Below are 71,389 nucleotides of genomic sequence, written 5' to 3'. Positions count from 1 at the left end.
AGTTTTAGCTTGACTGATGCAAACCAGTTTAACCTATTTCGATTCTATTTATTCTGATTTATGTCTTTGTGAATAATTTATCATATTTTTGGGAATGGACCGATGGCTATTAGGTAGATATTGCATTATTAAATGGAAACTCGCATATTATTTAGTCATATTATTTCGGTATCCAGCGATTTATAATTTTGATGCTAAATTATTGAAGCAATATACTGAATATTTAAATAATTTAATGAGCAAATGTTTTTGTTGTAAAATGGTAACTAAATTAGAATGTTTGACTGAGTTTCAGGGACGATTTCTATTATAGCTACCTAGCTGTTCCGTTTCAAGCTTGTAGGAAATTATTAGAAAAAGAGATCAACAATTAAATTTCTGATAAGTATTTTAAACGGTGAAAGTAAGAAGACATATATTATAGTTTCATAATGCTCGCCAGTTGTAATTTTTTAATATCATTTTAGAATTATACTTAGTTATTATAATAATATGTTAATACCCTGTTTGTCCGAAACTGATTTCACCTGTTCCCTGTAAATCAAGTAACCTTGTCAAGGGTTCCGTATAGCATGAATATTCTCCCAAATACCTAGTGTTTGTGTTCCTATAACACTTGTATGCTTAGTCATCAGTAAATAATAACACAGCTATAGACATATTATACCAGCTTTTCTTGTCGTTTCAACTTTATTTAATTTCTGTAGGCTTAAAAATGAAATATGAACTAGGGCGACAAAAGAAATGGATAAGTAATAATCGAATAACAGCGGACACTGAGAACTGAAGCGATTAGGCGTGATGGATCGAAGAACTTGTCTCCCTCTCCCTCTAAATGACCTGATGCTTAATAACGACTTGTTTGACTCGACTGATCTTTGGCGATTTGTCATTGAAAATTTTGAAGTTAGTCCAGGGATCTAGCGAAATTCCGCAAGCTGAAAAAATATTAGCAAATTAATGATTGCCCGTGGTGTTACTCTACTGCTTGGTTCTACTGATAGTAAGTACACGCATAATTTACTAAAATGCGTTCGGGTAGTACCACCACACGTAGATATTATTTACTCGTGTGTGCTCGTCTAGTGCAAATATTTACTAATAGTAAGACCATAGAAAAATCATATTTCCTGTTGGTAGGACCAGTGAAAATTATTATTTTTTCAATGATACTTCCAGTAGAACCAAGCAGTAGGACCACGGCCAATCAATAACTCGAATATGTTCTATGGGAATACCTACTAGAAAAGCTCTATACCTATTTACCAAACAGCGAGGATATCCTACATACCTAGATAAAGCAAAGGGGTTTTAGATTTCGGAATTAAAAATACAATCTAAGTTACAGTTTCTTATAATTCGTGTGATTCTAATTATAATATCCTATACCTACTTAGTACTTACCTAATAAAATTCCCCCACAAGGATCAAACAAAATAGTTAAGAGCCTAATGTGCAAAAAGTTAATCCCAAATTATTCGTAATCTTACTTTTGAGCAACCTATTTAAAATTTAAATATTTTTAGAAGTTTATTTTTTTTCTTTAATTGAACTTTGATCACCGCCGGGCTTAGCATTCGACCTTTTTAACCCCCGACCCAAAAAGAGGGGTGTTATAAGTTTGACGTGTGTATCTGTGTATCTGTGTATCTGTGTATCTGTGTATCTGTCTGTGGCCTCGTAGCGCCTAAACGAATGGACCGATTTTAATTTAGTTTTTTTTGTTTGAAAGGTGGCTTGATCGAGAGTGTTCTTAGCTATAATCCAAAAAAATTGGTTCAGCCGTTTGGAAGTTATCAGCTCTTTTCTGGTTTTCTTATTACTTTTATCCCAGGACCACCAGAGGTTACGTATTTTCTGACACAGGAAATATGTACGATTGAGTAGTGTTAGTAAGTACTAAGAAAGCATGCCTAGCCTACGTGCTAGCTTGCTTAGACGGCCAATTTTCAGGTATCTGATAATCAAGGTACATAAAACCATTACTTACCTCACGTAAATTCTCCAAACTGATTTTTACGTATATTTTAGGCAATATCCTTAAAAATATGTCGCCAATACTCCCAGACACTTCCCGCGTCGGCCGTATTGCTTTGCAGACGCTTTAAAGCTCCCAAAATAAGTAATTACTTAACTGCACGTAAATTCTGATGCTCCATTTTTATATATGTCCACCAGACAACTATTTCAAAACCTTTTACAAGAAGACAGACCGATCCAGAGGGCCAATCATCCCCTAAATTCAATTTTAATGCCTCTGTGGGTTTGAGCGCGAGGGCATCATTATCTACGCGCATGAGACTGAGTAAGACATGTATTAGGATATATTGACTTCTCTCTCACTCTCTTATAGTTTACTTATGTCAATTAATTATTAATATTTAAAAAAAACAGCTAAAAATTAAAAAAATTGGAGAATTCACGTGAGGTAAGTAATGTTTTTATGTACCTTGATTACCTGATACCTGAAAATTGGCCGTCTAAGCAAGCTAGGAGGTCTGTAGGCTTGCGTTCTTAGTACATACTAACACTACTCAATCGTCCACATTTTGTTCGTCAGAAAATACGTGACGGCTGGTGGCCCTGGGATCTTTCACTATTGTAGCAGAGGTTCATAATATTATGTCAATTGGCAAATGTCAAGCTGTCAAGATGGACGTTGCTTAGATACATAATTATTTATTTGAAAATAATGTTTTGGAAAACTCCGATACTTTGGATCGTAGGCGCGGAGTTTCTAATTTATAAAATATTATAATCACAGTTAAACGGAAAACATCAATTCAATTATAATATCCAACAGTCAACCAAAGGCCACGAACCATCGATGCCACGAACAATCAATCCAAACCCAAACCATAGTCAAACTATTTTTAGGGTTCAGTAGGTATCTGTAGAAAAAAAAGATGTAGCCTCGACTGTTTTAGTCGCGTAAGTGTGCATGGCACCATTAAATATCGTAGGAGGTGATGACCCTCCGCGCGGCTGAGGTTCCCGCATCGTAGTTGCTTTGTCGCGCAGGTTTGGATGATGCATTAGGCGCACCTTCTTTATATTTTATCTGCTTGAACTCAGCTTATTTATTTTGACAAAATACGTTAAAATTCATCATCATCAGGATCAACCCATCGCCGGCTTACTACTGAGCACAAGTCTCCTCTCAGAATGAGAAGCTACCACACTGGCCAAGCACGTATTGGCACACCTCACGCACCTTTGAGGGAGCATTATGGCCAACTCTTAAGCATGCAGGTTTCCTGACGGTGTTTTCCTTCACCACTTTTTTGTCTGTCTGTGTGTCATCTTTCAAGAGAATCAAAACTTATAAATTGGGTACTTCCCGTTTACGTAGAATCATGAAAGGCAGGTAGCAATATCTTATAGCCCAAGCACTCTACTCCTGTGGCCCAAGTAAACAGAAAAATCCGACAACTGAATTGTCATTACATAAAAAAAAAACTTGTACGGAACTCTTCATGTGTGAGGCAGACTCGCACTTGACCGGTTTTTGAAAGTTATGTCAAATAAAAATTTTACATGCAATAACAAACAAAATGAAATACAAGCCACTTTATTCCTTATTTCATCGGGTGAAAGTCGATTTCAATTTAATCGTAGGTATATCTTGAAAAGCGAACTATTATACGACTACGTAAAATGGGTACATTTTTAAAGCAACGACATGTTAGAAACAGATATTTCGTTTTGGTCATGTTAAACTATGTGAGTCATTCAGATAATTCTTGATTTAGTGATGTTCGGTCAAAAATATTTCATGGAACGTATAATTAACATAACATTGATGTTACTTTTGAAGAGATATTAGCTGCCTTATTGGATTTATATTATTATAGAAATTGGGTTTTAGAATGGCACAAATAAACGGTAATTTATGAATAAAAGTTTAAAAAGCGTGAAATAAAAATTAAATTAAAAATTTAAAAAACCCCCGACACATAAACCTCTAAAAAGTAAAAAAATAATAGGTAAGTATGTATGGGCCCTTTAAGAATAGTATAAATAGTAAAGTTTTTATCCAAGCGTTCGTTGCGTCGGGGGACCGCCAAAGACTATTCTTTCTACAACAGATGACTTTCATAGTTTATGATAGGTAGCGGTCCCCTGGCGCAACGAGCGCTTAGATAAAAACTTTACTATTTATACTATTCTTAAAGGGCCCATACATACTTACCTATTATTTTTTTACTTTTTAGAGGTTTATGTGTCGGGGGTTTTTTAAATTTTTAATTTAATTTTTATAATTTAATCTGTCTTCCTATCGCCTAATAAATTGCGAAAGAAGCTGTGGTGGTCATTTATCACAATGTCACTTAATTATGCGACGGTCGTTGGAAATTTTTGTAGCTAAAACTCTTTATTTTCTTTCAGAAGCAACTTAGTGATGCCCTCTCTGATGCAGTGGTAGTAAATTACGCCTTACGAGAAAAAAACAAGGTTCAAGTTGGAAATTTATCTTATAATTCATTTTAAAATTGACCTAAATCAGGTCATGTCATTAATTGCTCTGTAGCCACTTACATATTGCATTTTCAACAAAATAAGCACTTCATTACGATGTTTTCAGATACCTCAATAGATTCCAAATCAAATTCACTAGATTTGAATCACTCGCTTTACCTTGCTTCGATGCTATAAGAAGTTCCCGACTGGTACTGGCCTGTAGTCTCCTCTAGATCGATAGCATGAACACCACAGCCATAATCTAAATTCTAAATAACTAACTATGCTAAGTTGATATTTTGCAGACCATGATGATTGATTTGACAAGCAGCGCAAACATGTGAAACAAAAATCACTATAAATTGCAAAAACAACATAAACATGTGTAAATTAAAAATTTATAACACCCCCGACAAGTGAAGGTTACAATAACTAGAAAAGAGCTAATAACTTTCGAACGGATGAACCGATTTTCTTGGATTATAGCTAAGAACACTCTCGATCAAGCCACCTTTCAAACAAAAAAAACTAAATCAAAATCGGTTCATTCGTTTAGGAGCTACGATGCCACAGACAGATACATAGGTCAAACTTATAACACCCCTCTTTTTCGGTCGGGGGTTAATAAAACAAAATCTTATAAAAAACAATAATAGATTATTCCATATTGTATTGTAAACGTTGAAGATAAGATAATTTTCTTATATCAAATAACTACACACTTGTGTTCGACAGAAGTTTTTAGTTGTCTCTTGGGTGTTATGATGCTTACCCGGATAAAGCCACCCTTTATGGTAATCTCGGATGTAAATATGTATAAGTAAGATAACACCCGTGTTTAGGATACGCCTTGTAGGGCTTTCGTAAGTGTGTTTTACCCTGCAATTGGGAATACAAAGTTTTATTTACGAGATATTTTAATATTATTTACATTCCACTTGAATAGAGGCTTTCATGGGCTATAAAACTTTTTTTTCACTGAATGAGTAATCAACAAGAATTTCCTTAGAAATTTAGACCAAAGCAAAATAGGTGCGCAATGGAGTAAAAGCCAGCGCCTGCCAGACCTTCGTTATTTTATAAAAGCTGAAAGTTTCTGTGCGTGTTGTCCCCACCCCAACACAGGGAGGAACGATCAGCGACTATGAAGTTTGAATCATGGTGGTTTTTGAGAGATAAGGCCGACTCGCACTTGGCCAGTTTTTTTTTTAATATCAAAATGTCCTAACTTATACAGTCAGATAGAGTCCACGTAGAGCACTGGATAATCATAACATTATCATTTATTCGCAACTAGCTTTTACATATCAGGGTGTAATTGCTTTCATACATTCAATATGAACTAGGTATCATAGATTAGTCATGATGCAGCTCGCTGCGTCTGTTGCTATCCTTCTCTAGCTCATGGAAAATTCAGAATAGGTACCTACAGTATCCAAAGCATTTTAGCGTAACTATGCGACCTGTTAACATATCGTGTTTGAATGCACTGCAATAGACATATTTAAGTACGCTGGACACTGTGTCAATTTCAAGTCTTCGTGTTGACACTATTGTTCTCCTCCTCACAAGTTAATTACGAGTAGGTACGCTCACATGACGATCACAGCCAAAACCAGCGCCAAAATTGGCGAAAATCGAGATGCTGTAATAACAGGTTGGCAACCGCATTATTCGCAAGTCCAGCGTGTATTAATAGAGGTCAGTGTAGGTAGTAATGTTCCTGTTGAAAAGATTTATTTGTTGGCTATGTGCTTGTTGTTTACGTGTTGTTTGGCAACGTACTGAACCAGTGAAAGGGTATCATTAGCAGACTTTTGCCTGAGCAAAGTTTAGGTACTCTGTTGAGCTAGTTATTATTAAAATAAGCCCCCAATGGTAATGGTTTTCAGGGATCCGTAACCAAAGGGTAAAACAGAGCCCTATTAATGTAACTTTGCTGTCTGTCTGTCTGACTGAAGAAATGAGTTACAGGCCTAAAATCTTGGCTCATCTTGGCGGGGGCATTGCCTTGCCCCCTGATAAGTACTTGCTTACCTATATGCCTACTTAAGTAAAACGGATCTAGTTAGGTACCTACTTACATAACCGAAAAATGATGCATAATATCCACATCTGGCGATAATAATGCAAGCAAGGAAATTTCATGAATATACTTAGCGAGGAATTTTCTGCATCCTCTGCCGGTCATCGCGTCGCATAACAGAGTGACGTCATGATAAATGACCGCCCAACCCAACCCTGCCGTTGAACAGACTAGACTGTATGAATACTGGCTAAATTAAAAGCAAAGAATAATAAGCGAGCAATCCATCAAAAGTCGGTAAAAGTATATTATATTAACGATTTTTATTTCTATGGCCACTGATATCAAATACCAATAGACGCTGGACACGCTCGATTTGTTTTAGAAACAACTTGATTTTCGCCATTTTGGCGCTGATAGCAGCTGTGAGCATCATGTGAACTCGGAACCTGCTAATATTGATTGCCGGTAAGTCCGGTGGGGTATTTTGAATCGGCCCAAAAATAACTGTCATTTTCCATGGCACACCTCTTCCAGCGTACCAACTTTTATATGCCCATTTCAGTGCCTATGAAAATGGACGAGGAAATTGATGACGTTTTTGTTCATTGTTCATTTCAAAGGTAGGTACTCCCTAATCGCCACGTTTGGGTTGACGGGTTGGTGATCGCTGAGTTGGAATGAATTGCACCCACGGTGTCGCTTCTGTCCAAAACCGTAGGTATACTTTGCCATTAATCATTTATATTAGACGTTGTCATAATTGATAATATTATCGATATACCTAAGTCGAGTGGTCGAGCATTGTTCGGTATAATATACATTAGACCGTTTTCTGCGGAAATCCTTCCAAAAGACTGTCCTTGTATCTTTTAAATGACGACGACAACTAATCACTAGGTATACGAGTATTCGTGGGTTAAGAATTTCAGAAGGACATTCAGAAGGATGTACAATAAAGAATATTTTTCTTTACTTTTCTAAATCTATAGAACTCTGTATAAAATATAAAACAAAGTTAATTTCGTAGATATGTAAGCACCCCATATCTATTAATACAACTGAAAACGCATTGGTAGTTCTGTCAATGTCATAAATGCGCCCGCCCATGAACATCGCAAATGTTCAAGAGCGGCAGGTGACCTACTCGCTCGTTCGGGCACTGTTTATATTTTTTTTTTAACTTATTCAGGACAAGAAAGTATAGTACAGACAATAGGTACCTACTGATAAAGCAAAGGAGCTTATACCACTTATACCTACACGTATACCACCTGCCTAATGTGATTGGAACATTTATTAAGCTATTTCTATCAAACTATCAGCAGAGATCTAAGAAAAATAATAATTTATTCTCGAAAAGGTTTTGCGCATTCAGAAACGTATAAAAGAAAAGATACGTTTCTATCCTTTCAGAAAATCCTTAATTTCGAATGAGATAAATCGTGGATCCATCGGCTGCGAAGCGGAAGCGCGCGTCGAGAGCGTTTGTCCGGATATTACTACTTTCACCTTCAATACACGTTAGTTCACTCACGTACACTCGTTGAATAGGGCCCAATACGAAATAGTGCTATAAATGTGCCATTTGTTTCCATTCCAAATACGAGCAGAGCATAATAGGTACAAATCTAGTCAAACTGATGTTAATACTGAGATTAATAGGTACCAAAAAGTGTTACATGTTTTTTTAATCGCCTAAGTCGACTCCATTACAGTTACAGAGTACAAGCACAGTCATCGTAAAACTGTGGTACAAGATACTAGGTAACTGACTCCACCTTAGACATAGAGCTTTTCGAGTTTCTATTAGGTAATTCAGGTGTGTTGCGTAGAACCATATTCTATTCTTTAAAACTTGACTTTATCTGGGTGCCTACCTACTATTTTAGTTAGTCCTCATTATTTATTTTATTTAAACAATGCACTATGATATTATTAGTTTGAATCTGTCAAAATGCTGTTTTAATTATAGTAGAGTAATAAAGAGTTATTCTTAAGAGGGCTCCCTCCGTCAATCGTTTCATACAATCGTAGTTCTAATTTAATTTGAATATTAAGCAACCAAAGTCCATGAAATTTTGCAGACATATTCTAGAAACTAATATCTATGTCTGTGGTTTTCCAGATTTCTGTTAAAATATTCGGTTTCAAAGTTACGCGGTTTTAAAAATTTTCATACAAATCTTAGAGCCCCTGTAATTTTAAAACTACATATTTTTAGAAAAATCTAAAACACCACAGACACAGATATTAGTTTCTAGAATATGTCTGCAAAATTTCATGGACTTTGGTTGCTTAATATTCAAATGAAATTGGAACTACGATTGTATGAAACGAGTGACGGAGAGAGCCCTGTTTTAGCTTTAACTTCCATTAGATGCATAGGTAAAGACAAACTTTGGAGCAAATTTTCCACGACCCGCAACCTCACGTCAACCTGACTGTTGGACCGTGGCAGAGACTATGATGATTATTGGCTGACCGATAAAGTGACGAGTAGGTACATATCTATGGTGACGAGTAACAACGTGGGAATTCGTCTTTCGCAAAGAGTATCTGGGGTCTTTCGTTTTTGGTCTCATTGACGTCTTTGATAGTTTGCGTCACTTCTACTCTCCGCACAAAGTGGCTAAAACCATCAATCTCAATTTTTATCCTGGTTTAGTCATCACAGTAGGTATTTATTAGGTCGTGAGCACACCCGTTAATCACATTCGGTTGGCCCGTCGCACGACGTAAATAATCCCATTGATAAAGATTGATAATGCGTATTTTCCGAGACTCTGACTTTAATACTTTAAGGTCATTTCATGGCATGATAGCGTTTAACGTGGCGTTTATAAATTTATCAGGCGTACCGATGCGCTAGTACGCCTACAGATTTTTGCGCCTGTCAAATTTTATCGCGTTATCAGACTACAAACTCTACAAAGTGATGTCAGTGTAGGAGGAATATAAATACCTATTTGTATGTACCTATCTGACATGGTCGCTAATAATATAGGTCTCATAAAAAACTCAATGTTACCCATCGGGCGATGGAAAGAGCTACGCTTGAAGTTTCTTTACATTTCTGAAAGATCTGTAGCTGACATAGCTAAGCGGGTTGCGAAGCTGAAGTGGCAATGGATAGGGTAGGTAGTTTGAAAAATCGATAGACATTGGAGTCTCAGGCTGAAATCTATAAAGCGCACTTTGACTTTGCTCTGACTTAAGATTAAGTTAAAACGAGACAGATTTATGTGAGAGATATAGCTCTGTCTCGTTTTAACTCTGTCTTAAGTCTAAGCAAAGGCAGAGCGCGCTCTATAGATCTCACCCTCAAAGTGCTGGAATGGCGATCTCGCACCGCAAAGCACAGTGTTTGAAGACCCCCACAAGGTGGAACAACCGAGTCGCAGCGAGCTGTTGGATTCAGACGGTGCATGATCGTGACGTGGGGAAGTCCAAGAGATCTAGGCTCAGCAGTGGATGTTTATCGATTGATGATGGTGATAATGTACTTACCTATTTACGTTCAAGTCATTACTGACGATATTCCAGATCGGGATTCTTGTGGAATTCAAGTTTTAATAGAACAAATTGATTCTAACGGTTGGTATCTCCACCACCATTGCCTATCTAAATAAGAATCACATTAATATTATAAAAGCGAAAGTTTGTGTGTGTGTGTGTGTGTGTGTGTATGTTTGTTACTCCTTCACGCTGAAACCACTGGACGGATTTGGCTGAAATTCGGAATGGAGATAGATAGTATCCTGGATTAGCACATAGGCTACTTTTTATTCCGGAAAATCAAAGAGTTGCCACGGGATTTCGAAAAACCTATATCCACGCGGACGAAGTCGCGGGCGTCAGCTAGTATATTATAATTTTGCCATTTTCCCCATCAATTCTTCAAACATTCTTTGTCTTCAACTTTTCTAATATCTTACTATCCTATCGCTATCCTCAGTATTACTAAAAATATAGACCATCTACTTAGTAATTTTAAGCATAACTTTTCGTACTATGAAAATGTTTTTATCCTGCTGACAAGTCAATAAAAGTTAGAAAGAGCAGGAAAGTTTGTGAGTTAGATGCTGCTATAAGATTCCATCTAAATTGTTAACTTTAAAGTTTTGAATCTACTGTTACTGCACCTAATTTTCCACAGACACAATTAGTGAGCGAGAGACAAAAGGAATGAATAAGTAATAATCAAATAACGCGGACAACCACTCTGGGAGCTGAAGCAATTAAGGATGATGGATCGTTGAACTTGTCTGCTGGAATGACCCGCCGCTTAATAACGTCTTGTTTCTTTCTGAAGGATTTTACGTAATTTGTCACAAAAGAACTTCCAGATATAAGTACACGATAATGTACCTACTTTGTATTCTTAAATTGTTTGCAAAAAAATGACTCGTTTTTATTTTCTCCGCTGACTTAGGTAAAATTAGGTACTTACCTGTAATTACATGATGATATCATAAGTGTACATCACACTAATATTATAAAGGAGAAAGTTTGTATGTGTGTTTGTGTGCGTGTGTGTGTGTGTATGTTTGTTACTCCTTCACGCAAAAACTACTGGACGGATTGGGCTGAAATTTAGAATGGAGATAGATTATACCCTGGATTAGCACATAGGCTACTTTTTATCCCGGAAAATCAAAGAGTTCCCACGGGAATTTTAAAAAACCTACTTCCACGCGAACGAAGTCGCGGGCATCAGCTAGTAAGTAATAATATAATCTCGAGCTTTTTGAAAAAAATTCTAGTTTAGAAATCAGGCTTCCTTATCTGGTCGATTGGCCTCGATGCTAGAAAAAAACTGTAGCATCACTGTGTTTGTCTGTCTGTCATCTGTCTGTCTGCCCGCTAGCTTTTCATGACCCATTAATTCTGTCAAACCATTTTTGACAAAATTTGGGTTTGGTAAAGCTTGCGTTCTAGGAAAAGTCGCAGGCTACTTTTTGTCCTGGAAAACCAGAAAATTTCCACGGGATTCTTAAAAAACTTAAATCCAAGTGGATGGAGTTGTAAGCATCATCTATTTGACACAGATATAACTTTCATCCTGAAGACGGGCATAGGCTACTTTTTATCCTGGAAAAGTAGACTTCCCACGGATTTAAAAAAATCTAAATCCACGCGAAGTTGCGGGGAACATCCAGTGTGAAATATATTAATTAACTTTGTTTTTCAGTGTTTATATTATTCAGACAGTTGTGTACAAGCTTCCGAGTACCTACCCACGGTCATTTATCATTACGCCACGGGTTCGTTAGAAAATGCAGCACAGTACCTACCTAGTTCACACTGACAGTACATTTACTGTTAGCATGTACGTTACCTAGGACTATAATATTATATTCGTAATTTGCCTTGTTTTCAGAGTTCATCACTTTTTACCACACGCGCCTGTAAATTACTGAGGATCAGTAAGGTAAAGGCCATCTTATTGTCACCCACCCATAGATCTGACTGGTTAAGAGGTAAAACAAGGCATTAAAGTCGTAAACATATCAAGACCAACCGCTAGAAACAATTTGCTCTTTTGTAGAAAGTGATCCGCGATATTTTTAACCCCCGACCCAAAAAGAGAGGTGTTATAAATTTGGCGTGTGTATCTATGTATCTGTCAGTGGCATCGTAGCTCCTAAACTAATGTACCGATTTTAATTTAGTTTTTTTTTTGTTTGAAAGGTGGCTTGATCGAGAGTGTTCTTAGCTATAATCTAAATAAGCGCTGAACCGATTTTTTTCTTTCACTTGTCGGGGGTACTATAAATTTTTAATTTACACTTGCTAACAGCATTAAGATGGTATTGAGGCAGCCCATAAGTCATAATTTTCATAAGAGGACACATTTTATTTCTCTGCATCAAGCCTTTTATGGACCACTAGCCGAAGCCCGCGACTTCGCCTGCGTGGATTTAGGTTTTTCAAAATCCCGTGGGAACTCTTTGATTTTTCGGGATAAAAAGTAGCCTATGTGCTAATCCAGGATATTATCTATCTTCATTCCAAATTTCAGCCAAATCCGTCCAGTAGTTTTTGCGTGAAGGAGTAACAAACATACACACACACACACACACACACACACACATAAAAACTTTCGCCTTAATAATATTAGTGTGAAAAAGTATGAAAACCACCAATCGGTAGACGGGACTGCGAATGCGAAAAGCGCTGACTATACTGGCTCACTGTGAAAATCCTATTGAATCGTTATCGGACCTACGCAGTACTCGTAGCTTAGGACTTAACGAATTATCTCGCCTGTCAGTGCACCCGACCAATTGTGAATAACGGACCGGAGAATTTATAATCATTCGTGGACCGCTTCGGCCAACCGCGCGCAATACAAAGCGGTTATATTCCTTTGTCCGAAATTGATTTCGGTAATATAATTTGCATTTCTATAAATGAACATGAATACTGAATACGATTACGCGTCTCCTTTAGGGACCTTGGATAATGGGCAGTGAAATTCAGGCGTCGGTTAATTGCGCTGTTCGGGTTGATTAACATTTCCTGAAAAAGACAATATTAAATATAAATACCTAAGTACCTAAATATTATTTCCCTAAGAAATGATTGTCTTTTTTTATTCTCATTAACAGCTTGTTCACACAGGCTGCGTAAGCGTAGACATAGCCCGTACCATTGAGTTGTAATATATGGAACTGTATGAGACGTGTTATACCGCTTGTGGCGTGCACGTTCGCGTAGACGTAATGCATGCAGTTATGTCTACGGATTCACGCGTGTCCCTACGCACGTGTCACGTGTGCTTGGTGTGAATCGGCCTTTAGAGAGCTGGGTCACTAATACGACCATGTGGCTCTCGTAGTTCTAGACTATATTACTGTTATACTTAAAACTATATATAAATACTATTTAAGGATTATTTCTACGACTTATGTTACTCCGGACCATCCTGATATATAGGTAAGTTTTGCTGCTTCAGACGTCCGGTTTGCCAAAAAAAAATGATTGTCAATAAGTGAAAAATATAATAGCTGTATTTACATAATAGTAGCTTCACTATTTTATTAATCATACATTTTATTTCCTAGCAATAAATGAAAAGAGGCGTTTACTACTCATAGCCTTCGATATAATAACCTTTTGTAAACTGTGAAAGAAATGTTGCAATTACTTTTGATGGATCACCATCCTTGCAGGATGATGTCCATCATAATATAAAAGAGCTCGGATATCATGCTTTTATGTGCTTAATTTTTGTTTGGATATACTTACCCACTTATTTTCTTACTCCACTGGAACTGGACGTTAAAATAAAGAGGTCTTTGAAATAATTTTTAGAACAGTACATTTTTGCAGTGATTTTTGCCTTTTGAACAATCTGAAAGAGAAAATTGTTTAACAAATTGATGAGTAACAAATCATTTAGACATTTTTATATAACTTTATTTTGATTGCTACACAAACCCAAGTATAGTGTACCGAGGTGTTTTTTTTTTACTACAGGATAGGCTTTTGCTTGACGACAATTATGGTTTAAGAAAATCAATGATGAAATACCTACGTGGCAGAAAACATTGAAGCTGGAAAGGCGTTCCAAACCATAAAAACGTTTCGTGCGAGTAGATTGATCGTCGACCATATAAGAATGCCAACGCTTACGGTCACCTCTCAAATTATTTTGAGCCCTAGGGCTCATCCACAGGCGGAGCTTCGCGTTCGCCACCCCATCCGATGACGCTATAGCGGCCAGTAGCGCCTACGCAGCATAGTCAATCCAAAACAACACACACGGTTTGGTGTTCTGTGGTAGAGTGGCGAAGTTCCTGAGCACACTCTCCAAAATAAGTACCTATATCGAAGACAGGTGGCATTGTGAAAGCATTGTAGACTGAGCAATTTCGCCTGAAGCCAAACTGAAATGTAATAAAATGTACTGAATTTGAAAGGTTTTTTTTTAAATTAGTAATAAGGTGTACTTACTTTTCTCAATTAAGTAACTATTATTTCTATGCAAAGTGCCTACCCCAGCGTGGCAGACTAAAGCCTAAACCCTTCCCATTCTGAGAGGAGACCCGTACTCAGTAGTGGGGCGGAAATGGGTTTATTATGATTAAAGTGCCTACCGATAGCATAGATACTCGGCTACCGATAAAACATAAGTGAAAGAAGTGTGCGTATGTGGTGACGAATTTTCTAGAATTGCAAAAATGTTATTTCGAATAGTACCTATCCATCGGATCAAACGTTTGCAATTCGTGAACACACGTCGAGAGCGCTTGTCCGGATATTGCTTCACTTTCACGATTCTCACGTTCGCTCGATTTAGGTGAATGGCACGTTAGCTCCACAACCTATACAATCCTACCTATACTCTAAAATATACATAAAACAGCACGTACCTATAGGTTTTTTGTTACTTGTTTTCGAACTGAAATCTTTAGGCGCGTTAAACGATTTTAGAATGGATGGAAACAGGGTCACCTATATACCTACTCGTATTTGCTGGTAGTGCTTCATGATATACCTACTGACATGAATCGGCCTGGCCGTTCAACGCAGAAACGCACATTTAAATCTATCATTTGCGTAGGATTCAACAAACCAACCTAAGTGACCCTACAAATAATAATGTTATCGTAGTTAGTGACGTAGTCACATGACGGTATATCTCCGCGATTTTCAAACGCCCGGTCCGATCTGTTTCGAATTAAAAATGCTCAGTCCGACGCTTCTCGTTAATCTCTTTCCGACGAGGTTTTACATCCCGCGCCACGTGACCGTGTATACAGTAGGTAGACCACGTCTGAATAGATTACCTTTCCATTAGCGTCCGTGGGAACGGATCGGTTCCTTCCTGTAAATGAATAATCAAGTGGGGTAATAACCCGGTTTCTGCGTTCATGTTTCCACATTATAGACGAAATAAAAGTGTGATGCAAGTCATCATCATCATCGCGTGCCTTCTTCGAAAGCTTCGCGATCATCATCAGAAAAGCTTCTCTATTTAAAGCCGCCTCTTTCAACTTCGGGTAATTAAGTCCTGTCCACCACCTTATATCGTCCAACCAATTTTGTTGCCAAAGACGCAAATGCTTGATCGCCAAAGATGCAAATGGTTGGACTTGGAATGGAATGGTATTGTAAAGCACTGCGCGATTGCCACTTATTACACTAACTACTTAGGTATAACTTAGTTTTCCGTCATCATCGCCGGCCTATTTCTCAGCATGGGTTTCCCTTCAGAATGAGGGTTAGGCCATAGTCCAGATTGGCAGACTTCGCCCCCTTTTGAGAACATTATGGAGAACTCTGAGGCATGCAGATTTTCTCCCGATGTTTTTCTTCGTTGTTAAAGCAAGTGTTATGACTAATTGCTTAAATCGCACACATAACTCCGAACAGAGAACAGATAAACGTGCGTTTTAGTTTTAGAGTTAGTTAGGTAATACTTCTCCTTGGATGACTTAAATCAGATCAGGAACTTTCTCTGATAAGGCGCAAACGACGCGCTTTTCCAGACGCTTTAATACACGTTCTGGAGTATAGGTTTTCACTTGTACCTCGATTTCATTGTTAGTTTACGATAACAAGGTCTTATACGCCGAGAATCTCTTAAGGCCGCAGCGTCGACGACTACGGCAGGCAGGGCGTGAGCGGCGTATTCAGTATCAGCAAATAAGAAATACTGTCGTTGTTTGTACACCCAATAAATAAAATTAATGTGTTAATGGTGCAGTCCTACAGAGCAGACGACAGCAAGAGCGGACGTCAGGGCGGATTGGAAATGTATCATCGCTCCTCTCGCTCTCCTCAGCCACCGCTAACGTTGAGGCCGCAGCCTTACGTGTTTCAGCGAACAGCTAATTGTTAAAATGAAGACTTCAACAATTGTGAGTGAGGTGCGTTGGGCGATTTTAGAATGAGTAAAACTTCAAGATCACATCACTGGCATGTCAATAGGGCTCGGAGTCATAGTCAAAAAAACATTAAAGAATAATTTAAAAATGAAAATCAGATATTTTTGAATTTAACAAAAGTAATTATAAATTTTACCTACCTATTTTATAATAATAAAATCAGTTTGCCAGTAATGATAATTTTATCATAATAGAGCCATCTAGTATGCAATGTGAAAGTTATAACATGAACTATCAGTCTGAGGGTTCTTATTACAGTCATGGTGTGGTTCTCTTGACAGTTTATCAGATAGATTCTACTGTCCACGGTTCTCATAACAGTTTAATCTTAAAGTGAACTGTTTCACAAAGATGGCTCCTGAAGTAGGCTTATAACAGTTGACATATAAATCAAGGAATTCAATGTTTGCTGTCACCCTCCCACAACCTGCACCATACCCTACAAACTTTGTCAGTCAGTTGGTACACTCTTGGCAAAGCCAACAGTTGTAGGATATAAAAATACAATATCAAATCTACTATAAAAACTGCTCCATTAAAAAAGTTACTAAAGTTTAGTTGGTTTGTTTAATTTAGTCCTATAATAGTGATTATTCTTTTAAAAAAACTCACATTAAAAAAGAAAATGGCTCAAAATGGCCTTATGAAAGTTATAAAACATCACTGTTAAATCAATGTCATCATTGTTGCCAACTGATAGATGTCCACAACTGGATATAAGTGTCTTGTAAGGATTTCCATATGCCCTCGGTCTTGCTCTACCTGAATCCAGCAGCTCCTCGCAACTCATTTGCTCTACCAACACTGCGTTTTTCAGTATAAGGTCACCATTCTAGCTCCTTGTTATAAAGTACTAGGTCATTAATAAGACTTAAACAAAGTATCACTACTTAGAACAACATTTAATTAAATAATAATATTTACATTAACTCGACTAATAAAAATATTTAATACTTATCCTAAAACGTTTTTACAGGAGTTTACTGTATTTTATCTGAAGATCCTTCGGCTAACAGTTCTTTTTCTGCAGACGCTTTAGCCGCTTCAATTTGAGGTTTAACATATCGGAAGTATCTGTAGAAATGTTCTCCAAGGATTACTGACCCATACAGAGTCAGACCAACACAGCAAATCACTACACCTTTGTGTAATTTATCATATAATATTTCACGAGCGTATTTCTTCATTGTTTCTGTAATATAAAAATATGTATTGGTTTACCACATAACGATTAACGATTTCACTGTATAGCAAGTAAATGCCTGGTATAGTAACAAGCGGTAAATGGAAAAGCTTTTACGTTTAGTGAATACGATGGTTAATAGTAATTTATTACCTGAAGTTAGTAGTTACTTTCTATTTTATTTATAACCCTTTTAAAACGGATAACCTAAAATTTTGCTTCGTACAAAATCAAAAGTCAAAAAATTACAAAATGTCAATGTCATTTTTTTTTTCACAGATGTTCACCATCGACCACCTACCATTAAGCTCCGGATACACGCTCCGTCTTGCATGCGAAGAGTTGTTATAATAAGATCAATAAATAATATCATCAACGCCATGACAAAAAAAGAGCAACTTAAATAAGTATAACACTTCGATCATAGATTCATAACATGACTCAGAAGTTACATAGTTCTCTGTGGCTTGAATACTGATCCACACGTGTTCAAGTATATTCGTACAAACGGGGAACTGCGCAGTCTTCAGCCACGCTTTTGAAACCATGTGGGATAGGTACAATCTTGACATCAACTCACTACGCGCTTAACTGCGCAAACTGGCTATAAAGTAAACGTGTAGGTAAGACAGAGCGTGTAGTTGGAGCATTGGATTAAGACCACGAGTAGATATCTGCGCAGTATTGTACCAATGATCTGCGCAAATTCGCCATAGAGTTTAGGTATCGAGAATATGACGAGTTTTAGCACAATGTCAAATCACAAATGTCAATGTCAATTGTAAAACAACAAACGACAGCTGGGAACATTTTTAATTTATAAAAATAGTACTTTTAAAGTAACTTTTGATTAATTAATATAAGTTATGCAGTTCAATTTTGCTATTAGGACATTCAGTAAAACCAAATATATATTGCTACCAAGAAGGTTCAATTCAAAAGTACCCATACATCCAGTGATAACATTAGAAAAACAAGCACACGAAAGAACCAAAGTTGATACAAACACAATATCCCTTTTGGAGCGACTTTCCTTAGTGAAATGTGATACTGATGAAGGTGTTAACGTTTTAGAGGATTCTATAGCTTTTGCAGACAAAATTCTTCATATAGACACCACAGGGGTGGAACCTCTTTATACAGTTTTAGAGAAGGAGTAAGTTCCCCTTTTCTTCCTTTTTTAGCATTTTACAGGTCTATGTTTACAGACTATAGAATACAAAGTGATAGCACAAAAATACTGAACAGATTTTATTCAAGTTTTGTTATCTAAAACCACGCATGTCAAGCGTAGGTGTCAGAAAGTAGAAAATATAGCCCATAGATATAGCCACTAATCTATGATCTAAACTCATGTAGTACCGTACAGCTCTTAGTAGAAACTAAGAGCTGTACGGTACTACATGAGTTTAGATTTTTTTCTCATCCTCTTGGAGTTCTGTTATTTTCCAGGATAAAAAGTATCCTAAGTATAACTCTAGGATAGGTCTTTAAGCTAAACTTCAAAATTGGTTCAGCAGTTCAGATGTGAAATGATAACAGACATACAGATAAAATGCTTTTCTATTTATAATATTAGTATGGATTTGAATCCTGCCAGTTCTGCAATTTTTGATACTTATGTATTTAAAAATAATTTAGAAATTGTCCTTAAAGTGCAGGTAAAAACACTATCATAAAAATTATAAAATTATTAGAATGGAATATTCTATATTGGAAACTCTACAGATATCTTTTCAATTTGGCTCATTTGGTTTTCTTTTGATCAGGAACTATCTTACAATAACATTATATTACATTTCACAGAAATCTAACTTTAAGAGAGGATATAATAACCCAGGGCAATTGTCAAAAGGATATATTAAAGAATGCAGCTGTAACTGAAGATGACTATTTTGTTGCACCCCCGGGGAACATCCCACTACATGAAGTGCAACCACAAATAGAAACTACACAAAAGGTGAAGAAAAATGAAAACTGAAATCCAAAAGCTTACTTCATTAGCAAAATTTTTAAATCTTAAACATTCAGTCATAACAAAAACAGTAATAAGTTTAGAGCAACCAAGTAAGATTTTACTTCAAAATATTTACACTAGTTGGTTGAAATCAATATACAGTAAAACTGTACAACATTTCCCAGTATACTTAGATAAAGATGAAGCATTAAAATCTCAAAAATTTTGTTATGGTTTCATCAAACCACAATCAATAGATATCGATGAAATATTAATAGAACATAGAAATAATGAGTATGAGCCAAAAAATAGAGTAGATCTGAAGCTGCACTTAGTTGTACCACAGCAAGATGTGATGCAGTATTTTATACAGTGGCAAAGATACAGGAAATATTGGTGGAGCTCGGTAAGTACCTACAAAATTACAATTCACTAGGTTCTTTTGAAAGTACAGTTTTCTATTTTTTTTATTTTTATTTATTAAGTCTTTTCATAGAATAAGAGAAATAACACCTTTTTTTTTATGATTCTCTAGGTTCTTTTTGGGTAACATTTTCTATATTTTTATTGCTTGTCTATGATTCACTAGGTTCTTTTGGTGTAAGGTTTTCTATATAATTTCATTACTTGCCCATGATTTGCTAGGTTCTTTGAACTAACAATTTCTATATATTTTTTTTTATAACTTGTCTATAATTAGGTTCTTTTGAGGTATAGTTTTCTATATTTTTATTACTTGTCTATGAATCGCTAGGTTTTTAGTTTTCTATTGTTTGCCTAGTTATTTTTGGGAGTGAACTTTCTGAAACTTAAATTATTATTAACTACTTGTTTATTATTCACTACATACTTCATATTTCCAGATTACAACCACACCAAGTCTGTTCAGTATAAATGATATGAAGCAAGGAGCAGAGAGTGCTGATGTAAACATTATAGCCAACTTTAATTGGGGGCCGCAAACTGTAGAAACAATCAGTATTAACAGTAATGGTTTGAACAATAATAATAATGTAAGTTAATGAAACATAATTAATTAAATCACTTTATACTTATAATGGAAATCACTCACAATAGTTTAAATGCTAGAATAATTAAATCACCTAACTATTAATTTTTTAGAACTTAAAGTCACATTCCTAGATAAGTTTGTTAATTTTTTTTAAAACCTACTTACGTAAAGATAGTTAAATATTCAGGGTTGGCTGAGCAAAATTAAATTGTACCTACGTATTATTTTTATACACAACAATAAAAAAAGGAGATCTATCCAATAAAAAAAATCAGTACAAAATAAAGGTAGCCTTATCCCTTAGAAACACAAATTACTTTTTTAAGGAAAAAGATTTCCATTCTAAAGTATTCATCTTAAGAAATTCTTGCTATACAATATTAATACTTTGGTCTTAGCTTATTTTTGATTGCTATGACATACCTACTGTTTTTTTTTTTGCAGAATAAAACTAAGACATCTAGTCTGACTTGTGACATGGGATTAGAGACAGCTTTACTTACGCTTTTACTGGATGGTATTTCAAATGCAACAAAGGAAGAATATTTGAGACTGCACAACAGAATGGCTCCTTACAAAATTTCCTTTGCATTGGATAGTGAAGGTATGGCTATAGGTAATCAAATTCGAAATAAACTTAATAAAAACTAGTTTGCAGTAGCTGCAGGAAGCGGTGATGGCCTAGGGGTCCGGCTTCAATCCCAGGCATGCACCTCTAACTTTTCGGAGCTATGTGTGTTTTATGTAAGTAATTAATATTAGAACTTGCATTGGATGGTGAAGACATAAGACAGATATACTTCCGCATTTACGATATTACGATTATATTTATTATTTGCCTTTATCATTTTCTTTGACTGTCCCGTATAACAAAATTTTATTATTTTGTTAAATCAAAATTCCATAAAATTTTTTTTGTTTCGCAGATGAAAAAATATTAAGTACTCTTAAACAGTTAGCTCGACTGATATTTCACAAACTGAGCTCAAAGGAGATTTCCAGTTGGTTTCCAACTTTTACGCTGCCGTTACAACTTCAGGTAAAAACATAATAAAATATTTCTGACCAAAAACAAAAGGAACTGCACTATGCTTGGCAGATAATTTTGGCCATTTTAGTGGTTAATTTATTTGCTCATACTTTGAAAATCAATCTAGATCCTTTCTTTTATAGACCACAGAGGTCTGATTCAAAGAGGTCAACGAGCTTTAAAACATGAAAATTATGTAATATTACAGATCAAAGAAAATCTACACATGGGAGTAACATACACAGCAATATTAAACGAAAATACGCTTTCCAATGGGATTTTTCATTTGTTAAACAGCAATACTATGTTGAAGGTAAGATTACTGAAAGTTCAAACCATTTTTAAAATGACTAGACATTGGCGTTCCCACGGTTCATCTGGTTTTGGATTTTGAAATTGACTCCAAAATCCGTTTTTAGAAATCAATATTTGGCTTGTAACAAACAATCTAAATTAAAACCTTATTACTTCCCAGAGTAGTTATACGTTTCGGAACGCTAAATCGCTTGGCGGCACGGCTTTGCCGGTAGGGTGGTAACTAGCTACGGCCAAAGCCTCCCAATGGAAATCGCTGTGGAGCGCGCTAAGGACACTTCTCTTAAATATCTTTTTCCAGTCAAAGAGTAATTGTTTGTTAATATCATGCCGCTTATCGTCTGATTAATAAATAATTTTATTAATCAGACGCTGCGGTGCCGCAATGCGTTGACCATTTTCTCAAAGGGCCGACAAACCGTGTATAAGTATATTATGTACAACGAACTTAATTTTCGACGCTTATCAAAAAACCTGTTAAATTGCGGCATGTACTTACTCAAGATAACGCGATAACCAAACTCGTTATTTACTCCGCGTTTTATCGTTGACACTTTTTTTATTACTGCTATACAGGGTGTAACCAGAACGCTAGCAAAATCGATGATAGGTGATAGTACTGATGCTTTATAATAAGATACCATTAAAAAAAAAAATTGAAAAAATCCTGTACCTATGTTTTAAAGGTTCACAATATAAGTATTGCAAATAAAACATCTAACTGATGCTGAGGTCAACGAACGTTCCGTAAATAGGTCACTCGAAGTCAATGCTGTGTCGTAGGTGGGGCATTGACCCGAGGTTTGCACGCTATACAATGCGGGTTTAAAAAATACTAAATCACTAAAACTACAAGATAAGGCAAAAGGCTTTCAATCTGCGGCCGATTTTTAGGGTTCCGTACCTCAAAAGGAAAAACGGAACCCTTTTAGGATCACTTTGTCTGTCAAGAAAACCTACAGGGTAGGTACTTCCCGTTGACCTAGAATCATGAAATTTGGCAGGCAGGTAGTTCTAATAGCACAAGGAATAAATCCGAAAACCGTGAATTTGTGGTTACATCACGAAAAAAAATTTTTTACGCGCCGACGACGCAACGATCTGATTTTATTTTGACATATTATTACGTATCAAAATAGTTATACCTTAATTCTGTGTTCCTTTTTTGCCTAAATTATTTATTTTATTGTTACAGGAGCAAGTACATGTTGCAGATTTCGACACCTATGCCGCTTTATTATGTGGAAAATATTGAGGCATACCTACTTAATTTTTCTTTTGATTTCTATTATAAAACGATAAAATCGAAGAAATGAAAGCGAAGCGAATCTTTTCTTTTAATAAATTGATTATATCTTTCAAGGTGTTATGCAGTTGTTACAGTGGTGTTATAACTTACATTACAATAATGTTGGGTTTTGACTATGGATTTAATGTATTTCATTGAGTTAGAATGTGTTTCATTGAGTTAGGACAAAGTCATAGACATTTTTAATGTGTTTTTTACAAGAAACAACTTATCAATAAAAAACAAATTCAATTTTACTTCCAAATTTAATTCTTATTGCATGACATTTTGACATTAGAATCTTATCATAGGCTATATTTAAAACACTCTAACGTTTGATCTTAATTATCATTTAACTAAAGCAATATTTCAAATAAGATCTCCGCATGCGTTTTCGCAAAAAATACTTGGTACTAAAATATAACATGGAATCAGATTTTCAACTAATGTAAGTAGGTATTTACCTACTATTAAAGTAGTAAAAATTTTATTTGTTTTTGGATACTTATTACATTAATCATGAAAAAAAATAGTAATTGTTTGCTATTACCAAGTATCTAACCTGTAATTTATGAAGAGATTTTATTTAAAAAAAAATCACACAAACGATTATCGATTTACAGAACAAAGGAATATCCTTGCTTGCTTGCCAACACGTTCAAGAGATTGAGAATGAGACAGCATTAGCATAGCAGTTTCATCAAATGGTCCATACAGAATGTACAGTGTGGCTAGCTAGGCATTTGTGCTGATTTCAGCAAATCATAAGTCATGTCTGTCGAGATACTAGCTTAATATTTATTTATTTATCTTTTGCCCGGTTCCTATAAAATAGGTCATTGGTAAATAAGGTAATTAAGTAATACAAAAAACTTCATTATTTAATTAAGAAATAATATATTATTAACATATACTTAAATTATTTTTATCTGTGTCACACATTCGATGCATCGCACAAAACGCACGCCGCAAAGTTAAATAGGTATATTATGGCATGCCCACAAAACGTCGTGGCCATGTCAAATATGCAGTACAAGTCATTTAGGGCCCTAGCACACATAATATCTTTAGCATCGGCGGTCAGCGATTTTCTGTCTGTAACGCGTTTTTCGGTCGCTGTATTCAAATCGCGCGTTTTAGTGTTCGGACGCGGCATCGAGTTAACTAAAATGGACTTAAGATTTTTCAAATTCAAATTATTTTTATTCAATTAGACTTTTACAAGACTTAATCGCTGCGATTATTATTATTACTACTTATTATATATTACATGCGCGGAGTGGAGCGTTCAAATGCGGCATCGAGCTTCCGCAAAGCAACTAACCATCGTTGATGCTAAAAGCATCGTGTCTGCTATGGCCCTTAAGTAATACTAAAATGATTTCAGTCCCTGCATTACGAAACTTGCGACTATTGCAATGTGACTATCGCGATTACTATCATTGGACGAATGGTACCTTTGATAAAGGTGATCGCATACCTTTGGAAAAGCATCGCAATGCATTTTTCATTACTGAAACTACGTGTCAGCAATCAACATCAAAATAGTGTCAATGACGTCACCAAAGGTTACTGACCTTGACTGACCCACGGAAAGGTTACCCACAACCAGCGAGCTTAATGCTGTTGACGTATTATAGTATTGCATATTATGCATTCTCATATTATGCCATATGTTATGTCATATTATGCATTCTCATTTAAGCCATCCACAGACAGAAAAAATTCTAACGCGCCCCTGAAAGTACTTTTGCTCATACATTTTATACTAGACATTTGGGTGTCCTCTTCTGAGGCTCACACAGAGTGAGTGCGACAGAAAGTTTTTGATATGTGGTTATTGGCTAGCCTTATATTGTCCTCACTGTCAACTCATGTAGTGAGTACGTTATTTGACCAATCTAATTGATCGCAAACCCAGAAATCTTGACAATTGACTAAAGCATTTACGCCTGGAACTGTACATCTTTCAGATTGCCAATAATAATGTATAGTACGCGACAGGTTGAGATGGCAATCGGAGTATGAGGCGGGGAGATGCCCCGCACAGCCGCACGTCACCCGCAGCGGGTTAGCGCGGGGGTTCCCCACTCCAGTTGCCATCTCTACCTGTCGCGTTTATAGGTACCTACGTAACATTATTGATAATAATCTGAAAGATTGCAACTATCGCAAATATGGCAAGTTTCGTAATTAGGAATCCAGTATAAAACTCGGTAAGACATGCACGCTATTAACTATTAATTAATAGTAATTAGTTGAATTTTTGGTTTCCAAAATTATTGAACAATATACGTAAGAACCAATTTTGTAAACATAGGAGTATATGGCCAATGGGCATACTTGTTAGACAAGACAGAGGAAAAGACATAGTTTGAATTTATTCAAGTCATTTTATTTTAGCTAGTTCAATATTAAAATAAAGAACTTCAACATATTTCTGAAACCTTTATGCATAAAAATTGCATAATTTTTCTTATAAAAATCATTCACACAAATCAATATTTCAAACTCCAAAATGCTTTACAACTTTTCTTTGCTTTCCCTCGCTAATTCTTCTAAATTATCAATGCGAAAGTTCGTCTCACTTGATTTCATAAATTTTTCAGCAATTAAACACTCAACTTAACCCACTCAACTCAATTTAGAGCTGTCTATATTAATTAATGACAAGTAAATCAAAAATCCATTGACAAATTAGCGCGCATCGTCTAGTGGGCATTATAATAGGGATTAAAGTATGAAATTGTCGTTTTATTGTAATAGGTACTTCGAATTGACATAGAACCTTCATGGTTTGAGATTTTTGAGTGAAACTTTTTTCATACGGTACCTATGTAGTTCTTCTTTTAAAAAATGTGCAACATTTGATTATCAACTTTTACCTTTTTGTGTTAATTTAATATTAAATTACTATCTATCAGGCCCTTTCATTTAGTTAATCTTTATTGATTCTGCTCCACTCAAAAAATCTAAGTACACCCATCAGCCGTATGATAAAGTTAGTAAAGGAATCACAAAGTCATAGTATAGACAGTAACAATAGTACATGGTTTCAGTAAACATAATGACAAATGCTTCATAATAAATGTTTTCACAGCTGCAAAGAGTCACTTGTACAACTAGGTTCTTAGGTAATTAATTATTGACTTATATAAAATATACTTGAAGACATTTCTTGTCAGTTTTATATTGCACCCTAAATCGCTGTGTGGTTTAGGCTGGCAACTGTAGTTTCTTCCCTTTAAGAACTGAAACAATATAAATTTAAACATCAACTATCTTAAACAATAAAAATATAACAGAGAGAGAGAGAGATGAGAGATAAGAAAGAGAGATGAGAGATAAGAGTTTAAGCGATAAAAAGAGAGGTATTTGTTGTCGCTGTGTGAGTTCAAGCATAACAAGAGTTCCCACTTATTGAAACGTCATTGCGGACTGAGCCTGTTGTACCTATAATTTACTATCAGGTATGCTGTGTTAATATGGGGTACATTAACACCTTTTCCACTTTTCATTTTAGGAATAAGTGCAACAAACACAGTGTAGTTTAAATTTTAGTGAACAATTATTGTGTTTGAGTGAACATGAGGTTGCAATTTAAACTAAAAGAGACAGAAAAAAAAGAGCAATAAAAAGTATGATTTTTTGACTGAACAGTGGATGTTAATTTCGAATCTGATTGGGTGCAAATCTGGTCTTCTCACTTCAGAAGAAATGTACACTGGGAGCCCTTGAACATATATTTTTGGCATATTATTCACACCTATTAGAAGCTTAGATAAATCAACAAAACTTAATGACTAGGTAGTACTCATTATTTACCTTTAGTGATGTAGAGGTAGAAGAAATCACAATACAGCACAGTTTGCACAACACCAGCGATGACCGCTATAGGCTCAAAATGCTCTTCAACAAAGTAGCGGTATATCTGAAACCACAAGCAATATTTAAATGAACATTATTTTTCTCTCACTCACTCAGTCTCGTGTCACACACGCCTGTGTTTTGTCTGACTTGTCAATCTTAACAACAGAGACAATGCTAAACCAAAGCTGATTATTATCTCGTTCCAAGTTGGAAGTGTAATCTTTCCTACCACCTACCTATGCTTAACTTGATTTAGCAAATATGTTTCAGTGACATCAAAGATACCAGCTATTTTTATCAGCAAAAATTTGTAATCAAGTATATCTGTAATTTGGTAACTATGATACAGTTAGGTATCCTAGTCTTTTAGAGGGATACATCACAAGGAAACCTGCATGCTTGAGAGTTCTCCATAATATCTTCAAAGGTGTGTGAAGTATGCCAATTAGCATTTGGCCAGTAAAATAGACCATGACCAAACCCTCCTCATTTTGAGAGAAGACCTAAGTTCATTAGTGAGCCAGTATGGGATAATGATGATGATGATGATGATCACAAGACTTGTTTCATTTTCATGTTAATTCTCAGATCTCTTGATATTAATATTCCTTGTCTTTATAAAAAAAAGCATGAGGCCGACAAATCAAATTTCATGTCACCAACTTTTTCTAAAGCCTGTAATGAAAAAATGTCACAATAGACACCAATAACATGTTAAACAAAACTCACCCAGTTTAAGAGATAGAGACCTCTGTAAGAGCCCAGGGCAAATAAATAGTGAGATGTGATACTCTCAGCTTCTCCAGTCTTGGACACCAGGAATAACTGTGGTAAGATTGCAACCGACTCCAAATAAATCGAGAATGTCCATAAAACCTGAAACATAAAGTGAGATTGTCAAAAAAGTCTAGTGTTTTGCAAAACATTGTTTTACTCCCCAGTTAAAATTAGATCAAAAATTATGAATACAAGCATCTGTCTTTTTGAATTTTATACATGTATCTTAATTAGAATTGATGCTTTTTCAATTTGCCACTTAGTTACAACTTAGTTTTTAAAACAAGGTGTGTTTTTGTTCAACAACTCTGTTGATGAGTCTTTAATCAGTGGACATTGATTCTATCACTATTAATTGGTCAACCAATTTAAGATTCTCTTTTACTTTAATTGGTATCATTTTAGTTTTGTCTTCGTTGATGACACTACATCTCAATAGACAACAGAATCCATGATCCGTTCGTAATTAAGTTTAACATAGTAAATAGTAAAGATAATGGGACATTAATGGATGAGTAAGATCCTAATCGCTATATAGTAAGTAAAATATTATCAGTCTAGATTGTGTGTAAGTACATATCTAATATGATGTACTTTGTATATGCTTTAACACTACACTTTTTAATTAGAAGAAGAGGATATGCAATGATCGTCGGTGATGAATTAATTGCTACACATAATGTAGATTATAATAGATCAATGAACTATACTAACCTCCAATGCTGTGAATTCGCGATTAACAAGCAATGCTAGTATCAGAGTCGGAATCAACAAGAACTCAATCCTAAATGTGTCGTGGTTGTGATCGTAGGTGGCCTTAAATTTGACATACATCAAATACACTGTAGCGTAAGATGCTGCGATAAAGACTATTTTCATGATGGTGTTATAAGCAGACACGTAGGCCGTTAGTAAGTCCAAATACCGCGCCGTATATACCACGGAAAATAGTATTTGCGATTTTCCTGATATTCCTGAAATATTTAAAAAAACATTATAACAATATTACAGTCTGTACACTTGAAAAATAGAAGGAACATGCCGGTTGTGATTACCTGCACATGATCTGGTTTTCCATATTTTAAGTAGAAGTATAATTATAGCTAACAGGTGGGATAAGTCGGCGAGCAAACGAAATATATTCATGATTTAATATTTCACGGAATAGTTAAAATAGACGCCGCGTAAAATAACACTCAACAATCTTCTCATTCAAGCAAAAATGACGTGGCTGAATGACAAAGAATGTTTTTGTTGCCAGTAAAAATCACAAGTTAGTAAATCGAAATTCGGATACTTGTACCTAATCAAATCAGCCAAGACCAATTTCTTGGTCGGCCACATCAGCCAACAGCCGTGACAGTCAACTAACCAAACCACATTCTGTCTTTTAAATATCGCTCTACAACATCTCTAAATATACCTACAGATTTTATGGGATTGTTGCTTCAGGATGGCTTCAGGTAAAAGGTGGGTACGAAAAGCTAGAATCCAGAGCCGTGAAGTCATTTAAAAAAAATCCTGATTCTGACGTTTTTCTGACAGACTGTCAGTTACTTATCTTTTTTTTTTATTCCAGTTTTGAATGATTTGAAAATGTTTTGAATTTGAATGAAATAGGACATTTTGAAAGTAATATTTTATTATTATTTTAATTTATATTTTGTGGACGATGGTGAGAATTATTAATAAATTAAGGTATCTGAATTCTCGTGCTCTCAATATAAGCATTTACAAAACGTAAGTAACTATGAATTTAAGGTTAGCCTCAAGAAGTTGATATGATACTATTATATTTTAAAGTAATCATTACAGATTTTTTAAATAGCTGCCCAGGAACTAAGTTCAAATTTGGGCTTATTGTTTATCCAACTTTTTTTAAATATCCTGTTATAATAGGCGCCTGTACAGTTCTAATATTGATGCTGAAGCAGTTGTGGTATCAAGAATAAGAAATTTTAGCATAGTTGCACATGTTGATCATGGCAAAAGTACCTTAGCTGACAGGTTACTTGAGTTAACGGGAGCTATAAAACCTGGCAACGAAACCAGCCAAGTATTGGACCAACTTCAGGTAGGTAAGATTTTATTTTTATTCAGAACTAGCTTTTGTATACAACTTAGTTCATGTAATGAACAGTATGACACTACAGTAATGTAAAAACTTTTAGATAAAAGTTAAAAAAACTTAGTCTGTGCAGACTTTCTCACTCTTTTGCATCATGTTCCCATTGCTGAAGGTAGTGACTCCTTTCTATTCACATAATGGTAGGAGTTTACATGAGATAATGTTTTTTTAAATAAAAATACCGAGCAAATGAGCATGCAGATCATCTGTGATAACCAAAACTTCCTAAGGCATGGAGGACACAATAAGGCCAAATTCAGACCTCCAAATTCATTCACCCATTCAGTTAATCATTGTGGCACAGCTTAAGAAAAACCCTACAGTGACCCCTATGCCTTTGATGTTTGTAGTATGGCATAGCATTACTAGATATGGATTGATACTTGATGCTCATAGAACTGCCCCAGATTTGCTAACTCAGTGATCAACACTGATTGATAGCCACCAAGATCATTTGACATATTTAATCCATTGCAGGTTTTCTACAAAAAATATTTTAGCAACACTCAGTGAAGCAGGAATGTAGAACCAACCAATGTCAAATGAGTTTGATGGCTATATACATATACGTATATCATTCAGTGTTGGTGAATCACCCAGCTGGGTTTATGGTCTCACATACCACATAATAATTGCTCTCAGTAGATATCTATTGGTTGACTGTATTCTCTGTTTAGGTGGAGAGAGAAAGGGGTATAACTGTTAAGGCTGTAACAGCATCTTTAAATTACAAATACAAAAATGAAGATTATCTTCTAAATCTCATAGACACCCCTGGTCATGTTGATTTCTCCAACGAGGTAAGACTGGTACAGTACCTAAAATAATTCAGTGGTATGAAATTTTCTAAATCAACTGCTCTAAAAATAATGTCCCTTTCACAATATTATTTCACTGTTGACTAAATCATCACAGTATATTCCAAAGAACTTTTATGAAACTAAGTTAATATTAACGGCCCGTTCACACATGGGAGTCCGTTTTACTGGTACGTTTTTAACGGATACGTTATAAATTTATGCTCTGTTCACACATAGGCACCGTATAACGTTCAACGGATCCGTCATTACTGGATGCGACGTGTGAACACAAAACTCGCAGTATACCGCCGCTATACTACAAAGATGGATCTATCCGTTAAAATTCTACGTATCCGTATATTTTTACTGTTCCGTCGTCCAGTATTCGATGACAAAACGGAATGTCATTTTTTTATGGAACGATATTGTTTACTGTATACAGAATACTGTGCCATGTGTGAAGTCGCTCATACAACTACATACGCCATCGACGAAAAAAAAACGTACACGATAAAACGGAACAGTAAAACGGAGACATGTGTGAACCGGCCGTTACTACTATTTATTACAAATTGAGGAATTTAATTGTTGACATGTACTTAGTACATGGTACCTACTTAATTAAATATCAGTTATAGTCAGAACTGCTGATAAGGTCCTCATGTTTATTTTTTTTCGATTTTTATAGGTTGTCCGTAGCGTAAAAGCATGCCAAGGCGTAATATTTCTTGTTGACGCTAACGAAGGCGTTCAAGCACAGACTGTCGCCGTCCACTCTCTGGCAAAAAGGAACAACTTAGTCATAATACCAACACTCAATAAAGTTGACTTGCCTCGAGCAGACCCAGAGAATACCAAATCTCAGTTAAAGTCCTTATTCAACATCGACCCAGACACTGTTTTAAGTATATCAGCGAAAAAAGGATGGGGAGTCAAAGAGTTATTGGAAGCTGTAATTTTAAGAATCCCACCACCAAATGCAGATTTAACCAAACATTTTAAAGCAACAATTATAGATACATGGCATGATAAATACAGAGGTGTAATGTGCTTGGCATATATTGAATCTGGTTCGATAGAGGTTGGACAGACAGTAAAGTGGAGATCGGATTTGAAGCAGCATACTCTGAAATATTTGGCACTTCTACGACCATCCGAGCAACCTATACAGAAGGCTGTGGCAGGGCAAGTAGTAATGGTAGGTAAGTAAGCTACATAAGCATTAAAAATGTTGAATAAATCATTACTTTATAAAGTCAGTAGCAGGCTTCTGTCTGGTGTAAGCTTTAATAGAGAAAATCCGGCCAAGTGCGAGTCTGACTCGCGCACCGAGGGTTCCGTACTCCGGTATTTTTTCGTCATTTTGCACGATAAATCAAAAACTATTATGTATAAAAATAAATGAAAATCTGTTTTAGAATGTACAGGTAAAGTCCTTTCAGATGATACCCCACTTGGTATAGTTATCTTACTTTGAAAATTGAAACACATTTTAATTTTTTTTTAGATGAAACCACAAATTCACGGTTTTCAGATTTTTTCCTTTACTTGACAGATAAACAGACAGACAACAAAGTGATTCTATAAGATTTAAGGATAAAAAAGTGTTGTTTCTTGTACGAGGGTCGGAATTCTTCGTATGTGAGTCTGACCCGCAATTGACCGGAGTTTCCTTTATTTCATAGGTTGTGGCCCCAAAGGCGGTGGGTCAGTAGGCGATGAGCTGCTGTCCCTGGAGTCGGCGGAGACAACTAAAGTAGCTTCGGCTCCCGCGGTCAAGCACATGGTGTATGCAGGGATATTCCCCGCCGACCAGTCGCAGCACACACAGCTCAGTGAAGCTATCAAGAAACTGGCTTTGAATGATTCGGCCGTCAGCGTCAATGTGGATTCTAGGTAAATCACACTTCACCCTAATATTATGAAGGCGAAAGTTTGTGTGTATGTATGTGTGTGTGTATGTTTGTTAATCTTTCACGCAAAAACTATTGGATGGATTTGCCTGTGAGTTAAGGTAGAATATAAAAAAACAAAATAATAAATAAGTAAAAATATTATATTTCAGACAGTAATAAATTGTGTCCATAATTTTATACAAATTAAATTAAATTACGTAAATTAAAAGTAATATTAAAATTTAAAATTAAAATAATGAAAATTATTATTAAAAAATAATTATTATTAGAAAATTTTATTTATTATTAAAAATATTATTAGAAAAATTAAAATTAAAATATAGCCTGAATTAACACATAGGTTACTTTTTATTCCGGAAAATCAAAGAGTTCCCACAGGATTTGACAGTACCTAACTCCACGCGAACTAAAGTCGCGAGGTTTGAGTTTTTATTTAAACTAATTTGTCTGTCCTTTTCTCATTACATTGGTAAGAAAAAGATGCAAATACCTCTAAAATGTTGCCATCAAAATAAGTACCAATGTTAAGTACCAATGTTAACTTAGGTATTTATCTTTATACATTAAACAGCATGAATAGAATGAGATGCTTATCGTATTTATAACAACTATTACTAACGTTTTTATGGTATTTCAGTCCAGCCTTAGGTCAGGGGTGGCGAATCGGATTCCTTGGCCTATTGCACCTGGACGTATTCACACAACGCCTCTTACAGGAACACAAAGCTGAAGCGATACTTACAGCTCCCTCTGTGCCATACAAAATTAAGTAAGGATAAACTATCAATCCATCCTACTAATATTATAATCGCGAAAGTTTGTATGTATGGATGTATGGATGTTTGTTGTATGTTAACCAAAAGCTACTGGAATTGGCTTGGAATGGAGATAGATTATACCCTGGATTAACACATAGGCTACTTTTTACCCGGAAAATCAATGAGTTCCGACAATATTTTTAAAAACTTATATCCACGGCAACGAAGTTGCGGTCATCAGCTAGTTAGTAATAATTAATAAATGCCTGAAGAAAACTGGAATTAAAAGAGTGGGCATTAGTGCTAATTTGATTATACTTAAGTCTCTAAACTAAAAATTGACTAACAAGGCTAAAAGTTATTGTGAAAAAGATGGCACATTACAATTAGAGATTTGTGGTAAATTGAATAGGACCCTGAAGGCTAAAAGTTATTGTGAAAAAGATGGCACATTACAATTAGAGATTTGTGGTAAATTGAATAGGACCCTGAAGGCTAAAAGTTATTGTGAAAAAGATGGCACTACAATTAGAGATTTGTGGTAAATTGAATAGGACCCGTTTTAATTTTCTTATTAGAAAGAGTTACCAATGTGTTTGTGATTTACAAAATATTTTTTTTATTGATTTATTTAGTTTTTCATCAGTTTGAGAATTAAGTAAACTATTTCTCTATTTTCAGAGTGAAGGGAGCCAAAGTGATAAAACAGTACAAAGGCGAAGAGGTTATCATCACAAACCCTTTGCAGTTACCTGATCCCAGCAACATCGTCGAGTATTACGAACCACTTGTTATAGGTACCATATGAAAGGGCTTTACCTGTATATTCTAAAACAGATTTTTATTTATGCATAATAGTTTTTGATTTATCGTGCAATATGTCGAAAAAAATACCCAAGTACGAAACCCTCGGTGCGCAAGTCTGACTCGCACTTGACCGGTTTTTTTTTGAGGTGCAGAACCCTAAAAATGTTGTTTTTCAGGCACAATAATAACACCGGTAGAATACATCGGGGCTGTGAACACTCTGTGCGTGGATCGCAGGGGAACCCCCCTCCCATCAAACGCAGTGGACGAGAAGATGACATTGATGCAGTTCATACTACCACTTTCAGAAGTGGTTGTCGACTTTCACGATACATTGAAGAGTTTGACGTCCGGATTTGCCAGCTTCGACTATCAGGACTACGGGTTTCATCCAAGCTCTTTAGTTAGAGTATGTACCTATAGTTTCATCACACTAATATCATAAAGGCGAAAGTTTGTGTATGTATGTGTGTGTGTTTGTTACTCTTTCACGCCAAAAGTACTGGACCGATTTGAGTGAAATTTGAAATGGAGATAGATTATACCCTGGATTAACACATAGGCTACTTTTCATTCCGGAAAATCAAATAGTTCCCACGGGATTTTGGAAAACCTAAAAGTATGCTCTAAGGATCTCGGCCAGATTGAGAGATGTGTGAGATCAATGAAATCGAGTAGAATACACAATTTTTGGTTTAATTTAATCAACAAAAGTAGGTATGTCATTTAGGTTAGGAAATTGTAAACGTGTCGCTTGTCTTATATTATTCAGATGGATATACTAATAAACGGCGTGCTAGTGGACGAACTGACGACCATAGTACACACCAGCCGCTTAGAATATAACGCCAGAAGGCTGACGTCGAAACTCAAGGAAATGATACCACGGCAAATGGTGCAGGTAAACAAAGGGGGGTTTTAAAGAATCTAATCTTCTTTTTTTCTCTTGTCTGGCTGTACAAAGATTAGCCAATGTCAAGTTGGTAGTTATTTACAAGTCAGGGAAACTATATAAGTTGGACCTCGTCTGTGCCGGCGCTCGCCGACACACGCTTGGCGCCCCTTTAGGGCGCTTCCCATTCAGTTCCACCGCCAAAAAACACCAGCAAAACACAAAAACCGCCCACTTCTAACAAAAAAAAAACACTCCAAAAAGGCACCGCACGCGCCCCAGCAAACACCAACACAGACGAAGTCCAATCTTCTTTGTCGTAACACTCTTGGCAGAGCGGTCGTGGTCATCATAAGGAAACGTTTTTGGGGGTAGATGTTATGCGCCTCACGAGCATTCGCCACTTCTCCCTGCTGGTCGATAGTCTGGTATACTCGTGCACGGCACCGCCCACAGTGAAAAGAATCTAATAACATAATTTATATCCATAAGAATAATAAGAAAGCTTGTTCTTATTATTCTTATGGTTATTGTAATAAATTACGGATATAATAAACACAAGTTGGATAGCGATACTATGTTAGTGTACAGACTTTACTAATATTTTTTTGTACAGGTCGCAATTCAAGCTGTTGTAAATGGAAAAGTGTTTTCAAGAGAAACACTGAAGGCGTATAGAAAAGATGTAACTGCTAAACTAGTAAGTGAAGATTGCTCACAAAATATCGTTTAAGTAATTATTATTATTACTGGATAATGACTTAATTACGATTACTATATTTTTGTTATTACTAGATAAGTGCGTTTATAAGTTAAGGTTAATATAAAATTGCACTCATAGGGTACATTGTAATGTTAGTAAGTCAGCACTTAACGAAAAATAAAACGAAATGATGGCCGCGACTTGTCTACGTTGATGTATGTTTAAGAAAATCCCGTGGAAATTGATTTTCCGGGATAAGAAGTAGTGTATGTCGGTTTCTAGGATGTAAGCTATCTCTGTACCAAATTTTATCACAATCGATTGAACGGATGGGATGGGTAACAGACAGATATACAGGACAAAATGCTTTCGCATTTATAATAATATTACTTAGTATGGATTTTGGGGTAAAACTTTGAGGAGCACTGATTGTATAAGAATCTCAAACTAATAACTACCTAAAAACTAAAATAGCGCCATTTTTTTCTATAAAACAATATGAAATGGATGGGCACTACTAAGGTTCAATTGAATGACATGCGAACTGCTTTAGTCTATGTCTGGGATATAAAATATCTCTGTACTTTTCGTCACAGTTTAACTGTAACAGTGACCAATCTTTAAATGCTTGTCATGCAACTGAACCTCAGTTGAATTTTGCATAAAACTAACTTAGCGCCAGTAACTAAAAATATTGTAACGGTATTGTAATTTCCGAACAATTTGAATCTTGCTGATTGTCTTTAATAGTCCAGCAATTAGATAAAATTTAAAAACATTCTCTAATATGCTTATAATTTGTTATAGTATGGTGGCGATGTGACCCGGAAAAAGAAGCTATTGAAACAGCAGGCCGAGGGGAAGAAGAAAATGCGGAGTGTTGCCAACATTAAAATACCAAGAGACACATTTGTTGATGTACTGAAAAGATAGTATAAGTTCTAAATAAATAATTTATTAGTTATCGAATGTTTTTCATTTCTAAAAGATCTAACAGCTAAAATTATAATCGAACCACGCGATAATATCAATTAATATTTGAAACAGTGGGTTTAAATAAAAAGAGCAAATCAGTATAATCGCACTAATTTATTTTATCACTTCACTCAACACACTAATAATTACTTTCATATATTTGTTACTTATTATAAATGAGGTCAAGTGCGAGTCACATGTATAGGAAGATAGGGATCTAGGTAAAAAAATTTGACGATCACCATTCGTAAGCGGTAGTTTTTTATTTTTTCAAAAAACTAAGAATTCAATAATTTCAAAATACCTGTTTAGTGAGGAATTTATTGAGGAGGTAAAAATTTTTCGGCTCTATTCATGTCCAGTTCACCCTGATTTTTTTTTCTAAATTTAAATAAGTATTTAAAGGAAAAATTGTGTAGTGATAACAGGCTTTAATAACTGTGTTAAATAGTTTAGCAGAGCCTCTTAGGTTAAAATGGCTGAGACAGACACTAGTCTTGACGGACTGGACGATTTTTTACTAATAAGGCCCCGCACTACGAAATTTCACCGCGCGATTTTTTCCGCAAAATTCTAAAATATAGGTTTTCGGTATTGTATGAAGCTGCACGCACTCGCGAAAGAATCGCGATGGCTGGCATATAATTTCAATGTCACAAAGTGCGGAAATATTCATCCAGTAAAATTTCGCAGTACTGGCTTACCCTAAGATTTCCCACGGGACCCTAAAAAAATAGGAAAGGAGGTAGGTACTAAAGAAAATTCCTTCATATAAACTATTTTATTTAAAAAAAATGATTACAATAAAGTCATTGGATAGCTAAAAAATCATAAACAAAGTAAAACAGTACCTATTTCTATAGCATAATAATCGTATGTAAAAATAATAAAAAAATAATATGTATAGCAGAATAATAATTATAATAATTATTAATGAACAATGAGTTAACATTTTTGTAGGGTAACTTATTTATTACTATGAGAAGTAAGCCTAATTATTTTGGCTGACCGTTCACCAGCTAAATAACATACCATCTATTATTAACTATTATTTCTAATTGTTCCCACACGGACAGACGAAAGCTCTTATTACACGTATGTAAAAAATTTTATAAGAATATTTTGTTCCCTAACGTATGTTTATCAGTGGGAGGGCGGGCGGTGCATATCACATGGTGCAACCACCATACAGATTTGTTTGGTTTAGAGGATTACAGCAAATAAAGGTTTTGGTTTCTTGTAGATAAAAGAGCTTATGTGCCCGCACAATCGATATTGTTCTGTCCTCCGTTTCACACCGTACTAAGTTAAAGATTTTTTCTATCAGCAAGGCGGCCGCATACTATGAACATTGTTTGTCAGAAAAATTATTGACGCACGCCGAAACGCACTCTGCTCATAAAGTATCTGCTCAGAATGACAAAATTTTGCCGAATCGTAGGTACCTACGCTTCTAATGTTCGTAGAGTGAATGCGACAGAAAGTTTCCTGACAGACAATTGCAGTATGCGGCCGCCCTTAAGCTGCTATTGTTTCTTAGTTGGCAAACGCTCAGTCTTAGCCATTTTTTTCGTATATTATACAGTTTGCAGTATTCATAACTTCAGTTAGGGCCGCTTTTTGTATTGCAAAATAATGTTAAACAGGAAATTTCACGTTTTTGTATTGAAAATCTTTAAAAACGTTTTTACTTTTTAGATAAAGTTTATTTGGCGATAGAAAAATCAACCCTTAAACAATATCTAAATCTATAACCATTAAAATCTTTTTAGAATTTCACTAAGTATATTATTTTAGTTTTTAACTAATAAAAACTTTTTTCGAGATCGATTAAGGCAACCAAAATGATATTATATGGTAGTCATATTATTATAATTTATAACCAATCATAACAGGTTCATAATGTTATAAATTTTTTAGATCATTTTACTGATAACAATATCATTATAAATGTACAAAGAAGTATTAAAATCAAGAATGCGCGCGATATAATGTAGCATTAAGGTCATCGTATACCGCAACAAGAACCGCACCGCAGAAAATGCTTGTCGACAGTAGCATGATTCGTTCATATTACGCGTTCAATCTGAAAAAAGATTCGCTATAATTTTGCTCAACTGGCATGTCAAAAGTACAGTAAACCATACTTTTGATATAACAGTTGACACAGAAAAAATATAGCGAGTCCTCTCTCAAATTGTACGTGTTATATGGATCCCATCGAATTATTGCCGTCTGACTTGACTTCTGCACAAGCATTTATATACGCATTTTCAATACTGTGAAAAAATGTGATTCATGCAATCCTGTGCGATCTCCTTTATTAAATTTTAAGCTTCATTATAAAACATTTTCTTAATCTTAAATATAAAAATTAATATTCATCGCGCATCATCCATCTGATTGAGTAAAAATTTTGTACATTTGCGGAAGGTGTCTGACATAGTACCATCAACACACAATAGTAGGTAATAACAGGCATTAGTAGGTATTACAAATAACGCGCACATTTGATTTAAATTAAAATATTTGGTACTGTATAAATAAAACTCATGTATCTACCTATTAGAACTGCGTACAGACCGTGTGAATAACACTAAGGAGTTTTTTCATATTTTTGAGAAATAATGTTTATTGGCGAAGTTCCTAAACTATACAACTAAATGGTTTCAATCAGAATTGGAAAAATTGAGTTAATGTTATGTGGGAGCATATTATAATTTAAAATTCTCAATGAATTTTCAGTTAACGTATATTTTGTTCGAGTTTATCCACCTGGTCTGCACGCAGTTAAACTTTTCCAGCCTCACATTTCAATTAGTCTAACCCTAATAAAATTAAAATAATATTATATTTTAAGGATATGTAATGTCAATGCTAAAAACCAATAAAATACCTCAGTACGAAAATAATGGAAAACTAAAGAGACCAAGATGTTGCTAAGATTTTACATATTTTTTCTACTTAGGCCACTTTTGCTTAGAGAATTTGAATAGGCTAAGCAATCTCTTTTCAACCTTTAAAGTAATTTGTAGCAAATCAGAACAAGCCATCAAATTATTAATTATAATAAACATAAAAAAGTAAAAAATAATTTAATTTATTACTGAATACATTATGTATACAAGAGGTAATGTAGTTCTATAATATATTTTGGATCCAGTGCCAATTAGCCGCACAAACCATTCACTCTTCATATTGTTTGTGACTCCGACTCCAAAAAAGTTAATTACATTAGTCAATTAAAAAAACATTAACTCTTGTATAGATAGTATATTTGGTAATAAATTAAATAATTTTTCTCTTTTTAGTGTTTGTGATCATTGAAGTCTGTTTTTTTTTTGAATTTTTTTTATTTCACAATTTTTAGTGGCCCCACTGTATTAAAATATGCTATACCTGGTTAAAAACCTACTAATTACTAAGCTATCACACCGATCGCGAGCAATTTACTCTTATCCATTGCGGAGTTCTGTTCTCTATCTCCGAAGATAGTCACGAGATCTTCACCAAACTAAAATGGGACCTACCAAACAAGAAAAATCAAAATCGGTTTATATTTGGCGGAGTAATCGCGTAACAAACATACAAAAAACATATAGTTGAATACAGAACCTCCTTTTTTTGAAGTCGGTTAGTAAATATACATCACAATATCTATATTTTGTTTATAACAGTCGCATTGGTCTCCGATATCTCAAAATCGTTCAATTTTATTTAGATTTAGGACACATTAACGACTTTTTGGCGCCTCGCGTTCCACGCACTTGCGTCTACGAGATTGACATTTTAAAGAACAAAACACAAAACAATTTGTCTTATCAGCAAGCATAATGTTATGCTTATTATTTAATCGGTTATTTTGAAAAGGGTTCAAGTCACACAATATGTTCTTAAAACTGAGTTATGAATATATTATTATAGAGCCTCGATAGCTCAATGGTTGAGGAGCGGACTGCATTCCAAAAGGTCGGCGGTTCGAATCCCACCCATTGCACTATTGTCGTACCCACTCCTGGCACAAGCTTTACGCTTGGAGGGCAAAAATTGGTTAATATTCTTTTTTTTTTTAAAAGAAAAGAAAAAAAAAACTATGCAAGACGAAGAAGCGCTTGGCTAGGATTCCTCATGTCACCACCGAATACAGCCCTATAGTATGTAATTGCAGAGATACAGCTCCTAACTCTCATCATTAATTTAAAAAACTGCAGTATTTTATACCTACTGAAAATTTTAATATAGTGGACTTGTCCTTTTCAAAGTTACCATAAGATTTTGTGATGTTTATTAGTGAAAGTTTACACTATAGTCCACACAAAATGAGTTCTCACGTCCCATTTTAACTCTATGTCAACTGTCCTACCTAATTTTGAAGGTGAACATGAGTCAAATTCACGGTTCACCTTTAAAATTAGGACTAGAATCGTACTTTTGACATGACAGTACCCATAAAGTAAAATGGCACGTGAGAACTAATTTTGTACGCATTATAGCGCTTTTTGGTCTTGTCGTATCTACTTACTAGTACGACACGACGTAAAAAAACTTACGTTAGAACGTAAAATAATATGCAAAAATCAGGCCATTTGTCTGATATCGAAAAAAGACAGTATACTGCCTTAGCATTTTGTTTTGCTGGCATTATTATTATAATTTATGATATAAAATTTGATAATATATAGTTTTGGAATAGAAATATTTGTCGAGCCCTACTCTAACCCTACCATAAGAGTTTTATAACACAGTACCATTACAGCATTGATAACAAATTAGCATGTTACTAATTCGATAGTACTAATTTCTTCATAGTAGGTCAATTCCACATACATGTTGGATACCACTTATCTGTCCTCTGAGGTTTCCAGGAATTGCGCGTAGACGTCTCTGGTACATTCGCCCTTGTCGTTAAACTTGTATTTGTAGTATGACCCGTCAGCACAAATAACTGTAAAAAATATGCATAGTAGAATATATAAAAATAATAATTAAACTCAGTCATATTTAGGGTCCCGTACCTCAAAAAAAAAAGGAACCCTTATAGGATCAGTTTGTTATCTGTCTGTCTGTTTGTTGTGTCTGTCAAGAAACCTAAAGGGTTACTTCCCGTTGACCTAAAATCACTATTTCAAGTGGCGGATCATATTATGAAAGGGCTTTAAAGTAACATTCTAAACAAATTTTTTATTTAATTTTATGCATAATATATTTCGATTTATCGTGCAAAAGATACGACTGTAGTAGGGAACCATCGGTGCGCGAGTATGACTGGGTTTTTTCACTTGACCGGGTTTTTTTCAAAATAGGCACCATAGTACACTTTTTGACTGTCAATATTTGTTAAATTTACAAAATAATAATTGATGTATTGGTGAAAATTAATTACGTAAACTAACTAAACCTACGAGGGTTCCAAATCCGCCGTGATGTTCTTTCCAAAAAAGAGGTTTCCCATGTTTCAAAATGTCTTATTACCCTTTATTCCTCACAAGTAACATTAAATTTAAAGTGAAACAAAGCAAGCATTGTATATTTATGTATTATTTTGATTTTGGTCCTTTGACAACTCACCAATAATAGAACTTTTATCCACACCAAAAGCACAAATGCACGGCGGGCCGTTAGGTATGGTGAATTTACAAAAACTCCAGTTGCTTGAGAAGTACTTTGGTAAGAAGTTGACGGTCGCCAGGCTGGATTGCTTGTTTAACTTCTCGTCTTCTAGACTGAAAACGTGTACCGTGCCATGGTCTGACGTCACACAGAGGTTGGTACTTGTGTGGTTGAAGTTTATGCAGTATATTGTTGCCTGGAAATAAGAATATTTTGGCTTTATTTTTTTATTTGCACATGCACAGTGATTAAGTCATCTTCAAAGGGAACCCTAAAAAGGAAAAATAAAGAAAAAAAATATTTAATCATTTAATTATTTAATTATTTTTTTAGGTTAGTACTTATAGTAACCTATTCACTAGAACTAACAATTGGAGATCCAAGGAACACTATTAAAAAAAAATATATAATCGAATATAATATTATGTATACAAGAGTTAATGTTGTTCTGTAATATTTAAAAAAAAAAACAATTTCTATTAACAAAATTAATTTCTTAAATTTTGCAAAATATCACATTATACCTAAGAGTTGGTTTCCCGGCGTTTCCTCCACTTGAGCATTAAAGCCAACATGTCTCAAGCAGAAGATCAGCTTGGGATTCGTTTTACTAACAAGAAGTCATAAACAAAACAGCCAAAACTCAATAATTTTCACGTAAGTTCTATTCGAAATTACAAAGTAGCCTATTGATTTTATGCATATAGTCACATTTTTTACCTGATGTGCTCCTCTTCTTAGCTCTGCCAACTTTTGACCAGTGTTTGTGTCAAATACTCTGATAAGAGTGCCCTTAGTGGACGCTGTGGCCAACCTTGTGCCACCAACGTTTAGCGCCAAGCAGCTTAACGGCGCTTCATGAGCCGCTATGAGATGACCTTCTGGGGCTGCACTTGTTCCTCCGAGACTAGTTAACTCAACCAGCTGTGGACATAATCCATACTAATATTATAAATGCGAAAGTGTGTCTGTCTGTCTGCTACCTTTTCACGCCCCAACAGTTTAACCGATTCTGACGAAATTTGGTACAGGGCTAGCTTATATCCCGGGGACAGACATAGGCTACTTTCTATCCTGGAAAATCAAAGAGTTCCCACGGGATACCCAAAACCCCATCTCCTTAACTGATTTGTATGAAATTTGTTACAGAGGTAGCTTGCACCCCTGTAACTGACATAGGCAACTTTTTATCCTGGAAAATCAAACAGTTCCCACAGTATCTTAAAAACCTAAATCCACGCGGACGAAGTCGCGGGCATCCTCTAGTATTTTATTAGTTTTCATATTCATCAATCACTACAGAAGGAACCTACTCAGTTATGCATTATGCCTGTAGTAGCAAATATTCACCTGGACATGCCCAGTTTTTCTGCTTGGATATGCGAGTAGAGCATTGTTGCTGTTTGGACAAACCACACATAACCCTCTGGAGTTTGGACAGGTCTCAAACACATGAAGAAGCTGAGGCTGAGCGGTGAAAGTGTAGACTTTTATTAAATTCTCTGAAAATGTTGAAAATAAGCATTAAATTTATGACAAGTATGGTTTATTTAATATGAGTACAAGGTCACTGTTTAGAGCGGCGGTGAACAAAATCCAGTTAGTCTTAATGATTGCCAACCTCTGATAGGAGATGGCACTAGAAGAAGAATGGTTTATTTTGTCTACATTTACACTAATATTATAAATGCGAAAGTGTGTTTGTTTGTTTGTCCTTCCTTCACACCTTTGCTAAGCAACCCATCTACTTGATTTTTGTATAGATAGTTGAAAGGATGGAGATTAACAAAGGCTACTTTTTATTCCGGAAAATCAAAGAGTTTCCACAGTATTTTAAAAACCTTAATACGCGGAAGAAGTCACAGGCATCAGCTAGTAATTTATAATTTTAAAACTATTCAAATATTACACAGCAAACTAAACTGGTTTCACATCAAAGTCAGCAGAGCATGCTCTTAAACATTAATTAATTTTAATTTATAACCATAATTTACATAAACATTGTGGTGAAAATTTGTTGTTTTATCCACCTTTATAATATTAAGTATTTAAAGTGTTAGTTAGTTTCTAAATAATAATCATAATATTATATAATACAGATGAATAGCTATAAAATATTTTGGAGAGTGAACTCATGAACTTTCTATCTTGTTCCCATTCACCTTTTTACCATCATAACTCAAGACACCAGTACCCTCAGTATAAGATTTTACTTCTCACCAATGTTGATAGTATTTGAGAGTCGAAACACTTTAGCGTTAAAGTAAAATGGCCCTTAACTGCCTTGTATTGATGCTCAAGTTTGTATATATATTAATTACAGCCAGCGCTCCAAGCGTAAAAGTTGCAAAGTTAAAATCAATGTTACTGAATTTTTTACTTTAAATTAAGAATGTTTAGGTCCATTTTACTTTGACTTTATTTTGTTTCAACTCTTGAATATTATTCAAGAGTTGAAACAAAATAAAGTCAAAGTAAACATTACTCAAAATATGTCTTATCTTAGACCACATCATCATTTTCCATCAGCTTTAACTGCCTAACTATAATTAATCAAAAATTTGCCAATCTACTGTACTACCAACTAGATCAGTAAAAGACTGTAGATACAATAAAGAAAGTTTTAGTCAGTTTCATAACACTCAGATTAGATAAGGTATTCAGATTAATTTCATGAAGACCACTTCAACTGCAAAAGTAGAAATAAAAGCTGGTGTCTATAATCTGATATACTACAATGCCACGTTAAATAACTGTATATGTTAAGTGATACTATAAAAAAAACTGACTGATGGACATACACAGAATCATCAAGATTAACATACACAGAAATCATTTACACTAGAATCTTGAGATTTTGCATTTACATAGACCCCCACTAAGAAATAAATTCCATAAATATACTCGAGCGAAGCAAGATAGTTAATAAATAGAAGTTTTAGAAAGTTTACCCAAAACAACAACAATCCGATCTCTTCTCAACTTCACAGCTTTTACAGGACTGTTGAAGTCTAGTGAGATAGCCGAATCCTTTTTTAAGTCATCCCATATGATTACTCTGTTCGGAGGGTACACGGGTGTCTTGCCTCCGCCGACCAGTGCCATGTAGTTACATCTAAACAACATTTCGACGTACGATAGACCACCTTCCGCGAAATTTTGTCTCTCTTTTTCCTTGAGAGGATCGCTGTTGAACACCCTAAATCCATTCTCAGTTCCACAAGCGAAACACCCTGAAATAAATTAGGACACAGAATCTTTACTAAACAGTAAATAATTATGAAAACATCAAAACAAGACGTTCGTTTTCACTTTCAACATGTTACTAAGCAATTTCTTTTAGCCACCTTGATCTTGATTGAAGCCCACGTACAGCAGGCCGTTCGAAAAACTGTTTTCCTCAGATAAATTCATAGTTATATAGTTAATTTTGCCGTAAAAGAACAAGTAAATAATTATAAAATCATAGTCGGACTTTGCGGCGATTTGACAAATGACAGATTTGACAGGGATTTTTCATTTGACAACTCTCTAAACCATAGAGCGGATTCGTGGTCTGTGGTAGAGCATCAGAGTTTATGTCGTAAAGAGTAAAAATATGTACGTGGTGGCAACGGGTAAGATTAATATAATAGCGGGCGTAGTGATTACATACTCTTTGATAGCGAGAGCACAGCGCGGCGGGGTGTTTTAGAATGTAATTTATACAGTTTTGTGTAATTATAGTGTATAAATATAATTTATACTTTTTGTGGAATTAGGTAAACAGAACTTATCTCATTAACCCAGGTATATCAAAACTATAGCATCCGATATATACTTTATCGGTAGGTAGGTAATGGGTAGGTACCTACCTACCGCTAATCGCTATGTTTTATTATATTTCAATCTAAATATAGATACAGTACGTTGACGTAGATACTTTATAACAAGCATTCGAATAATAATAATTAATTAATTAAGCGTCATTCAAACTAAACCTAAATAGCAAATAGCCCGCAGCGGCAGCGGGGATTATTAAGTAAATATTAATCGTCGCAGCTCCCATTATCCCGTCTTTAGCATCCAGACGATAAAAACCATACCTAGCGTTAATTACCACTGCCGCTCGGTTGGATTTTAATTTTGCGTCCATTGCCTTTGTTGTTTGCTAGATACCTACGTTTGAGCCAGTTATTCGTCTATTTTGGTTTTCCTTAGGAGATGTTTTGAAATAAGTAGGTAGGTAAGTAAATTATGTTAAATACATTTTTTTCTATTTATGTATGAGTAGAAAGGTCACCTTAGCCTAATATTATATTTGAAATATCGTCGATTGAGGATCAAACCGAGAGTTCCCTCACTCTAGCCATGACGATCACAATAGATCGGCAGCTTTCAACGTCACGGGGTCTGAAAGAGCCAATGCCAAGAAGAAGAATACTAGACATTAAACCAAACATGCGAGGTTTAATAGAGTAGATAAACACTTATAAGGTTTTTTTATTAATCTCTTGTATCTTACTACAAAATGGAGGTTTAGTTAACTGCCCTGCCTTCGGTTTTGATTCCGTCTTAAACTGTATCGTCACTTGGGTTGCTTACCACCGTGAGATTGTAATCAAAGGCTAACTACAAATACTAGTCATAGCATAGGTAGGTAATAATTCTTCTGCAGTAAGTACCTACCTATCTACCTAGCCACATCTAGTTATGCTACGGCTAGTGTCGTTAGGTTAATCCCGTTCGGAAATTGGGGCGTTCGAATATTCTAGAATTCTATCATTTTGTCTCTTCTCACCGCAACTCATTTATCGGAGATGGAATTTAAATGCAAATGCCAGGAAGCAATTAGCAAACATCGGAATCATCATCAAACGATCCAATTATTGTGAAAGCATCAGATAGGCAGATATACCTAATAGGTAGGCAAAATCATCGTTTGCGTTTTGGACGATTGGATGATCAACCATTTACTGATGGTTTTCACTGTTGAAGAATTTAGGTACGGGTGTGCGGGGCGTTCTTCCGCTTCATTCCCCGATTGTCATATCAACCAGTCGCGTAAAATAGGTAGGTAGGTAAGTATTATTTTAGGTGCTAAATTATCTACGTCCGGCGAAGATTTTCTTTCTTGCGTTTCGTGGTCTCAAGACAAATTGCCTTCTGATTCTGGAAAAATAAAATTACCAGCTCAGTAGGTGTAGTATGTATGAAAATTTAAATATAACAGACCTCAGAAATGCCAGCGGATGCCTTATCTTATAAGGTAGGGACACGGAGAGATAAGAGTTTACGCATACAAAGAGAGGTATACTTATTATGTTGAATTCTAGACCGCAGTGCTGTCGAGTTGAATTGCATTTTATTGCGTCGTAACATAAATTTAGACGTCTAAGCTTTCCTATGTTTAAAAATTACTGTGCGTTATTATGGTAAAAACCTACTAATTCTTTGACATATTCTATGAAATCAGTTACTTTTTTGCTAGGCTCGAATTTCCATCGTCCGATCGGGAGGCTAGTGTTTGCCGATCTAATGGCGTTTTCAATTTGCATTCAAATACCAACTTGCATAGCTGAGCCGGGCGCGGGCGAGCGGCCGGGATGAATGCAAGGCCGAATACCCGAACGATGGGATACTCGAATGCTCCAATTCCCAAATCGAATTATCCTAACGACGCGCTATTCAGTATCGCTCCTGTACTAGGTTTACCTCTGCCGGTGTCATCGATATTTTGTCATCAATACTATGCTTGAGCAAAAATCGATTATTGCAGTCCAAATGTATCTATCAAGCTATTTAGTTAAACATGAAATAAAATCAAACAAAATAATAAAGGTTTTAACGGTTTTATTTAACCACATACTTATCATCATCATCATTATTAACCCATCGCCGGCAAGAATGATCTACGTCCGTTCTGGCGATGATTTTCTTTTAATTGCTTAATTTTTCTCGCGTCTCAAGACAAATTGCTTTTTAGAAGCTCTGCAGGTTGCTCTAGAATAAAGTTTCATTGTAGATTGATAGTACTAGTTTTTTTAGAAATACAAATGTAATCTAAGCACTTGCCTATCCTATTACCTATAGTATTATCATATTATGTTATGTGTTTTGTTATATTATTTTAAATATCTGGTGAACGCATACTTTTACAAGTCGAATGCGTCAAACAAAACGAATTTTAGAATTCTGTGTATTTCGATTCGGACGATGGGAAGTGTGCGAGGTTTCATGGGATTTCTATAGAAATCTAAAATTCGTTTCTTTCGACTCGTTCGACACGTTCGGCTCGGATAAGCGTGCGTTCATCTTTATTTGCATAGTAAAATCGGTATGGGATTTGGGAAGTAGGTATATTTCGGAAACGTAGGCGTTATTTTTTACGATAACATAAATTTTTATCGCATCGGTCACAGTTTGAAGGGAAAATTCTTTTGCAATGCTCCAAATACTGTATTATTCTTGTGTATTTACAATAAATAATATTGCTCATGGAACAAAGTTAAATGATTCGTTGACGACTCAAGCGATACGGGAAGCCACTTCTCTGCCAACTACGGTTGATAGAATAACTAACGTTGAAAGAGGCATAGGTGGAAGTTCAAGCACATTGGATGCATTTCAACTTGGAGCAATTGATGGAAGGAAAAAGAAGAAAAGTAAGTAGAAAGAACCTATATTTACTGCAAATAAATGATTGATTGATTGATTAATCACACTAATATTATAAAGGAGAAAGTTTGTATGTGTGTGTGTGTGTGTGTGTACTGTGTATGTTTGTTACTCCTACACGCAAAAACTACTGGACGGATTGGGCTGAAATTTAGAATGGAGATAGATTATACCCTGGATTAGCACATAGGCTACTTTTTGTCCCGGAAAATCAAAGAGTTCCCACGGGAATTTTAAAAACCTACATCCACGCGAACGAAGTCGCGGGCATCAGCTAGTTATGTATAACTAGATGATGCCCGCGACTGCTTCACGTGGATTTAAGTTTTATTTAATCCCGTGGGAACTCTTTGCTTTTCCGGGGAAAAAAGTTGCCGAAGTCAATTTCCGGGGCGTATGCTACCTCTGTACCAATTTTATATAGATCGGTTAATTAAACGGATAGACCCTAAGAATCCCGTAGAAATTTTTTGATTTTCCGGGATAAAAAGTAAAGATCACTAGAGTTACCCGATTAAGCACCGACCTCTATAATATTATCACACTAATATTATAAAGGGGAAAGTTTGTGTGTATGTATGTGTGTGTATGTTTGTTACTCCTTCAGGCAAAAACTACTGAACAGATTGGGCTGAAATTTGGGATGGAGATAGATTATACCCTGGATTAGCACATAGGCTATTTTTTGTCCCGGAAAATTAAAGAGTTCCCACGGGATTTTTAAAAACCTACAGTCCCGCGAACGAAGTCGCGGGCATCACCTAGTTTCTAGATAAATCAAATGTGTTGCATTTCCTTTCTAGTCTTTACTAGTTACCTATTCTAAAATTGTAGGTTTCTCACTGTGCGGCAAGTTTAGTCAAAATAGACTCAATGTACCTACTTACCTACCGAGTACTGATCTAAGTATAGCTTGATCTGAATTTCACACAGGCTGTTTGGGCAAAATCTACCTACCCTACTTAGCTATCTTAAAATATTTTCAGCAAGTTCGTATATTGAGAAATGGGATCATTGGTGTAAACTTCAACCAAAGAAAGGAAATTGTGAAAAGACTCTAACCAAGTAAGAATATCTGCCTTATAATTATGCATTTTATGACTTATTAGCTGTTTTGTCCCTGACACATTGCAGGTGAGCGCTGTGTTGTGACAGACAACAAAGTGATGGGTTCCGTTTTTCCTTATGAGATACGGAACCCTAATAAAGTAAGAAAGTGTTTTTTTTTTAATATTTCAGATACTATTACGATGTAAAACTAGACCAGTGTTCACCATTCATCTATAGCGGATGTGATGGTAGCAAAAATAATTTTGATACACTACTAGATTGTGAACGACATTGCAAAGGTAAATAAAACAATAACTTGTAAAGTATCTATATGTATAAATATCGATCGGCTATATAGACTCACGTGATTAGTCGGAGTAGGTATAGGTACCAAACTAGTTTCAAACCCATCCGTGGTCCTTTTTACCCTTGTAGGATCACTTTGTTGTCTGTCTGTCTGTTTATCTGTCTGTCGTGTCTGTCAAGAAATCGGGGGATCCGTCAAATCACGGATGAGTGCACAAACGCCTTAAGACCACAAAGACGTCGTACTTATTTGATGTTGCCTGATCGCAAAGCTATTACAGTCTATACTAAGTACCGAGTAAGGTGGTACTTAGTAAAATAAATAATATGTACCTATGACTGATTAATTTATTTGTATTTTAAATTAAGGATCAAACTATATGAAGATTGACAACTTCTCGCATTCTACTTTTTGCTATTTACAACCTGAAGCAGGACTCTGTCTGGCACTTTTCACGAAGTAAGTATTCCTCGTCTCTCCTCATGAGGGAACCACCTACCTACCTACGCTAGGTAGGTAGTTCCCTCATACAAAAAATACAAAAATATTTATTTCGGTAAAAAACACGTATAGATATAACATAGAAATTGGGACCGTCCCAGTAAGTGACTAGTATTATAACCCGCTCTTCCATAACATAACATAACACAACATAACATACTCATGAGATCGTAGTCTCTCCTTTCTCGATATCACTACCTACTTCATTATGTTGTTCCACTTCATTTCTGGCAATCATGTAAATAGGTAGGTAGGTACCTACTCGTACCTTACTAGTAGCAGTTGGAAAAATGAAATGCGTTTTGGGTTCCGTACCGTAAAAGAAGTTATCACCTGCTTCACCTCGTCGTAATCATCATATCTTTACCATCATCTTATTTTTTATTTTTTACATACTTAAATAAAACTGCTTTTTTACTTCTGATTTTTTTTTTGGTTTAATTTTTTTTAATTTCAGATATTATTATGACGTGAATGAGAACTCCTGCAAACAATTCGTGTACGGCGGTTGTGGCGGCAATCTAAACAAGTTTGACACCATGCTCTCTTGCATGGAGACTTGTAAAGGCAAATAAGATTATTAAAAAGCGAATTCATCCACCATAATAATTAGGTACCTATTATGTAGGTAATATAATTAGGAAAATTATTCCTCTGTTATGATATAAATAGTACGCGACAGATCGACATGGCAATCGGGGTGGGGACGTCCCGCACATCCGCACAGCCCTCGCGCTAGCCCGGTGCGGGATAGCGCGGGCGACGTGCGGGGCGCCTCATACCTCGATTGCCGTTTCGACCTGTCATGTACTATACCTACCAAACAGGTTTTAGATAGGCACATAAGGTTCTTGCCGTTATCTTTAGCCTCTTATTATTGATCCACTTTCACCCTTGATAGTGACAATTAAAAATATTGAATTACGTGACTTCTTTTATTTAGTTAAATCCGTACATAAATAAAGAGTGTTAAATATTTTGTCTACAGAATTTGTAACCCACCCTTAGTACCTAGCAGTTTAGATATTTCGACAACATTGATAAATTTTGAGAATCGAAACACTTCGTCTTCACGACTGCCCAAAAAAGGAGTAGGTACATTATGTTTTCAGGGTCACCACAACTTCTTAAATACATACTTGAAAATATTTGGAAGTTAAATAAATAAAAGTTTATTTAGCTCCACAAAAGCACAATTACTGAGTTACTGAAATTGAAATTGAAATACAGCTGTAGCCCCTGTTTCATGTTTTCAATTAATTTAATTAATTAGATAATTTAAATGTATCAGTCACATTGAGTATTGAGTACCTCAATATTATATTATTTGGGTCTAATGTTAATCGATTTTGTTGTGTTTATAAATAAAAGTGAGTCCTATACTGTTGCATGAGAACTTAGGTCTATTGTGTACAGTAAGGTTCAGGTATTCGTTATATTGCAATGACTAAAATACTATATTTTTCTTTTGTATTTACTTTAATTGTAGTTAGTACAGTAGTTCAGTCGGGTGCTGTTACGAAGGCAACTAACATTAATGTTGGTAAGTTAAGTTGTCAACTAAGTAGGTACGAGTGATGTTATCAGAATCAAGCATGCCTTGATTTGCCCAGTACCTGCACAAGTATAAATGTAAGGATAAGGCGGATTGCGAGTGCGAGCAAGGAGGAGTCTGTGATCCACTTGCTGGTTGATTACCCTAAAGTTAAGTTACGATTTGAACTCGAGCAGATAACTCCGAAACGAGTATCAATCGACAACCTGACGTCACTAATCACCAGCAAGTCGGATTAAGGACTCTTCCTTGAGGTCTGCACTCAAATAGCACAGTCTGCAATAAAACGGAACAAATCATAGTTTGGCCATAAAGACCGGATGTATGATGCCAATAATTATATTAATATGCTAACTTACACCAATAAAATGGTCAACCTATGCTTTGACCATTTTGTCTTAAATTAAATTCCGACATAATCAGTCTCACAAAGTATCTGAACGTCACATCTGAGGGGCCTTCTGTTAAAAAAAACAGGCGTGCCGTTAAAATGCGTGCTGTTAAAATGAGGCATATTTTATCTAAGTGAGAAAAAGTCATGTTAGTAACGACTCCTACCGAAGTCGTCACGATTACTTTGGTGCGCCTAATGGCGAATCTTTTAGCGTCCTCTGCCTGGTCGTTATCTATACGTTCGCGCATCGTTCATCCGATTGAGTTGAAGCTTCAGTTGTTGCGACTTGTGGGAAGGTTTTTGAGATAGTACCATGGAATACTTAATAGTTAGCTAGTGCCTTTACTATCAACGTAAATAGATATTAGTATGGTTTAGTATGGATAGACATTTATCTCCTCTCATATTATTATTATTTTTGTGTAATAACTTTATAGTATAACTAGTAGTAACCTACCTATTTATAAATTTTCAAAAATCCAGGGAGAAATTTCACGCCACCCGCTTTTTGCTATCTGCAATTTGAGATAGGATATTGCAGAGCAACAATAATGAGGTAAGTGTTCATAAATCATGATTTTTGTTATTTAGGGTTCCGATCCTTCGAAGGAAAAAGGGAACCCTTATACTTATAGGATCACTTTGTTATCTGTCTGTCAAGACCCGTTTTCTTAGGAACTCGTGGAGGTATCAAGCAATTCTCAGGTCTCTTCAGGCCACTTGGAAGGTCAGGTCCCTTGGAATTGTCGGGGAAGGAGGAGGAGTCGGGTTTGTTAGGGTTCCATAATAAAAGAAACTTTCGTGCAGCCTGTCCTCCGTCTGTCTGTGTATATGAGCCAACTTAAAATTAATAAACTATACGATCTTTAAGTTTGAGTATACCTACTGTAGATACAGTGACAGAAACATATTATCATTGCTATTCAGAGGCATATTTGAATTTTGAAAATGTGGTTTATATGATAGGTAATTTTGATTTGTAATTTATTATAATGTGATTTTCAGATATTACTACAATATAAATGAAAGATCCTGTCAAGAATTCCAGTACGGTGGCTGTGGCGGAAATCAAAACAATTTTAAGACTATGTCTTCTTGTATTAGAACTTGTATCGGACAATAATAAATTATCAAGAGGCGATCAAGTAGTTTGGCTCTGGTTTGAATCGTACTAAGTAATTAAAGTCAAAGAAGGTTAAAAAATATTCAGTTTCAAAGTTAAACAGTCTACATTTACATAGAAACCTTAAAACCCATGTAACTTTAAAAATCATATTTTTTATGGAAATATGACAAATCATATACCTAAATATTAGTATGTTAAATCGTCTACAAAATTACACGAGTTTGATTGTTTAGCATTCAAATGAGCACCAAAATACGTTTGTATGAAGATTGCTGGGGAGCGCGCTAGGGGTGACCTCAGTGATAAATATTAGAATGTACCCAATTATTATTTAAAAATATTAATAAACCTATTTAATCTGTATTACTTTGTTTTACTGTTTATTTTACTCAGAGACCAACGAGTATTCAGTAAATATGATTATATTTTAACTGCTTCGTTGGTCTAGTACTCGTAAGTAGTTAACTTTTTCTATGTACTTGTCGACGACGAGGTCTTGGCTTCGATAATACGAAAAACACGGGTGATGTCTCATGTCAGCAGCATTTTAGGCCCACCTATTGAGAAACTCTGCTTAGGTCACTGGGCACTGAATTTAGATAAGTTAGGTATAATAAGCAATACGATCCAAATGAGACCTGCAAAGGAAGATTAATTTTGGTTGTGCCATCCGCAGCAATCCAAAGTATTTTTCATTTATATTTAATTGACATCAACATAAGTTTTTTTAAATAAACTTACATACAAATTAAAATTTAAAAAAAAAAACTAAATTGATTTAAATAAAACCTAAAACTCGACCTCAACCCACGCTGTGTCCAGATACTTTTTCACTCCAATAGATAAAAATAAGACTGGCATCTTCATCATAGACTTTATAGCTGAACTTCGGAGTCCGGAATACTCCTTTTTACTACATTTTACTTGAAATAAAAATAAAAATATTTAAAGCAGCCGATGGGCAATTACTGAGCTCGGCTTTAATCCCGCTGTAAGGGAGAAGAACTCCTCTAATTAATAGTGGAGCCGGATTAATTAGCGAAGACATGCCGCGGAACGCTCACTAACTTTTGGCTTTAGTTTTTTGCATGACGGTGAGTTACTGTTATCCTTAATGAAAATGGCAAAAAAAATTGTGGAAGAAGTTAATAGGTAACTGCGTTTGCCTGCGATGCTGACTTCTTCGATTTAGGTTATTAAAAATACCGTAGCATACCCATTTTTAAGCGTAAATAAATTTTTTTGTGAAAGAGTTATGGTTAAGAATCGTGTGTTTCTGGTTTTAAATAATAAGAGAAATCGTTCAAGTCGGACTCGCACTAAGGGTTCCGTACCATAGTAAAAGAAATAACACTTTTTTTTACTGTCATGGCTGCCATTTTGAAACATTAATTATTTATTTGCTGTTATACCACCAATAGAAATACACTTCCAAAAATTTCAACTCTCTAGCTATTACGGTTCACGAGATACTAACCGCTGACAGACAGACGGACAATGGAGTCTTAATTAGTCCCGTTGGCACCCTTCGTGTATGGACCCCTGAAAATGAATCTTTTAGCTATAAATCTGTTAGACGGGCGATAAATTAGTCTCAAATTACTGACGTTGCAAAATGTAGCGCCCGCAACGACACTGAAAAATCGCAGCTTTCATTTCAGATTTTTAGCAAGCTTTTTAATCCTGAATTTCAAAGCACGGTTTTTTAAATACACGAAAGAGATTGGGGTTTAATTATTCTCGTATAAGTATGAATGTCGAAAAAAAAATTTAAATGTAAGCTCCACAACTAAATCTATACTAATAAATAAAATTGGAGTGTCTGTCTGTAATTTCGAAATAACTACCGCATATTAAGGTCATATGGTTATTTGAACGATACTATAACTGAATCACACGTTTTTAAAATTTTTGTCTGTCTGTCTGTCTGTCTGTTTGACAAGGCTAATCTTGGGAACAGCTGAACCGATTTTGACGGGATTTTCACAGACAAGTAGAAAATTGACCAGGGAGTAACATAGGCTACTTTTTTAACCGACTTTCAAAAAGGGAGTTATGTTTTTCTACCTATGTACACCGAAATCTCCGAGATTTCTGAACCGATTTGCGTCATTTCTTTTTTAATCGATAGAGGAACTTTGCAACATTGTTTTATAAAAAATTTGGAGTCCAACTCCTCAACCCTGATGCTGCAGGGGATCTGGCCAACCCACGCGGGCGAAGCTGCGGGCATCACAGCTAGTACATAAATAAATTTCTAATTGATCGCACGAATAAATTCCAAATGTCCAATACCACAGACATGGATCCTACTTTTCGTCCTAGCTAATCTACGAGTATTTACTAACATCCATGATTTTGCGCTTTCTCATGAAAAGCTTGCGAATTACTCGCTATTCCTTCGGGATTCGGTCTAATTTAGTTGTACCTGTAGGTATCTGGTACCCGCGTAATTAAAATTAACAGCTATTCAATCTTTTGCCCAGTAAGGGATAAAATATCCTGAAAAGATTTAACGTCAGTGAAAAAAATTGGTCTAGTGCGAGTTGGACTCGCACACGAATGGTTCCGTAGGTACAAGAAATTAATACAATTTTTTAATTTTTTTATGGTGGCCATTTTAAATTTTTTTTTTTTGTTGTAGCAGCAATTCTTCTTTCACGTCCCTCTTGTGGGCTTTTTACAGATCTGGGTGCGTTTGTAAAATAAAGAGATTTCTATTTTTACGAACGAAAAAACGAAAGCCCCTGGCAGTAGCTAGTAAGAAAATATTAAAGAAAAATGCTCATTGGTCAAACAACAAAATTTATTAACAATCGGTACCTACATAAATATAATTACAAAATATCTTGATTATGTACACAATATAGAATTACTATACGAGTATTTTATTTACCCTCACACAAATTAATTTTCAGTAGCCATCGGCAGTATCGAAAAAGGTTAGGTTAGTCAGTATTTTTATCATTATTTAGAAATAATGATATTACTTAGACTGACTGACTGATATTATTATTACTGACTGAGCAACGCAACATGTCTAATACTACTCCGCGTTGCACATTCGTGTAAAACATATTATTAATTTGTATTATACAGGTGATCAGTAAAATCTCTTATATTATGGGTGTGGGAATATTGTAGGCGAGGTCAAATTATATCAAAAGACTAATATAATATCTTTTCACTAAACCATTCTATGAACCATTTTTGAGTAAATGGATTTTTTTTAGAAATTTAAACTTTATTTAATCGAAAATGAAATTAAATCTTTAAAGATTTTCCAATAATAACCATTAATCTCCAGATAGCTAAGAATAAAATAAGCTTAGAGTGAATGTTTTTAAAATATTTCAGTACATAACTCAGTGATTTCCATTTTTATTTAGATTAGATAGATTAGATTTCAATGATAAATAGCAGTTTTAAAGTTTCAAGTTAATAAAGTATATAAAACTGGTAGAGTTTCACAGCCGTAATCGGAGAATCTTTGTACCTAGTATTTTTATTTTGATAGGTACCTACTTACAATTTTTTAGTAGGACTTTGCTACCTATCGCAATATGCATCAGTTTTTTTATAATTGATTTTACAAATAATTGTAAAGGATTTTTCTGAAAAATATATAAACAGATAATATTTTTTTCAAAACTAGGGCATTTTTGCCACAAGGTTTATATATACATAGCATTTTACCTCGCCTACAACTCACATGGGATCGTGACTTTTTACCAGTGACCCTGTAGGTATACTATTTCACATCTTTCGTTTCCATTGTTTCCCTTGTTTTGTATCTCGTTTTGAATTTAGAACCAGCTAGGGCTTGCAAAGTGAAGAACTGTTTTAGAGCGTTGAATATCCTCGAATAGTACTTCGATGAGCTGATGGATGTGTCAGATTTAATCTTTTTGCATCTTATTTTTCTGCCGCCTGTAAAGGGAACCTTAGCTTACACGAAATTATGCTGATCGCACATTAACACTAAGTACGCACATGCCGCACGCACCCTGTAAATTGCCTTTCTCAGTACTGCCTCTTGATTCTATTGTCGCCCCAAATTATTATCATCTCCAGACAAAATTCGAGATTTTACTGTGGCGATCGCACGATGACGTGCGATCTGTCATCGAATGACAGAATGCAATCGAGTTGCTAAATAATAAATATACTTACCTATTATTAAAATATAGAATAAATGCTCTAAAAACACGACTAATGCTATCAGAACTTGAGCCACACTTGCCGAATAAATGCAGCTACTACTAAGTCATAAAATTCCTAAGTCAAAGAATTGCAGATCCTGTGGCGTGGATAACGGGAACGGGTCAATTCATAATATGCGATCAGCTCAAACGGGAGTAAATGGAAGGAAGACTTGATATTTACATGCTCTTACCATCTCGTGTCGTATCTCTGCATTGATCCTCTCGCACAGGTCCGTCGGTATGTCCTCCTCTGTAACGTCTTGTAGGACATACTTCAGCTGTGACGTTCTGAAATTATTAACAAAATATTATGCTAATCACACTAATATTATAAAGGCCAAAGTTTTGTGTATGTGTGTATGTTTGTTACTCTTTCACGTAAAAACTACTGGATGGATTTTGCTGTTTGGAATGGAGATGGATTATACCCTGGATTAACACATAAGTTACTTTCTATTCGGAAAATCAACGAGTCGCCACGGGATTTTTAAAAAACCTATATCCATAGGTTATTATTAAAACAAAAGTGTTTAAATTGGCTCTTGCCAAACTGGCTGCAAAAGCGCTAAAAGACCTTTTCGTCCATCGCGGCAATGTGCGACCAACATATTTTACTCTTTTTGGCATCGCTCGGGCGGAATTTCTGAAAATCATTTAAATAGTGATATAATTATCATGTAGGTTTTTTTTGAGTGTGACAAACCACGATATAGAAAAAAAACTAATTACATTACTTAAAATACAATTCATTTACAAACTGCTAAAAGTTAAAAGTTAAAAAAAAGTTAGTTTAGTATATCTAAAACGTGGAAAACGCTACAGCTACCCTACCGTAGGCAAAATTACAAGGCACGCGCAAAGCCGATAACTTAGTTCACCGCTAATTGCATTTTGACATAGTTCGCCTAACCTGGCTTCGACACGTTCATTATGAACGGGTATTTTGGATGCTCATATATTATGGTATACCTGTTTGTCATCAATTTCAGCATGAGATACAGTATATTGCTTACTAATTGCTATGCGCTTGATAAGATGGCCTAGAGATATGCAAAGAGAGATGGGGAAATATCAATGCGAGTTTCTGTATGTAAGCAAAAAAAAAGGAGGAGTTTTTTTTTTTTCTTTAAATCTGGCTTTACTCTGATTTGCCAATGTCAAGTCTGGGATATTTTCAAGTTATTGAATTTATACAAGTATGGACTCCGACATACGCGCGGCGCCCCTTTGAAGCGCTTCCCAGTCAGTTCCACCACCAAAAAACACCAACTAACACAAAAACCAGCCACTCTTAACAAAAAAAAACACTCCAAACAAGCACAGCACGCGCGCCAGCAAACGCCATCACAGACGAAGTTCCAAAATGACACACACACATCAGAGGAGGAATTTCTTATAAAGAGCGCGGGGTCTCCTCTCAGAATGAGAAGGGTTTCAGTACATAATGATACTACTTACCATTCTTATTCTGTGCCAACACGCTGGTCAAGTATGGTTAGCACACTTTATACATCGTTGACCACATTAGGTATTAATTAAAAAGAAATTTGGAGGTGGACTTTCAAGTCAAGCGTTAGTGGCGTCGCCTCAATAACGCCGCAACAGAGACTATGCTACGCAAATCAAGGCAATGTCATCCGATTGCATGGACACTGACATCGCCGCCAGTCAGGTTTCCTCATGATGTTTTCCTTCCCGTTACAGCAAGTGAAGAAGTTGCTCGCACATATAAAAAAATTAGAGGTGCGTTCTATTTTGGAAATCCCCCAAATAGAAGGCCAACGTCTTAACTATTCACCGCTTGACTAACTACAATGAACCCCGAAAACGTCTCTCATCATCATCATCATCATCATCAAACGACGTCCACTGCTGGACACACGTCCTGTGTAAGGACATACGCCACGGTGGTGCGCCCAACAGCTCCCTGTTACTCGCCTGATGTCGTTCGTCCACCTAGAGGGGGTCCTTCCAACGTCGAGTTTTCCGTTGCGAGGAACGACTATAGAAAATGTCTCTAATAGGTAGGTATAATAAATAATGTACCTAATTGTAAAATTATTCTTACTGTATGTAAATAAGCATATAAGCACTCGTCGCTCGTCGAGGAAGATACGGTACTTCCTCCTTGCCTCCAAAATTGTATTCTATAGCTTCTTGTTTGCTGCACCGGGATACCACGTCATCGTCGAACTTGCACCACTGAAAGGAAGATCGCTTCAATTTCGATCGAAGAAAATTCGTTTAACTGACAGTCAGTTAAACGAGTTTGTCAGTTACTGACAACTATAGAGGGAAGAGTGTCACAACTGACAACGTACATCAATCGATTGCGATTGTTGTAAGTTGACGATTAACGTTGACCCAAGCCGATAACTGGATGGTTAATTAACTCTGAATCTTGAAAATTGACATCGATTGTGTTTTTTGAGCGATAAAAATATAGTCAATAGCTAGTCGCTTCTTCGTCGGAGGTGGAACAAATGCTTTAAGCGAGACGATACCTTTCCATCCCCCTTTGGATTAATGAATACAATATAGTGTCCTCCGTGGTTATCTCCAGAATGCACAAGAACTGCATGTAGCGTGTAGTGTGCTGGGGATTGCGGTACTTCTTGAAGGTACTGGTCGAGGTTTATTTCTTGGTAAAATTCAAATCTGAAAAAAATAAAATCGGTCAAGTGCGAGTGGACTCGCACACCAAGGGTTCCGTACCATCGTTCAAGAAATATATCGTACCGGAACGCTAAATCGCTTGGCGGCACGGCTTTGCCGGTAGCGTGGAAAATAGCCACGGTCGACGACTCCCACCAGGCAAATAATCATAATTTTGTGCACGCCACTGTGTGTAACATTGCCACAAATCTTTATTGTGCTTTATTATAATATTAGCCGATGCCCGCGACTTCGCCCGCGTGGATTTAGGTTTTTTGAAATCCCGCGGGAACTCTTTGATTTTCCAGGATAAAAAGTAGCCTATGTGCTAATCCAGGATATTATCTATCTCCATTTCAATTTCAGCCAAATCTGTCTAGTAGTTTTTGCTTGAAGGAGTAACAAACATACATATACACACACACACACACACACACACACACACACACACATACATACAAACTTTCGCCTTTATAATATTAGTGGGATTAAGCGTACTTTAAGCCCTGGTCATGTTGTGCTACCATTTAGGGTTACAACAAGAGCAAAATGTGGTGATTGAAGAATTAGTTTAGAATTATAAAAAAATGAACGTCTTACCTATCATTAAATTTGACAGACGCACCGCTGTGTGGATCGTACTGAAACCTCAACAGGTGCAGATGCAGTACTGGTGGAAACGTGTCAAATCGCACGCCCTTCTCCGCTTCCTGGAGCCCGTGCTCACCAGCGTCGTATTTGTTATCCCCGTCCAACAACTCCGTGCTAATGTAGTCTTTAAACGATTCGTATACTAAAATGTTAATTTTAACCCGTTTAGTTCTGTTCAAGAGCCTTAATAGCTCAACTGGTTAAAGGTTAGAAGAGCGGACTGATATCCGAAAGGTCGGCGGTTCAAACCCCACCCATTGCACTATTGTCGTACCCATTCCTAGCACAAGCCTAGTGCTTAGATGGAGGGAAAAAGGGAATATTAGTCATCATTGGCTAATATTCTTTATAAAAAAATCTGCAACGACGCACGATGCGTTTTCGGTGCGTTGGGTTTACAACAGCTGGGTGGTTCCACCCAGCTGTTGAACTTATTTTCAAGATAATTTTAACTTAATGCAGAGTTATAGCAGAGGTCTAAGGGTCGATTTGGTTAAAGTCGGCGAAACTAGAATATCTACAGAAAAAAAAGCAAGCACCTGCTACAAAAATCAGAGTAAAGTATGACCAACTTTTACTCGATTTTATGGAGAAAATGATGAACATACGACAACAATGTGATTGGTTGGTTACTCAAAATGGTTAACGCCCACTAAGATTTTCGTCTCTGTCATTTGTATGAGATTAGAAGAGACGTATGGGAGAGAACGCTATATTAACTTCTTTCAGTGGATAGAGTATAGTTGCAGTTTTTTTCAGTCGCAGTAACCGCGTTAAATAAACGAAGTAACTTACTGTTATTCATCCCTTTAATGCTAAGTTGAATATCGTAGAAGGTTTCGACGCGGGTGCTGGTGCAATTAACATTCTTGCACTTTATAAAGGACGTCATTTTGCCTTCAAACAGTTTCGGAACTGTACCTTCAACTACAGTTAGTTTCATTTTAACCTCTAATTTATCTAGTAGAACCTGAAGAAAGTAACAATGTTGTTATATGATACTATGGAAGTTCAAAACAATTTTTTTTATACCTATTATGTATAGTTCACGCTCATTATTCGCGAATGAAAATATTGTGCAATAACGATGGTCGGTTCATTCAATAACAATCGAAGAATCGATTGTTTTCAATTGTTCAATTGTTACTTAGCGCGCGGGTCTGGGACGAATGGATCAAAAAACGTGTGCCATTGATTTAGATTTTCAATTAATTAATATTACAGCTGAATAATCAATGCGAAGTTAATGATCTTTTAAAAATCATCATAATATTATCAGCCTATGGAGTGTGGACATTAACTTGCCTTGGCCTTTTCTAGTACGACTACAATTACCTATTTATCAAGCGGTAATTCGCGATTTCCGAATTTGTGACATATTTAAATATATTTTTTTATATAACAAGTGTCAATTGTATTAAACCAAAAGTTATAACTGTACACAGTAGTCCGACTCATTTAATCTTGTGGTAAATGATGATCACTAGTACTACGATCCTACATAGGGGTCTAAGTTATAAGGCTAGTCCGGGTCGCTCCTTTGTCCCGCACTTCTAGACGGCTTGTCGAACCTCTATATGTGACTACTTTAAGAAGAAATTAGAATAAAGACTACTTACTCGAAGAAATTCTTGGACATCATGTTGCATAAACGAATCAATGTTTTCCCAGCCAAAGCTTTTGGTCAATTTTTTGGTAGCTACAGGTTTATCAGAAAATTGGAGATCGTAAAACACCCGTTGCAGTGCGAAAACGACTGACTGTGAACTGTCATTTCCAACAGTAGGGATTTGGTAAACTGCTTTCCGAAGAACATTTGTAAAGAACAGCGTTTGTAATAAAGAATTCATATAGCATGTAGCACCTTGATTTTTCAAACCTGCAATTCAGTTTAAGATTTGGCTAAAATTCCATTTTGTTAGTAAGTGGATAAGTTCGTTTTCTTGGATGATCTGTGGTTTTATAAATGGCCATGCTGCCAAAGTGTAGCATTCCGATACGATTTCATGTAAGAAACAGATAAAACTGGCATACTCCGTCCAAGTTAGTCTGCTTCATCTTAGACTGCATCATCACTTAATACCTCCCTACCAGATGAATTTGCAGTCAAGAACTAACTTTTAAATGAATTTTAAAAAATACAATACCTACTTATTAGGGCAAAAATTTACTTTTGTTTCTAACCAATATATCCAGCGTGTTTTTTAGAGTCCCAAGAAATTCCGTGTGGGGCTTCCGCAACAACATGTGCTTCGATGGTTATGGAATCATTGGAAACAAAGCCGTTATTTGGATCCATCAAGTCATCCCATGATATAAAATGTGCAAAGCCCCAATCATTTTCTTTGCTAGCAGATAAAGTTAATCGTAAGTAGGTAATACCAAGTGATATTGTATCATAACAGTGTAAGTTTTCATATTAAAACAAAAAAAATGTAAGTATAAGCTTTATGGTAGGCAAAGAAAAATTAAAAAAGTTTAAAAAATACGTCGGCCTGCCATAATGAATTTTTTCTAAAAAAAATTAACCAGTATTCCCAGTGTTTTTCGGAATGATCTACGTATTCTAAGATACATTCAAATCTGTATAGGCATTTCATCAATGCTGATTCTGACCGCTAGGATATGGAACGCCCTTTCAGCATTAGTTTTCTCTTCTATTTTTAAATCAAGCCTCGTTTACGAGTAAAAAGGTATCTTCTAGGCAAACGCGCGCCATTCCAGGCTGTATCCATTATACTTGCCAGCAGGTTTGATTGCAGCCAAGGTGCTAGTCTATATTAAAAAAACTTGGAAAGGTATACTAAGACGTTAAAAAGAGTTCTTACCAATGATACATGTGGTGGATATTTCTGCAAAGATGTTCACCATCAGGTTTGAATGAAATTAGTTTCAATTCGCCCAGTCCATAGCAAGACCACCCAGAAGTTTCGCTATCCCCATTGCACTGAAGAAAAACCCCCAGTGCTTTTTGCTGTTGATGGTTTGGGGTTGTAATATTTCGGATAAGTATGAGTATCTTCCAGGGTAGACATCTCACGTAACAAGGGGGTGATAAGACTCGTTCTTTTAGTTGACTTAAGTTCTCTACTTTGAAGTGGAAGGTCGCCTCCGAACGAGCTGGATCTTCATCTTCCATTGCAATATTCCCAAAGGTCGCTTTCAGACAGCCAAGGTCTTCATCTTCCTTTTTAATGTCCTAGAATTAATTTTGTACAAAATATGAGTGCTCCTGTATTCAAACTCCTTTTTAATCGGCTTCAAAAAAGGAGAAGGATCTTAATTCGTCGGAATCTTTATTTTTTATTTTTTACTAGCTGATGCCCGCAGCTTCGCCCGCGTGGATTGGTCAGATCCCCTGCAGCATCAGGATTGAGGAGTTGGACTCCAAATTTTTTATGAAACAATGTCGCAAAGTTCCTCTATCGATTAAAAAAGAATTGACGCAAATCGGTTCAGAAATCTCGGAGATTTCGGTGTACATAGGTAGAAAAACACAACTCCCTTTTTGAAAGTCGGTTAAAAAAGTAGCCTATGTTACACCCTGGTCAATCCTCTACTTGTCTGTGAAAATCCCGTCAAAATCAGTTCAGCCGTTCCAAAGATTAGCCTTTTCAAACAGACAGACAGACAGACAGACAAAAATTTTAAAAACGTGTGATTCAGTGTTGGTATCGTTCAAATAACCATATGAGCTTAATATGAGGTAGTTATTTCGAAATTACAGACAGACACTCCAATTTTATTTATTAGTATAGAGTGTATAGAGTATTAGATTACTTGAAGACGCCTGGACCGATTTGGAAAATTTTATTTTTTGTTTGAAAGGGTATACTTCCCAGGTGTACATAAATACATTATGATATAGAGAATATATACAAGAGTTAATTTAGTTCTACAATAACATTTTTTGATGTCGGTGCCAATGAGGTACCAATGTGGAATCACAAACAATATGAAGAGTGAATGGTTCGTATATTATTTAAAAAAGAGATGAGAATGCATCATCTTTGGAATTGGAATACTTTTATAAGACTTATATAAAATCGTGGAGATTGACATCAGGCTACTATTTATACAGAAAAATCTTTTGAGGATTTAAAAAAAATCCACGCAAACAATAATAATAATATACAAGCTTACTGCGTGTGTTTGTGGCGACTCGGCAGTTGCATTTTCCATACTGCCAGTTTCAAGCATTTTCCAGCAGCGATCGAATAAAATTGCAAAAAAAAATTAGGTATTCAATTTCATCACATTGCACATAGGTGTTCAATTATACATTATAGATGTATGGTAAATATTGGGTAAATAACTAAAAATTACTGAGAAAATCAATTTTGGCCGATGACATGATATTACGTCAGTCATTGCTTTTTGGTTGATATTTATTTTTTCTAGAAATACTTCAATGGCATAAAAGGTCGTATATTAAAGGCCGGCTCATAAAAATATTATTGTCGGCTGTGGCTGTATATTTTCATGAGAATTTGTTCATCCCCAACTAATACACGCAGACGAAATCGCAAGGTAATGCTAGTAAATATCTAAGGCTACTTTTGCCCTAGGTATCTACATAAAACAACTAAGTATAAAATGATTCCACTCGGTGATATAATGCCTATAGCTGGGTCCCGTTTACCAGATATTAATTAAATCCTCGAGTCATCTTGCGACGACATAATTCAGTGTTTGGGGATTGACAGACAGATGCTGGGTGGCTGGACCCTTAATTAAAATTTGTAAATGGCCTTCTATTAGAGACAAATTATGCAAACATATTAATTATGAAGCTGCTATTATAATAAGGCTTTGGAAGTGGGACAAAGGAACGAAACGTTCAGTGCGAAATTAATTGTAAATTGGTTGTAATTGTGATGATTAAAATCAATAAATTAAAAATGTATCTTCTGGGCACTTATAAAACAGATTTTTTAAAGTATAACTATCTATTTACTTTATTGGAACCTGAGTTATCTGGAAAGCTTATCAGTGATCAACTGATAACAAAGCGCGTAAAGAAGTACTATCCTTTATACTAATATTTTAATTACGAAAGTGGTTCGGTCTGTCTGTTTGTCTACCTTTTCACGGCCCAACAATTTAAGCGATTTTGATAAAATTTGGTACACAGTTAGCTTACATTCCGGGGAAGGAGGAATCCCCACCGATTATCTCAATTTTAAGCAAAAAAAATTACAGACATTTCAGTGCGTTTAGGCTGGTTTAGTTTTTGTAAAATGGATCAGCCTGGCTATCCAGTGCGGAAATGCAGCCAGTATTCCACGCGAGTATTATTTGAATAGTAATTTAATGAGGCTGGCTTTAAGTTTTATTGTAACATTTTCAGTAAATATTTTGACTTGATTGTGAATCAAAACATTTTTCAGAAAATAAGTTCAATTGTTAAAATATAAGCTGTGAAATCATTATCATTTTGCATCTAATTTAAGAGCATAAGCACATCACTATCATCAGGGTCCGATTACAATAATTATTCGTTGGTAATGATTCGTAGCGAATTAGATCGAAATCGACCATTCAGGTTAATTGCCGCTTCTGTAATGAGGGAACAAATCCATCGAATCTCGATAGCCTTTATTCGCTGGGAATTATTCTTTATTCGAAACGTTTTAATTAACCCCCGACCCAAAAAGAGGGGTGTTATGAGTTTGACGTGTGTATCTGTATATCTGTGTATCTGTCTGTGGCATCGTAGCTCCTAAACTAATGAACCGATTTAATTAAGTTTTTTTTGTTTAAAAGGTGGCTTGATCGAGAGTGTTCTTAGCTATAATGGTTCAGCCAGTATCAGGTTCAGTGATACAAACTATCAGCTCTTTTCTATTTACTGTAACCTTTACTTGTCGGGGGTGTTATAAATAATTTAAACTTGTTTTTATTGTGCATTACATTTACTTATGCTCGATTTATTACTTCTTTTCCGTTTTACGTTCAATGATATCTATGACGTATCAGGTACACCTCTAGGTACGAGTTATTTATTATACCTATCCATGCATTTCAATTTTTAACCCCCGACCCAAAAAGAGGGGTGCTATAAGTTTGACGTGTGTATCTGTGTATCGGTGTAACTGTGTATCTGTGCATCGTAGCTACTAAACTAATGAACCGATTTTAATTTAGTTTTTTTTGTTTGAAAGGTAGCTTGATCGAGAGTGTTCTTAGCTATAATCCAACAAAATCAGTTCAGCCGTTTGAAAGTTATCAGCTCTTTCCTAGTTACTGTAACGTTCACTTGTCGGGGGTGTTATAAATTTTTAATTTACACTTGTCAGTATTGACAAGTGTAAATTAAAAATTTTCAACACCACAAGTGAAGGTTACAAAAGAGCTGATAACTTTCAAACGGCTGAATCGATTTTCTTGGACTATTCCGCGCCTACGATCCGAAGTATCTGAGTTTTCCAAAACATCATTTTCAAATAAATAATTATGTATATCTAGGCAACGTCCATCTTGACAGCTTGACATTTGTCAATTGACACTTGAATATTATGAACCTAAGGGTTATCTAACCTTCTTTTCTACAAGAAAACTATAAAAGAGCTCATAACTTTTAAACGGCTCAACCAATTTTTTTGGATTATAGCTAAGAACACTCTCGATCAAGCCACCTTTCAAACAAAAAAAAGTAAATTAAAATCGGTTCATTCGTTTAGGCGCTACGATGCCACAGACAGATACACAGATACACAGACACACAGATACACACGTCAAACTTATAACACCCCTCTTTTTGGGTCGGGGGTTAAAAAATGAGTTGCGTGCTCCTTTTGCGCTGCTTGCGGCTCTGACACCTTTTGCACCTACTACCACGGATCTTGCAAGCATTTTTTAGGGTTCCGTAGTTATTAGGTAGATATACCTACTTGCCATTTTTCTTCTGTGCATTCCTGAATACGTCTAACCCTGCTCTGAAGTGCACATTGCTCTAATATACAGAGCATCCTCCTAAAAACACATCAAAAAACCTGAACCTTGCTCTAATTTTATTCTAGTCAAGAGAATCCTGTAGTATCTCGCGACTACAAGTATTGGCACGGAACTTTATTGGTGGCGGTCACCATAGAACAACAATCAAAGTGTTACAGGGAATTGAACGACCTGTATAACAGCCCCATAGAGTAAAAAAAAGATTCCGACGAATTAAGAACCTCCTCCTTTTTTGGAAGTCGGTTAAAAAGAAGAAGTACACATTATAGCTTGCATAAAGTCTATACTCGGAAGTCGGCATGCCCCTTTGATAAATGTGTAAATAATTTTAAAGATAAGAATAACATTAAGATAGTAGATATAAGTAATAAGTATACGAATGTATAAAAATGAGAGAGACTTAAGCAAACATAAAATGAAAGAGACGTTTCCTGTGAACGCCACTTAACTATAATATGTATATAAAACGGTTATAAAAGGAAACCGGAGAGACAGTAACAAGGGCACTAATTAGCTCTCTCTATATTTTTCCCCATTATTTTCACTTTGCAAGTTTGCATACATTTGAACACGTTATAGTCGAAAACGTATCTCTGTCGCTCTTAGATCTGCCTATCAATCCTTAGGTTTGGTAGGTATAGAGGTCTAAAGGTAAACTCGTAAATTTTACTTGATGAATCAATGATTCATTGGTAGTCGAACCCTTGACAAACGAACACCATTTGGATATACATACCTATCAAAATCAAAGTTCTGAGTGACTAATCTATGAACGCACAACGAATTTCATGTTTTAACCCGCTGGGGTTAAAACATGAAATTTTGACACTGGGTTCCTTTTATAACGTAGGCACCCATTTAGAACTGATTTTTGGAAATTTGACCCCAGAAGGAATGACACGTTGCTTAGACAGATCGCATCTGATCGGTTTAGTACAGTCTGTATGTGACCAGGAGAGTTATTAGAGTCAACAAGTCTTTAATTTTGTTAACAATAAGGTTGTTTAAATAAAATAAATAAGTTTAAGTCCAGAAACTCCCTGGATCGATCGAAATTTCTTTAGAATATATACAGTAAAGGATTAGTCTTTGACTAAAGACATCCATTTTCTTGCTAACTTCCACATTGATCAGACAAACCCAGGAGTGGCGGAGTTTCGGTTTTTAACAGTAACGTATACATCTACACGTGCCTGCGTGCGAGCTTTTGACTACTTTGTGTGAGCTCGTTCTTTGTTCTGCACCAGGATTATTATTACGTTCATCTTTATTTTATACTTTTATTGTTTTTATCATATTTGCGATTTTTTCACCCGTCAATTTGCTGGCAGATGCTCGGATTTTGTGAAATTTTTAAAATTTATTATACCTAGCCAATAGTTAAAATGTGGCAAGAAAAGAATGAAGAAAGTGTATTGAATTGATATAGGGATAAACTGGGTAAAATGGATCAAACGAGTCGCAGGGATGTAGTATAGAAGCAGGCGTTATTTTGCGGAAGTCCATGACATACAAGGAACCAAAAGCTTAATTTGCTATAATCCGCCAAACCAAAGAAATCTGTATGGTGCAACATGCAGCATGTGACATGCACCGCCCGCCCTCCCACTGATAAACATGCAGGAAAAGTCAGCTACCAAGCAAGCCACACGCACCACCACCACGCAGCACCTCACAAATCCCAACACCACTAACGCACGTTTCGCCCCGACACCGGAGCATCCTCAGGAGATGTAGACCTTAAAATGACTATATTAGGCATTTTAAGGTAATTGGTATTGATTTGGCGGATTATAGCAATTAATTAAGCTTTTGGTTCCTTGAGCCGCAGGGAGTTGCTGGTCTGACATATCATGAATGTAGGTTCCTAGATTCGTAACGTACAAACCGCTGGGTCTAAAAGCTTGAGATTTTGTACGTAAGTACAAGTAGGTTCTCTTCATTGATTTTGGAAAAGCCACCCCTAGTTTTTAATAACGTATAGTCAAAATATCCACTTATTTCAGAATGTCCACCCGAAAGAAGCCAGGCTGGATCTAAAGGTTTTTTTCATTCCATTTCAAGTTAGCCCTTGACTGTTATCTCGCCTGGTGGTAAGTGATGATGCAGTCTAAGATAGAAATGAATTGACTTGGAAGGAGTATGCCAATTTTATTAGACCCATACCCCTTATATAAATAGCTTAGCGGCATGGTTTTTCCGGTAGGGTGGTGACTAACCACTGCGTAGCCTCCCACCAAAGCAAACGAGAGACAATAATTTAGAAATCCTAAATTCCCAAATTGTTCCTGCTGGGAATCAAACCTGGGACTTTCTACTTATAAAACAACTGCGCCAGTCGTCAAAAGCGAGGTAAGATAGCAAGTAGTGTGTAGATAAGGCGTTAGGGGTTTTGTTAGAGTTGCAAACTAAACCTATTGTTAGGAGTCGTAGTAAATGTATAGTGATAATAATAATAGCTTCACCTATACGAAACATTACAAAGGCTTCAATATTCAGGAGGGAAAATGTAATGAACAGGACAAAGGACAAATTGTGTTCACAGGATATTATGTATTGGGTACTGTGCAGAGCAAGGTAAACTATAAATTGTAAAGTGTAAAATTCATTTATAGACATTACCTGTAACCTTTATATTGTTGGGCACATTTTAGACATTGATTTTTCAATTTCGTAGCAAATTGCCTACGACTGACCTACGCTATGCTAGCTACGAGTAGGTACATCTAATACCTAGACGTTTTTTGATAGAATAAAACAAAAATATACCGTAACCAGCAGTTTTCTCCACGATCTAAGAAATTTTCTCTTACTGCAACCTTTTACTTTAGCATATTAGGCTTTTAGAAAACTTATATGAGATGCCTTGGTAAAACGTCTGACGTTGCAATGCAAAATGTATCTATCATTTTATGCTTTAAGAG

General features: G+C 35.7%; 6 protein-coding genes and 1 long non-coding RNA gene across 11 annotated transcripts; 4 read left to right on the top strand and 3 right to left on the bottom strand.

Annotated features, from left to right (window-relative positions):
• Positions 1-18,354: 18,354 nt before the first annotated feature.
• LOC123871751 (DNA polymerase subunit gamma-2, mitochondrial-like) lies at positions 18,355-26,128 on the top strand. Of its 3 annotated transcripts, XM_045915697.1 has the most exons (7): positions 18,355-18,725; positions 19,376-19,499; positions 20,390-20,539; positions 20,983-21,142; positions 21,465-21,577; positions 21,777-21,881; positions 23,079-26,128. In XM_045915697.1, the coding sequence occupies exons 1-7, from the start codon at positions 18,436-18,438 to the stop codon at positions 23,136-23,138; spliced, it is 1,002 nt and encodes a 333-aa protein (XP_045771653.1). In that variant the 5' UTR covers positions 18,355-18,435; the 3' UTR covers positions 23,139-26,128. The 3 variants fall into 3 exon arrangements, with proteins under 3 accessions (XP_045771653.1, XP_045771652.1, XP_045771651.1); XM_045915696.1 differs by lacking the exon at positions 18,355-18,725 and having other exon boundaries at positions 19,395-19,932; XM_045915695.1 differs by lacking the exon at positions 18,355-18,725 and having other exon boundaries at positions 19,395-19,932; positions 20,983-21,154.
• LOC123871752 (ER lumen protein-retaining receptor) lies at positions 26,120-29,044 on the bottom strand. Its single transcript, XM_045915698.1, has 5 exons — positions 28,874-29,044; positions 28,533-28,792; positions 27,771-27,917; positions 26,997-27,102; positions 26,120-26,422 (listed from the first exon to the last, which is right to left on the bottom strand). The coding sequence occupies exons 1-5, from the start codon at positions 28,962-28,964 to the stop codon at positions 26,388-26,390; spliced, it is 639 nt and encodes a 212-aa protein (XP_045771654.1). The 5' UTR covers positions 28,965-29,044; the 3' UTR covers positions 26,120-26,387.
• A 364-nt stretch (positions 29,045-29,408) lies between these two features.
• LOC123871743 (translation factor GUF1 homolog, mitochondrial) lies at positions 29,409-36,786 on the top strand. Of its 2 annotated transcripts, XM_045915680.1 has the most exons (11): positions 29,409-29,558; positions 29,718-29,892; positions 30,624-30,746; positions 31,435-31,948; positions 32,432-32,642; positions 33,300-33,431; positions 34,102-34,217; positions 34,404-34,636; positions 35,000-35,128; positions 35,736-35,819; positions 36,630-36,786. In XM_045915680.1, exons 1-11 carry the CDS (start codon positions 29,491-29,493, stop codon positions 36,753-36,755), a joined length of 1,911 nt encoding a protein of 636 aa, XP_045771636.1. In that variant the 5' UTR covers positions 29,409-29,490; the 3' UTR covers positions 36,756-36,786. The 2 variants fall into 2 exon arrangements, with proteins under 2 accessions (XP_045771636.1, XP_045771637.1); XM_045915681.1 differs by lacking the exon at positions 30,624-30,746.
• LOC123871750 (WD repeat domain phosphoinositide-interacting protein 3-like) lies at positions 35,179-45,903 on the bottom strand. The gene is made up of 8 exons (XM_045915694.1): positions 45,755-45,903; positions 45,359-45,640; positions 43,758-43,909; positions 43,128-43,331; positions 42,366-42,603; positions 41,194-41,742; positions 36,278-36,280; positions 35,179-35,428 (listed from the first exon to the last, which is right to left on the bottom strand). Exons 1-6 carry the CDS (start codon positions 45,819-45,821, stop codon positions 41,639-41,641), a joined length of 1,047 nt encoding a protein of 348 aa, XP_045771650.1. The 5' UTR covers positions 45,822-45,903; the 3' UTR covers positions 35,179-35,428; positions 36,278-36,280; positions 41,194-41,638.
• LOC123871761 lies at positions 39,887-65,462 on the top strand. Its single transcript, XR_006797337.1, has 2 exons — positions 39,887-39,927; positions 65,393-65,462. It is a non-coding gene; the product is annotated as an uncharacterized LOC123871761 (long non-coding RNA).
• Positions 48,610-53,421, top strand: LOC123871753 (kunitz-type U19-barytoxin-Tl1a-like). 2 transcript variants are annotated; one of them, XM_045915701.1, is made up of 6 exons: positions 48,610-49,051; positions 50,051-50,129; positions 50,304-50,413; positions 50,790-50,880; positions 51,380-51,535; positions 53,355-53,421. In XM_045915701.1, exons 1-5 carry the CDS (start codon positions 48,832-48,834, stop codon positions 51,495-51,497), a joined length of 618 nt encoding a protein of 205 aa, XP_045771657.1. In that variant the 5' UTR covers positions 48,610-48,831; the 3' UTR covers positions 51,498-51,535; positions 53,355-53,421. The 2 variants fall into 2 exon arrangements, with proteins under 2 accessions (XP_045771657.1, XP_045771656.1); XM_045915700.1 differs by lacking the exon at positions 53,355-53,421 and having other exon boundaries at positions 51,380-51,609.
• Positions 57,578-65,889, bottom strand: LOC123871744 (ubiquitin carboxyl-terminal hydrolase 7-like). Its single transcript, XM_045915683.1, has 10 exons — positions 65,652-65,889; positions 64,337-64,707; positions 63,693-63,856; positions 63,128-63,387; positions 62,304-62,478; positions 61,458-61,650; positions 60,707-60,860; positions 60,271-60,404; positions 58,394-58,490; positions 57,578-57,927 (listed from the first exon to the last, which is right to left on the bottom strand). The coding sequence occupies exons 1-10, from the start codon at positions 65,706-65,708 to the stop codon at positions 57,913-57,915; spliced, it is 1,620 nt and encodes a 539-aa protein (XP_045771639.1). The 5' UTR covers positions 65,709-65,889; the 3' UTR covers positions 57,578-57,912.
• Between the last annotated feature and the right edge of the window lie 5,500 nt (positions 65,890-71,389).

This window comes from Maniola jurtina, chromosome 14 (assembly GCF_905333055.1).
Source record: "Maniola jurtina chromosome 14, ilManJurt1.1, whole genome shotgun sequence".
Classification (NCBI taxonomy): domain Eukaryota; kingdom Metazoa; phylum Arthropoda; class Insecta; order Lepidoptera; family Nymphalidae; genus Maniola; species Maniola jurtina.
This window is presented reverse-complemented; position numbering and strand designations above follow the sequence as displayed.

Coding starts and splice junctions, on each gene's coding strand:
- LOC123871753 (XM_045915701.1), top strand. CDS start 48,832: ATGCTCCAAATACTGTATTATTCTTGTGTATTTACAATAAATAATATT. Junction 49,052..50,050: donor TGGAAGGAAAAAGAAGAAAA/GTAAGTAGAAAG, acceptor AAATATTTTCAG/CAAGTTCGTATATTGAGAAA. Junction 50,414..50,789: donor TTGTGAACGACATTGCAAAG/GTAAATAAAACA, acceptor TTTTAAATTAAG/GATCAAACTATATGAAGATT.
- LOC123871743 (XM_045915680.1), top strand. CDS start 29,491: ATGGTGAGAATTATTAATAAATTAAGGTATCTGAATTCTCGTGCTCTC. Junction 29,893..30,623: donor AAGTATTGGACCAACTTCAG/GTAGGTAAGATT, acceptor TTCTCTGTTTAG/GTGGAGAGAGAAAGGGGTAT. Junction 32,643..33,299: donor AGCGTCAATGTGGATTCTAG/GTAAATCACACT, acceptor ATGGTATTTCAG/TCCAGCCTTAGGTCAGGGGT.
- LOC123871751 (XM_045915697.1), top strand. CDS start 18,436: ATGCAGTTCAATTTTGCTATTAGGACATTCAGTAAAACCAAATATATA. Junction 20,540..20,982: donor GTTTGAACAATAATAATAAT/GTAAGTTAATGA, acceptor TTTTTTTTGCAG/AATAAAACTAAGACATCTAG. Junction 21,882..23,078: donor ACAGCAATACTATGTTGAAG/GTAAGATTACTG, acceptor TTATTGTTACAG/GAGCAAGTACATGTTGCAGA.
- LOC123871744 (XM_045915683.1), bottom strand. CDS start 65,708: ATGCTTGAAACTGGCAGTATGGAAAATGCAACTGCCGAGTCGCCACAA. Junction 61,651..62,303: donor CATTAAAGGGATGAATAACA/GTAAGTTACTTC, acceptor TTAACATTTTAG/TATACGAATCGTTTAAAGAC. Junction 58,491..60,270: donor TATATGCTTATTTACATACA/GTAAGAATAATT, acceptor TAATAATTTCAG/AACGTCACAGCTGAAGTATG.
- LOC123871750 (XM_045915694.1), bottom strand. CDS start 45,821: ATGAATTTATCTGAGGAAAACAGTTTTTCGAACGGCCTGCTGTACGTG. Junction 43,910..45,358: donor TCGGATTGTTGTTGTTTTGG/GTAAACTTTCTA, acceptor CAACATTTTCAG/AGAATTTAATAAAAGTCTAC. Junction 42,604..43,127: donor TAAGAAGAGGAGCACATCAG/GTAAAAAATGTG, acceptor TCTTATTTCCAG/GCAACAATATACTGCATAAA.
- LOC123871752 (XM_045915698.1), bottom strand. CDS start 28,964: ATGAATATATTTCGTTTGCTCGCCGACTTATCCCACCTGTTAGCTATA. Junction 28,793..28,873: donor GAAAACCAGATCATGTGCAG/GTAATCACAACC, acceptor TAAATATTTCAG/GAATATCAGGAAAATCGCAA. Junction 26,423..26,996: donor CTACCTCTACATCACTAAAG/GTAAATAATGAG, acceptor ATATTGTTTCAG/TTCTTAAAGGGAAGAAACTA.